Below are 57,856 nucleotides of genomic sequence, written 5' to 3'. Positions count from 1 at the left end.
GTTGCTATAGGTTTTAAAGGGTTAAAATGCATCAAAAAAAAGAGGACAAGTTAGTGTTAGAACATTAAGTGAGCATGCAGTATTGAACAGAACCAGTGTATGCACAAACGTTACTGATGCACACATTAAAACACTTTATATTAAATGTTGTGTTTCAGTTACCCCAGAAGTTGGAGCTGGGACGATGTTACGATAGAAATGTGGCTGTAGATGTCACACCCAAACGAATCGCATTCCAGTAGAACAAGCCAGAAAATCAGCAACGTGTTGGCATGTTGGCAGCCATACCGGTTCCAGCCAGGTAAACCGTTGCTGGTAATACCAGTTGATAAGAACATGTGAACAGATAGAAGTTGGACAGTGCTGTGTGTATGACTCTTTTAATGCAGCATAAATAAGACAGAAGTATTATTAACCAGTATATTACTACAGCTTTCATTTATGCAGATGCTTGGAGCAACCGTCTTGGATTTTGAGGTCGGGGTTGAGGATGTTCCTCCAGTTTCCAAGTCTGAAATCTGACTGCAGGCGACATTCCAGTTGAAAATTCAGACTGGGAACTCGGAAATACAGACTTCCTGGTACATATGGACCGCACTATAAGGTATGCATTCTTATTTTTACTTGTTCCATCCATCCACACATCTATCTGGGCACAAGTTTATGTATTCATACATCTGAAGCAAGATATTTCAATAGCTACTTCCCCCAAGGCTTTTTTTCCCAATGCTTTACGTCAAAGTTTCCCCCCAACCAACCATGACAGTGTATTGCAAAAACAGATTACTTTCATGAGAATTTATCACAGGCATTCATGGATTCATTTAAGATTATTTTTGGGTTTTTTTTGCCTTTATCACATAGGACAATTTAAGTGTGAAAGGGGGATAGAGAGGGGATGACATAGATGACATAGATAGAAAGGTACTATAATTACTGCACAAATCGAAATTTTGGCTTGATGATGGCACTGGATGTCAAGGGGTCACCAAGCGCAAAAAGGCTATTAATGCATAGCTTTCACCAAAAGCTGTTGAGGCATTCCACTATGGCAATAGAGGAAATATTAGCAGATCAATCGGGAGATTTCATCCTCTGGAGACCTTGAATTTCTGCAAAAAACTGAATGACAATCTATCCAGTTGTTGAGACATATCAGTTCGGACCAAAGTTTAAACTGACTGACATTGCCATCCCTGGAGCTTCTAGTGTAGGCAGTAAAAACTGCATGTTGTTTGTGTCATCCAACACTTGTATACGGAGGGTTGTTTAATGCAGCCCCAAGGGGTACTTGTGGGCTTCAGACCAGTCTGCCTGTTTTTGTTTAGGCATAAAAAGTCGGGCAGTACTGATCAAAGTTTCATGAAGGGGAATGATAATCTATCTTTTATATGTGCAATATTTTAAGGACCTGCCTTTCTGCTGAAGCTCTTTAGGTACATGATGATGTAATAATTTTTAAGCCAGCACAGTTTGAGCACAGTGATTGGCCATAAGAGCTCTCACTGAAAAGCTCAACCACGTTGCAATAGCTTTACAAGTAAGGAAAACTGGGTTGTACAGTGAGTATATGCCTCTGTTACAGGTTTACTAACATTTATCAACGGACCGTCATGGGGATCTGTGTCCAATAGAAAATGTGCCTTTTTGCTTATTCTAGCAATTTCTGCAATCATTGCAAATTGCAATTATTAATGAGGGCTCTGCCTTGACTAATGGTGACACTACAATGCCTGTTTACCTTTCTATTCATCATTTCCATACTCCTGAATGATACAGAGTTGATTTTCTCCGGAAGGGAATAAGAGCTAGCATTGGATCCTGCATTTTTATGATGTCATTGATCATGCTAAGGGGGTGACACTTGTATCTACCAATGAACCCAATGAAAACACACAAAAAAAAAAACCTGAGGAAGGTTTGACATATTTTCAATACATTTTTATTGGTTTGCTTATTGTAACATAATGTTTTATCAGAATCAGAAATACTTTATTGATCCCTGGTGGGAATGGGCATTTGTTACAGTCACTCTGATGTAAAACATAAAGAATTATGAGAAAGAAGATATAATAAGTGTGAAAATGTTGGTGTTTTTGCCTTTAATTGAAAGGACAGCACAAGTGTGACATGCAGCAAAGGGCCGAGGCCGTAATCGAACCAACGGATGCTTTGCCGAGGACATAGCGTCTATACATGGGGTGCCCGCTCTATCCACTGATCCACCAGGCACCCCATACTATAATATTTACCTAGTATGTAAAATATTGAGAATATAAAATATGTATAATAGTGAATCAAAAAAAATAGAAATATATAATATTTGCATATTTTGAAATTTATTTTAAGGTAGGGAAAAAATGTCTAAAAATGTATATATTTATTTTTCTATTATTTATTATGTCGTCTATATATATAATTATCATAATTGTATTTGTCACAGAATTGTTGCATACTATTTTTTAGCACATTTTTTCTGGCTAATTTCCCTTTCTTAACAGTTTTCTTTGGCTTATTCTCAGGTAATTTTTTGAACTTTCTACAAATCTCTTGACAATTTTTGGGTCATTTTTTTCTTCAGTTGCTCCTTGCCATCTCCCCTTGTTTTTGAAAGAAATCAAACCAATTGATCAAACCAAAATGAGTTGTAACAGATAATTTTGTAAACTATTTCTGTGATTGAATCTTTGTTTGCAAAAGAGCATAAAAAGACACGAAGCCCATGTAATTTATACCATGTCTTCTTTAAAAAAAAACTGAATATTTACCGTGGTATTCATTGATTAAAAGATATTTTTCTAACCTTCTTTCCCACCTTAATAGCCAATTAAATTAGTGTCATATTGAGGGGTTATCCGCTTTTCAGTATGATGTCAGTAATAAAAATCTTGCTTCCCGATTACATCAAATGATTCGGCAATCGTTTAAATATTTACAACCATAAATCACATTTTATAATCGACGTAATGCTCACGGCTTTAGTTGTAGGTGTATATGATAGGCTGCAATGCTGCCAGCTGAAGGGAAACCATTGCAAGCATTTTCAGTGCACGTCCTAAAGCTCTACAGCAGGGCGATTTTGCGCGTTCCCGTGACTCGCCATAGAAAACAAAGCTGAACGTCTTCCATAACAGCTAGGGGTGCAGACTTGAGGAATATCCGAATTTATTCTGGATACATCATGCTGAATATGGATTTACAGTGGGTGTAGCAACGTTGGAGACCGAGCCTTCTCGGCTGGGGTGACGGCAGGACATTAGCAAAGCCGACGAAAATAACATCAGTGTTTTTTTTCTCGGGGTGCTTTGTCTTGTCCACCTAACGTTAGCAAACCATCATTCCCATTTCAATCGCAAGATATTCAGCTAGTGACTACTAGCTGCCGCCGGGATGTATCATCATGTTGTCACCTAAAAGTAACTGCTAGGACGTTGGATTGTGAAGGATAAGCAGAAAACCTCTCCGAGGTCCCATCGGGTTGTCACCGGGACCTGAATCTGTCTTAGCCACAGTCGCGGAACCCACTGTTTTCGGCGATATGGCGGAGCAGGGCTACTCATCTTGGTGAGTGCGCACAGGCATCGCGCTACCGATTAGTAGTAGCTACCTAACGTTAGCCGCTGCTACTGCTAAGCCCGATTCATATAGGTCACTGTACCAATGAATTATATTTCTGACAATTCACAGAAACACTTGGCTCTTCACGCAGATTCCCTCACATATATTCATCACCGCCTATAAAGCAAAATGTCACTCATCCATTTTTCTTTACCCCTGCAGCTCTGATATTGCTAACAGTTAACTTGAACGGGCTGGTTAGCTAGTAGCGGCTAATCAGCTCCTCCAGCTGACGCTATGCTAACGCTATTCAACTCCAATGGTGCTATTGTGAGCGATTGCTAAAGAGCTAGCTGCCTTAGCTAACGGCTTGATAAGCTCGTTTGGTTAGCCAGTTGGTGAATGACTCGTTCGCTCACATGTCAGAAAATGTGTTATTTTGCACAACAACCAAAACGTTGCATGACAGTGTCAAGCAGATTATTGAGCGTTACCCGAGCCAACAAATTAGCTGATTAGATGGTTTCTAATCGTTCAGCATTCGTCGTCGACCTGCTGCACACAATAACAAAGCTTCTGCCGTACAGCTAAGCTAGCTCACTGGCTTCGCAGTCATGTCCCAAAATGCCAGTTTCAGGGTGAGCTTGGCATTGTGACACACGACAGGTTGCCACAAAACCACACTTGCAGAATTGTTAGGTAAATGTAAACTTGAAGCTATGACGGCCTTATAGTAGGATTTAAGTGCTTGGCGAAGACTAGATTAAACGAAGCCAGGCAGAGATGATGTGATCACTCAAATGCGTTGTCCCCATGAATGAAAATGACCTGACTTTGTTGAGGCCTAGCCTATTAATGTAAGCTAAATTGTATCTGTTTATCCCAGCAACATGTGTTGAATGTTTGTTATGATAATTTCCAAAGCAGAGTGTTCTTGTTTATAAATGGTACAAAACTAGTTATTTCATTAGCAGACTAGTTTCATTGAATCGTGGAGGTACACACACATTCTGCGTTTTGATCTTATCTATTTGTCTAACTCTTATTTAATGTAACCTTTTTTTTTTTTTTTTTTTTTTTTTAGATTTGTAAAAGCGAGTCATTATAGTCTTCTCACAGTTGCATGACTTTTATCAGTTCAGTTAATCAAAGCCTGTTTAGCTAGTTGGATAACTGTAAACACCATGGCTGTTAAACATTCATTTGACCACAAGCTTTGTATCATTGTAGTATTCATAAACATCCTGCCGTACAACTGTACAGTTAGAAAATTGCTTACGGGGAGAGAAGTGCAACCAGTACTGAATTTCCACTGTGTTGTATAATTTGGCCACATTGGCTCAGACTATTCACATTGTTTATTCTCCATCTCATTCATGTGGCATATTAATTCAGATGTTCAGATGATAGCTTACCTGCACCTTGTAAGGTTAGGGTAATAACATCAGTTTTTACAATCAATATTCAAACTGCATTTCCTCATAAAGTTATTACAAAGTGACAGCCATTTTTTGGGCTATCCCATCCCCCTTTTCTACTTTAACATTTTGTAAGCAATGTTTGAGTAAAGTGGATTTTTGAGTGGCTTGAAGTATTAGGAAATACTATAGGTGACTTCCTATCAGACACTGGAAAATGTTAACTAGTGATTTGGTTTATAACCAATGACAGTTGATCAAAGTCCTGTTTTACATGTTTTTGTTTGTTCAGGATTAAGTAAGAAATGAAAGGCTTTTTCCCAAAACAGGTTGACTGTTTTGATATTTTCAAATTTTCATTGCAAAAGTTTGCATCAAATACTTTTTAACAGTAATGGATTGTGAAAGACATTTTCTTATGTTTAGAGGACAAACACAATTTACACATGTGGTCTGTACTAGGATACATTATCTAAATGACAACACCCAAGCCACAGGTCTGCATTTACACTTCGTATTAATAAGTGTTGTCATTATCTTTATTCTGCCAGTATTGTCACTTGATCTCAGTATACAAATTAGTTTGGCAGGGTTGGAGGACTTGTCAACAAGCATGCCATACATGAAGCAAAGCTATTAACAGTTGTCATTCATTTTTAAATCATTTTTTTTGTGAGGGGAGACTTTCAAGACACTTCTAATACTTGTAGTCCCTGGCTTGCTTAAGATAGGAAGAGGCAGACTAGATGATCTTTAAACTTGCTCAGAGGATTTTTTTCCTTACGAATAGGATCATGCTGCGCAGATTGCATTCACACCTGGCTGAAATCTGATCACATGGCACCTGACCACCTCCAGATGTGTTCATATTATTGCATACTGCTCACATTGCTTTTAAAACGGGTGATGTTTTGTGTTTTTTCAAATAGTAGACTGAAATACAGATTACATGCAGGTTGAAATGGTGTCTAAAATGCAAATTGTTTTGACTTGTTAAGTTAAACCTAGCACAAGGGAAATAACTTTATCAATATGAAAAAAACTGAAATGCACCTTCCAGCAGCTTTAAAATAGTCTTTTATGCATGTTTTAGTAGCTCCCGGTCTTTGTGTTAAGCCAGGCCAAACATGTCTTGGACCATTCTATTTATTGAGCACATTGCAGTGGGCTACATGTTATACCAACAGCCATCTTTTCATCATTTTCTCAGTTTGTATGTTTCTTTAATTGTTGGTTTCTCTTTAAAATCACACAACCTTCACAACAAAAAGAAATCCTGTCAGAATAGGGCTTGAGCAAGCAGTTGCTTGTGTTAATGTGCAAGTTAAGCAGAAATACATTATTAAGGACAGTGACAAGCTATTGTGTGAGAAATGTCCTAAATGCCTGTCACTGAAGAACGTCAGAGAAGTAAATTTAAGCTTGTATATTCATGCTGGCAAAACTTTTGCTTTGCAACCAAAGTTGTAGGTTACCTTTGCTCATACCAGTGCGGTGTGCAAAGACTCAGGCAGCCATTCAGGGGGCAGGTTCATAAAAACTATTTAGATTCAGCTAAATCTGTGTGTAGATAACTATACATACTCCTTCTTCTAGTCGAGCATATGTGCACCTGATCGCGTTTTTTTAATCTCAGTCATAATGGAACCGGGCACACATGCACCAGCCTCATTTCCATCCCCACAGTCAGCCATTAATTGATACAGAAATGCCCTTAAACATGTTTGTTTATCGATACTTGTGCCTGCTTCACCGCTCATTAGACCGGTCAATGAGAAATACGGCAAAGAAAGTGCACTGACTATGTCGCATCGGTTAGGCTCTCCCAGTGGTGCCAGAACAGCTGTCAGTACGCACGGCTGTGGCTATTTGTAGCACCACTAATTCATCATATTTCAGTAAACCATCAGTGCGGTAAAATCTCAATCATCATTACTATTAAACGTCAGAAAGATGATCAGTGATTCATTCATAAAGCTCAACAGACTTAACCAGGTGCTTCACAATTCAGGATAAAATTAAACAATCACTAAAAGTGAGATGGTGGCTCAAATGTAAACAGAAAGAATAATGAAATTTATCACTCATAAATAATTTAAAATGAAGTTTATGAATGCACCTTTGACTGACATTTTACAGAACGCTGTGCAGCCTGCAAAAATAATAACACAATCAGAGAAATTGGCAAATAACCTAAAAACAAAGTTACCTGTCTCTCAACTCATAGTCAGTCTCTTTATCATTTCACCTGCAGCTCTCGCTCAGCAAAAACTGTGTGTATGCCTCGTCTAAAGTCTGGGTGAGGTGTGCACATTCTCAGCACACATTCTTCCTTTCTAAGTACAACTTTATGTGTAGGAAAAGACGTATGCATGTTTGTTTGTTTTTGGAAAACATGTACATCTGGCCCCTGGTAAAATAACTCCCCAGCCTTGTACGTTACTCGTCAACATACAGTCATTTGCAATTTAACAACAATGTCACATGACTGTTTGCCTTTTTACGTATATCCTGTAATTTGAACTTCTTTTAGGTCACATAAAGGTGTGACTGAGTATGTGTTTTCAACACTGTTGGAGCTGTAGAACGGAGCTGAAAATGTTCAAATTACATCATTATCTCCATCTGCATGCAGAAGTGTAAAATACTTGAAACATTTCAGCATTGGGTTATAAATGCTGCTGAGAAACATTAATTTTGTTGTTCCTCATTAATATGAGTGGCATTATCATCTACAGTGACTTTATGACTGATGTATTTTCATGTACATTACCTGGTCAATAGATATTTTTACTTCAGACTTTTGCAAGATAAAATAACTTAAAGTTACATAAGATCCTCTGCTTTATTTTTTTTGTATTGCAAATATAAAGATAGCAGTTCAATCAGGCGTATCCAGTATCAGAAACCAGGCAACCCTCAGCAAACATAAGTCATTTGGAAATGTTACTTATGCCAGTATTTTATTTTATTTAATTTTATTTTACTTTTTTTTACTCGGCCATTATCACATATTGAGTCATTAAACACAATGTCATGCTCCCATTACCTTCTGATCTGATATATTTTGAAGAAAATGCAAGGATAAAAAATATTATGGAAAAGTTTTGTCCATGAAAATGTGTGGGGACCCTGAACCTCTCACATAATAATCTCCGTTACAAGGAAAACTACTATGAATTTTGATACTGACACCATTGCAGTAAGCAACCACAGGCATACTGTGATTCACTGTATTAGTGGTATTTGACTAAGGCAGGTGTTAAAATACACAGACTTCTAATGGCATTGTGTTTACAGACATTTGGTTTGGATGCTGTGCTTGGCAGCATTTGCACATTCTGTTTGCACAATTAGTTTTATGACTACAAATAACTGCCTGGATAAATTGCTAATAAGTAAACCCCAGCACGTCCTGGTTTAGCCTTTTGGTGACCAACTGGCAAGTACAGTTTTGAAGGTGTGTTGTTTGAATGCTTGCAAGTCGTAGTTTGATGCCACTTTGAACAGTGTTCACAGCAGCAGGTAACCCAGTGCAGCTTGCTTGAGCTTTGACCGTCATTACATGGCTGTGTGTTGCCATCACACTGGTAGGCTACATCTATTTGTCAGTAGAGGAGTTTTCTCTTGGTTTCACTTCTCTCATTTTCAGTTTTGCAGCTTTTCAAACGCATGCTGTGTAAAGTCCAGTCTTTTCAACCGTAATGGTTTCGGTGAAATTTTGAAAGTGGTGCTTCCTGAGCTGCACACAGTGATATACAGTTAGACATATTAGGTAAGAGCAGACCTACGCAGGTCTCATATAGTATCTAATTTTACCTGTCTGTCAAGGAAAATGTCAAATGCTTTATGTCACTTCTCTCTGTATTTGTATCTGGACCACATAAATCAGTTGTTGCACTTGTTGATGCCATCATGTAAAAGCTTTTAATCTGCTAATCAGGAGTAAAACTAGAAATGTTATGTTTTGTTGCCATTTTCTATCACCATGAGACTCAGCATAGAGATTACAAAATATTCGCCTCCACTCTGTCATTTTCTTTAATAACTTAAGATGTTTTTGTTTTTTCCCAGTTGTTATGTGCCTTTTCTTTGGTTAAGCATCTCAGTTAAATGCTTTGGTGAACAGCCTAAGGGTCCAGTCTATGTTATTTTGTAAGGCTGGCTGGTAAGAGTGGGATTATATGGAAAAATGATATTGACTTATATCGATTGCAGATCAATGTAAGTGCCCACAACTAGGTTCCCTTTTTACTCAGACATGGCACTATAGGGCTGCTACGAAGCCTCTTCTCTACGCCACCTTTACATTTCTATACAGAAACAAACTGTAAACAAACAGCTCCAGTGAGTGATTTTAGATAGCATACCGGAGCAAAAAAAGGCATGACGTGCATGAGGTGTAACACAACAGCGTTTCCCTTTAGAGTGACATTCAACATACCCATCAGCAGCGCTTCTGAACAATAATAATGGCATAACATGGCAATAACAATCATTTACCATCTCTCTTACATGGCGGCTGATCTTGTCCTCTGCTTGGAGGGTAATGAGCTCATTGTTTTATGCGGACATTTCAGATTGCTGTTCTTCTTTACGGTAGCTGCTTACTGCTGCCAGCTGCTTAAAACACTTCCTGTAGTGGGTTGCACACATAACACAGTCAAAACGTCACAACCTGCCCACTGCCTACACTGCTGTGTGTAAATTCCAGATTGAACCCACCAGCAACCACATCTGTTGAACTGAAAGTCTGAAATTTTGCTTGCCAGCATGAGTGGTGTTTCCCACACATACTGAAAGTCATTCCTGTCGACAGTGATAAAGATTAATTGTGCAATATGTCAAAAATAATGATGAATACCCCAAAAAAAGCCAGCAATGTTATTTTTACATGACATGTGACTTACATGATTGTCTATTGTTTAATTGTTGTCTAATTGTTTATCTGGTAATTGATCAGTTGGTTGCTTTAGCACATATGTGTCACAGTTAATTCTTTAGATTGTGTGGAGGATTGATGTGTAGGTGGTGCTGTATGTGGACAAAGTTCATAGCTCATAGCAATCTCTAATAATGGTGCATGTTGCCATATTTGTACTACCTGCTAAAGTCATTGCTGCAGCTTGAAAAGTTTTAAATGATTGTAGAAGCTTATGGGTCTTACATTTGGTGCATAAGATATTGTGTTGTACATTATGTTTGAAATCGTGATCTTATGTACTGGTAAAATTAAGCAGAGGTTTTAGTGGACGTGCCAATATTTGCCTTCAGCAACAGCTGATTGTCTTTCTCTGGAGTCCCATAAGTCAGCACTATTGTAGACACTGGAAGGTTTAGAGAGATTTGTAGTTTTGACTTGATGGTTAGTTGTTCCTAGGTGCTCCCTGCCATTAGTCGTCACCCACTTTTACCTCAGACTGCATACTGATGACATGGTGTTGTCTCCATGATCTCTGTAGTTGCCTGCTGTTGTGCATAACTAGCAATTTATGAGATTAGTGTAGGATATTGCCCAGAAAGTATTATAACACTGAAAATATAAATGTTTTTCAAAAAAGTTATCCTAAACATTGCTTTTAAAATTTAAATGAGACAATGGCTGCAGCTCCTTAACGGCAACATCCACTTAGTAGTAGTCCAAAAGTATCTTTTTCTTTCTCTTTGGCCTTTTTATTAATGGATTAAAGAAAACTCATTTGAAAGGAAACATGGTTATTAAGATCTAATCCTGAAACCCTGTTATGAAGAATATCCACAGAACAATCTTGCTTGCTTGCCTTTTATAGACACTGTTCATTCAACTCATCATTCACACAACTCACAAAGCAGTGATGTTGAAAATGTTGACTTCTGCACATTTAAAATATGCCTTTTTACATACGTAGAAGTGATATCTAGTGTAAAGAAATGTCTGTAGTCTTTTGCAACAAGAATCTGTGGTACACCGTAGAGTGCAAGCGACAGCCCTGTCCCATACTCACCTTATATCATCTGTTAGGAAAGCTTTGAACTTTGTAGACACAAGTAATGCTGCTGTGTTCTTAACTCAGAGCACACTAAGAACAGTGTCCTTAAAACGTCGTACTGCAGGGCATCCTTGTGCTTCTGCGCTAAGGATGGACGATATAATCGTAACACCACAGATAAACTTAGCTTGGGACATCACATGCTCTCTACGTCAATCTTGTCTGCCAATTTCCACGTTGTAATGTTATCAGCACTCATTCAATCAAAGAAGAAATACCACAGAAGGGTGTAAACAGACCAGAGCAGCAATGCGGGAGAGGTGTACTTATTTTCATTGGGGCAAAAAAGGTCACTGTTAATCACAAATTACATTCTTGTTCCTGAAGGATGTAACCCATTACTGCTATAATTGGATGAGAAAGTGGAGGCAGATAAATGTTTTAGTCTCCCTCCACAAAATAATGTATTTCTTTTCTGTTTATGTCCCCTAAAATGTCTGACCTTGACCATACTGGGTAAAGTTTGTTGTGATTCAAAATTTGTGTTTCTATTGTACCCAGAGAAAGCTCTAATAGGTACTTCACTAAGTCAAAAGCCAATTAACAAATCGACAGGGGGCTGGACTTGGACATAAAACTGGCAAAGAAACTTGAAACCTCCAGCGCAGAGCAGACTTGTCAGTGCAGAGAGCAGTGTCGGCATTAGCATAGTGAACGTTATGACAGCAAACATGTCAGAGTGTAGTTCTTAGAAGTAAACCAGACCCTGCAGCTGCCTTCCACTATCTAGCAAAAACCCAATTCTAACAGATATTATTGTATGTTTCAGAAAAGGTAATGTTGTATCAGACACTACAAGTTAAAAGCTAGCAGGCTAACGAACAGCACAAACAAATAAAAGATGCTAACTACACTTATCATTCTGATACATCTGCAAGTCGCCAACTTTGGTGCACAACAGACTTTTGTACGACTGAATCTTTTCGATGTTTCCTCTAAGGGTCCGTGTAGCATTTTTCTGAGTGGTGGCTTCAGCCACTCTGAGCCGAGAGGTGCTGGTGTCTTCTCTGTCGGTTTTTTAGTTACTGTCTACTAGAACTGTAGGACATATCACTCAGTCACCGCAAAGACAGAAAAGCCCATTTGCGGGAGCAGATTGGCCGCCAACTGAATGTTGCCGGTGAGTGTTGTGCTGTTATCACCGTAAGCATTTTTGTAGTCAGCCCTCTGTTAATGTAGTGCTCTTAGTCACCTAGAGATCGTTTATGTTATTGTTGTCAAAGAAACAAAACCCACATGTAACAGGTCATTTTAAAAAGTGCTGGGAGTGTTTTTTTTATGATGTGCTGGGATGAAGCTTATCTTATTGCCAGTAGCACTTTTGAAAGCGGAAAGCAAAACCTACCGCAAGCAGCTTTGGTGTGTGGGGTGGAGGCCAGACCCAGGATTTCTAAATTAGGGAGAAAGAGTAGATATGCCTCTAGTACCCTTTTCAGTGTATTTTTAACTATTATATGGGACAACCATATTAAACAAATTATTACTGTAATGTACTTTTAACACGTCTGAAGGGGACTTTCATGCCCAATTAAAGGTCCAAAGACAACTTCACACACTGGCTAGTGTAAGCTGGATTGAATAACGGTGCAAGTAAAGTTAATATATATCCTATGGGGCTCAATTTTTTTTGTTTGTGTAATCTTTCTCCACACGTATAATCTGGAGAGACCTGAATGCGATATTATTTTAAATATCCATGCCTCACAGGGGCAGTATTTGTTAAAGTCTTCATTGTGGCCTTTTGACCTGGCCCTTAGTGGTCAAGTCATGCATGCAACTGGCTTGACGGAGGACGGTATTGGAATTGTGTTATTGAAAACCTAGTCTGTCAGTGAACAAGGACGTCTTATGGCACTTTGGGCTGCCATCCAGCCCTCAACAGTCCGGGATTGTATTTTGTTTTTAAATGTTCCATTCATCTATCTCACCCATGTTCTACAGGCTTCTGTGCGCAGAATTCAGACGAACCAGTTCGGTACTAGAATATGAATTAGGTCTGTGGTAGATTAAACTAGCTGTCTATCTGCTCACTGTGTTGACAGTGAGGCAGTGACATCATTAGTGTCTCTGTGTAGAAGAACAAGGTCAGTTTCTTAATCACTTTCTTAATGCTTGAGGCCAAACTGTTGGCAGGACATTTAACCTGTTTAGTCCAAAACGTACAAAAAAGAAGTAGTTTCCTGAATAGGGTGTCATATTTGGTCCGGCTTTATTGTTGGACGTTTATTATGATCAAAATCTTGGGTCAAGTATTCATCCCCTTTGTAATCTGACCAATCTGTAAAGATGACGCCTGCTGAGTGTGTTTTTCGGTCATTAAATAGAAGCCTGCTTTTGACAAACAAGACCGGGGCAAAGCTACATGATGCAGTATTGTCACGGTGTCCTGTTTCCACAGTGAACTACATGTTACCCCTCCCATCTAGACACCCTGTAGTCATTCCTGTACTACTGAATGAATGAAAGAGACAGGAGATTTTTTGCCTATTTTCCTCAGCATCACAATGAAACTGAGTGCACTGAGTGTTTCTATGCAAGGGCTGTCGTCTTAGTCAGTACTTGGAAGAAAATTAGTTATGCAGCACAGCGATACTCAGAACTGCAATAATATTCAACTGCATGCCAGCAGAATATTTCTACACAGAAATAGTGCTTTCTTTAGTACCTTGCATGTAGATGTTATCCAAATGAATAAACCTTTACGAGCCCCGTATTTACTATGATCATCTTTATCCTCCATGTTCATGCTCCATAGCCAGGGTTTTCTATGTGGTTATTATATCTGTCATTGTGTAAGTATTTTGTGGATATTTATTTTACCTGCAACAGTGACTACGGTTACATGCACACCAGCATTCCCCTATAATTCAGAGTAATACAGTACTCTGAATTTGATGTGGGTCATATAAACAGCATATTCTGTTTTAATATTCCCAATCAGGCCTTTTTCTGAATCCAGGATTTGCCAGTATTATTTGGGTTATAGGAGCAGTATTTGGGCATTTTTACAGCCAATTCAAAATATGGCCTCAACCGGGGGTTTTCACTGCAGTTCATGACACGTGGCTTCCTGTCTGTTTATGGGCAGTTTTCTACATTGTCATTAATTCGTTGTATGGAAAGCAACTTGCCAACAGTTTGAAAAGCTAGGGGGTAGAGATGCATGCAAGAGAAAACCCAAAATTTCTGGTCAGATTAAGAAACACACCTGCCTTTAAACTTTAGACTAAGACTTAGATATCAACAGTTATTTGATATGCGCAACTATCGCAGCACCAGCCTTTTCAAAAACCGCACATTAGGCACGTTAATCAGTGTATGGCTGCAAGTAAATGGAGGTGTTTGTAGAATTTTCATTTTTATTGGACATGTAAACAGGAATATTGTCTACAGCTTAGTAGGAATATTGTCTTTTTTGGAATAAAGGCAAAAACTGGACTATTTTGTGCATGTAAACGTAATCAATGATGTGGTAGACTTGTCTTATAAATGTCAATGTTTTATTTTGTTTGTTTGTTTCACCATATATGATTCCTTTGGGTTTTGCTGTCATTGCCCACACAAGCTGAAATGCAGCCTGCATGACACAGTATGTTGCAGAGGAAAATCATTTATATTCACTGTGTGCTGCTTCACTATATCCAAGTAAGGACTGAGTTTCTGGCTACAGTTGTAGTAGAGTGGGAGACGTTGTTGCCTTGAAAAGATGACCCAGAGCTCACTAAATCAAACTTTAATAAAAAAGAAATGCCAGAGTGCAGTGGAGGGAAAAATAGCAGAAACAGAGACTGTTACAGATGTTGATTCAATTCAACTCATTTTTTTTAACAATATCTTGTAGTGTAACAAATATCCTGCTAAGTGTCATTCGGTCAGTTGACGGGGGTCATCTGTCGTTCCTTCTTGCTAATGTGGTTTTCCTGTGTGAAGGATCTGTCATCATGACTTATAAGACTGCACCCTCTGTAGCTTTTTTTCTCCTTGTCTTTAGTATTCTCAATATAATGTATACTCAATAATATAAATAAAATTTACAAATGCAGCCCAACTAACACTGGATCTTTGAGGCCAATATGGATATGAGAGTAACATATCTGATACGGATCCCTTAAATTAGTGGGAGTTTGTGCAGCCGAAACATAAACTGCTGTATTAGGGCTGAGGACAGACTATGCAGGCTAATTATGACACTATTTAGTAACTACTGCCTCCCATAGACCAAATTTTGCATGCGAAGGTGGAGCTGTGGAGCTGACTCATTGATGCTTAAGATGCCCTGCATACAGCCTGTCACTCAAAGCAGCCTCGCTTTTAATTCTGTGTAACTTATGCTTTAATAAAATGTAAACAGGTGTTTTACATAGAATTCATCCCTATAAAGTTAACATGAAGGGTAAAATTGGCTATTGATATTAAAAAACATTTTTCATACCAAAACAAACATGTTTAATATTTCTATAAAGTGCAAACTGCAGTTTTTGGCACCTCCACATTGGTGTCATTTTCTAGACCTGGAGGTTGCCACTTGCTTCAAATATATTTTTGGCATAAGTATACTGTGATGTCTTGTTACTCATTGGCTGACATATCCACCTACATATCTGCAAGCTATTTTTGGCCGATAAAGTGGTCTAACCATGGATGTACAAAGAGAATTATATACAGCGTTGGAGGCAGGGCCCCGGTCATGCCTGTGAATGTTGCTGAGTGGCGCATGATGCCAAAAACTTAAAATTTCGGTGTGTAAAATGATCTGGCTTTTCTGCTCTGCTTTCACATCATTTAGTGTAAAGAGCAGGTGCAATAGAGACCTGTTCTGACAGACCAGCTAACTTCCAGTGTAGCCCTCTGCAATCTTTAATGGGGATAAAGAAATTCAATCTTTCTGCTTTTCTACACTTGTTCTTGGAATGAATGTATCAAATCCTGAAAGTGAAACGAGTCATTTGCAGGGGTCGTAGTGCTAAAAAAAATAAATCCACTGCTTCACGGACATCTTTCAGAATGTAAGTCCATGGGAAAAAGTTATTTTGGGTCCTTTTGTGATGAGGCCTAGAAGGTGTAAGTCCATGGTTTGGCCTCTCTGTCAAATTGGCTTGAAAGTGTGATGGTTTCTGGGGGCTTGGGTCTAACTCACTAGTGCAATTTTGTATCACTAAAATGTGACACATTGCAGTGTTGCATTTTTCTGGCACTATAATAAATCCAGACACTCACATAGAATCACATTAAGCAGCAAAATAGGGACAATTTCAGACACAACCCATGATGTGTTTATACCACTGAAAAACCATACCGGTGTCATTGTTTGGTTGAATTGAGCTGATAAACTGGAAAAATAGATCTGCTGATAACTAATAGTTTTGAGTGGTAGATGTATTGGTGCCTGATGAAATTTGGGGGAGCTAAAGATAATGATAACATTATTAGGGGCCACTTTTTTTATTTTTTTTTATTTTTATAAACTTTTTAAAATTTTATTTTAAACTCCAGCCTACATTCCTCACCCCCAGCCAGAGAGTTTGACAGCAGACAGATAGGTCAGGATTGGGGTCAAATCTGCACTTCTCGACTGAAGGCAGCCACTTCACAGTGCCTTCCTTGTTTTTGCCCCAGAAAAAGACCTGCATTATAAGGTTGCATGTCAAGTCTATGCTATGTCAAGGCCCCAGGTCATTGATATAGCAACAACTTGGTACTTAGACACAGCACAAGTCTGCAAACTAGAGGCCTGGTTCCACATTTGTCTGAAATAAAAAAACGGTGCTGAAATTCTTGGATCACTTAGATGTTAAATGGTTATTATCTTACGACCTCTGGTTTCTGAGAGCCCACAAAATCTGTCTAACTGATTAACAGACTTAAAAATGAGATGGATAAGTAAAAATTTTAAGCTATATTAATTTGCCATCAACAAAGTACACTTTCTCTCCTGGACCAGAACTATGATGCCACCATCTTCGATCTGAAGTATTCGGATACTCTACTGAACAGCAACCCTCAGCAGAGGATTTGCATTATGATGTCCCTCATCAGCTCCTTTTTGTTTTGTCTAGTCTGTCTCACAAAACACAATAACATGTACAGATTGCAAGGGGCGGATGTAGGTCAAGAAGTATTTAGATTCTTATTCGTAGGCCTTATATCAGTAAGGTCTACTGATTATTTGCAATGAGTGGTATGTTGTATTTTGTAATGCTGTCGTTTTTTGTTTTGCTATGCTGGGTAGTATAGAGAAGACAGATCTTGCAAGAGTGAGTGTGAGCTGAGACCCCTTTCCTTTGTAGAGTTTCCAGTGTGCCTAGAACCACACTGATCATATTTGCTGTATTGATTTTCATAATCAATCACTTGTTTTTCCCCGGTTCTTTTTTTAACAACAAAATTTGCAATTCTTATTTGAATATCAAATTGTTTGGGTGTCCTTTTTTCATTGCTTTCTTGTGTGTAATTATGAAGCCCACTGATCTCAGGGGAACAGAATGTGTTCGAATCGGTGCAACACAGCAGCCGTTTCTTGTTGTGGTGTATTATTGGGTGACTCAAAATGTTTTCACATTGTGTTCAATGTTCTTGTGGATGGTCATCAAAATGAATTTTAGATTCTTCAGAGCTCATAATGTTGACTACAGGGATAATAGTCACTTAAGTTGAACAGTGCCAATCCAGTTCCCCTCTATATACACAGAGCACGGGTCAGTTTGTTGTTGTATAAAATGGATACAGTGCTCAGTAAATAAACACTTACTGTCATACACAGGGTTCCCACAGTGATGGGAAACCTGGAAAAATAGATTTATAGTTTTGGAAAAGTCATGGCATTGTGTTGGGTGTCATGAAATTGTCATAGTAATCTTCCCTAGATAACCTTGCACCTTGTGTAACGTAACGAAAAACTTATTTTCTTTAGCTGTTGATGTAACATTGCTCTAATGTTTGTCGATATGTTTTGTTTTGTTTACCATCACGGACGTTTCTTCCTTTTCTCCCCACGCTCATATGCCAGCCAGCTGAAATTGTGTTTGAATGGTTAGAAAAATGCAGAATGAGTAGGGCAAGAAAAAAAATATAATATGTAAAAGTCATGGAAAGATTTCAAATTTTTGTCCATAAAAATGCTTGCGAATCCTTCTGTATATATATATACTTCCTTATATAACAGAGATTCAAAGTTGTTTTGATAAAAATGCTACCACCAATCCGCAATTTTCAAAGTTCAGCATTTCAATGATTGACTGAAATTATAGTTGGCCTACTTGTCTCCATTTTTCTTATTTCACACAGAATGCTGGTAAAAAAAAAAAAAATCGAAAACTGTGCAACCATCATTTCAAACAGACGGTTTATGTCTATAAAGTGGGAAAGCAAACCTTATACAAAGAGGAAGGGATATCTGCACAATTTAGCACAGTTACACAATTGAAGGGTAGAATTTTCTACAGAGCTTTTAAAGCTCAGATTTTTGAAGTTAAAGTGGATGAGGACAGAATCAGGTCTTTCTTGACTCACTGTCTTTTCTAAATGTAGCCCCAGTTAATAACTTGCGTTAGGCTTTTTTTTAGAACTTTTCGCTGGTGTTCCACATTTGATTTGATTTATATTGCCTACTTACTCACTAATTATTATAAATTATAATGAGTGTTAAAAAGCATAAAGCAGCATGTATGTGACATATTAAATGAAAAACTACTAAGATCCTGTCCTAGTGTCCTGTATCGGGTTTCATGGGTGGTATTTATTTTCAGGTTCAGTTCTGGCTGAGAAAAAAAATAACATGCAGGTCCGATTGCAGGTGTTGGATGATAAATATGTCAAAATAAAATGATAATAATATAGGCTTAACTTAATGTTTTAACATTTTTGTCCTCTATGTAAGGCAAGAATATGAGAGCCGCTTCAGGTGTGTTACCAACAGGCACACTAACTGTGGAGATGTGCTGCTCAATATTAGAGAGTTAGCAAAAAATATTCTTTTAAATTGTACTTCCTGAATTACCTTTGTTTTTAAGTACGTTATCTTAGTTTTACATGTGTGTAATGTAAATGATAATGGATTTTGTGGTTTCAGATCAGGCCGCTAATTGGGTCAGGTTGCAGAATTGATTGGTCATATGTGTGGTTGGCAAGGTTATTGCACGTCGCTGTTCTAGTTTGGGAGCAGGTCCTTAAAATCAAACCTGTACTGCCCTGGAACATCACACAGGCGGACACTGTTGCAAATAATGTGTAGTCAGGTAATCATACCACGTTATTCTGCAATATTAACTAAAATAGTATGTCCTTTGGCTAACACCTTCACTATAACACTTGGAAAAGCATGAGGCGAAGTAAAACAGCAGTAGGACAGATTTTTCCCTTTAAAAAGTGATCAGAGAGGCCTATCAAACATAACATTACATCCTGAAACAAATGTAATTGATCTAAAAGATAACAGGAGGTCTGGACACATCAGACAGGGATTGAACTCAAACAACAGATATGTTTTCACTTACCTCAGCTTGTATTGAATCAGCAGTATGTTGGTCAAAAAGAGAACAATTGCGTTTTGGTAGAAAAATGCCAAAACGCACATAATGATAACCATCAGTATGAAATTGCAGTCAGCTGACTGGCAACTTGTAATATGCAAAAGATTCCAGTTCGGAGCAACAAAAGGAGGAAGCAGCAGTTTAACTGGGCCTGAAGACTCGGAGTCTTTTCACAATACCCTCTCCATGTTTTAAGGTTGATTTGCTTTCCTGCTGCTCCTGTGATGTTAAAGGAAGTGACAACTAGAAAGTATACAATCCATGTTGTTACAGTTAATCAATGTAATGTCAGTATGGAGACAGTTGTTATGGAAACTGTGTTTTTTTTGTTTAGCAGCAAAAACACTCTGTACTTTTTGTCTTCAGTTTTTCACTAAAGGTGATGTGGAAACTTTATTTTTACTGGTTTCATTGCATAACATTTGTGCTCAGAGTCTCAAGCTTGCATCTCTCTCTCTCTCTCTCTCTCTCTCTCTCTCTCTCTCTTTAGGGCGTACTCCCTAGTTGACTCCAGCCAGGTGTCCACCTTCCTCATCTCCATCCTTCTCATCGTCTATGGCAGCTTCAGGTGAGTGTCACTAAATAAATAATCACTTTAGCTGTCAAGAGTGACTTACAAAGCATGTTTTGTTTAGCTTAAAGTGTAATTTCTTAACTGCCAGATATTTCTCCAGATTCAGTCACAGGCCTATCATTGTTATGCCCCCCAGAACAAAAGCCTACATATGTTTTTTAGAGGCTTTTGCCCTGCAGAGTAAAGTAAAATTTTCTCATTTTGGGTCCTTTCCTTTTAAAGACCCTTAAGAAAATATGTTAGGTTTGGTTTGTTATGGTTATAATGTGTTTTAAATGGTAGATGTGTTTATTTACCATGCAGTTGATTTATGGACCTGTTCCTCAGGGATCAGTCTAGTAGAAATTAGGTTTGCATTTTTACACAGAACCAAACAAGGGCAGCATCATTCCACTGCAGGTTGTGATTTTAGACAGCACGCCGGTATCACGAAAACCAAAGAGGCATGATGTTTAACATAAGACTGTCTGCCTCTAGTGTGACATATGACATATTTGTTGGTAGCTATTTATGACAATGGCGTGACACGACAATGATTATCATTTAGTGTTTTAGTTATATGACGGCTGATCTTGTTCTCTGCTCGGAAGGTAAGGCGCACACCCGTCGCACCCATAATACCATCCTGCCAGCTGTCCCTTTTACAGAAACCACAATGCAGCACTGTTAGTACCAACATTGCCAGCTTAAAAGAGCAACAACTCTGTCCCCCCATTCTACAATAATACTTTTTTTACAGAACGGTGAGGTGGCATAGTGCAGTATTCCTGACTTGAACAGGCAGTGGAAAGACACTTGTGTAGCGGACTGCATTACCTGCCCACCGCCCCGCCAACATTTTTCCTTTTTTATCAATACTAGTTGGACAATGGATGCTACAATTATAAACTGAGTGTCTGCCTTACACAGCAGCAGAGCAGCAGGAGTCAGATTTAACTGAGGAGAGGAGGAGAGAGTGAGAAGAGTTGACCGACAAGATGATTGTGGAGGATCTGGTTTCAACGCGTAAAGCATAAGTGCCCATTTGGCAATATTTCGCATTCAACCCCAATGACTTTAATGAAAGAAGATGAGATGGTTACTTTGTGAAGATGTTTATGGTGTCCACTTCTTCATCTAACATCTTCCTGTGGCTGCTCCTGACTGTTTATTGCTGCCTGCAGTATTTCAAATTGATCCGCTGACAACAAATACTTTAAATATTGGCGTGTTTTGCAGATGTATTTTTAATGAACAAGCGGTGGTGTTTATCACACTGACGAACATATTGCATTTCCTTTGACTACTCTATGATAAAATTCAATGTGTGTTTTTCCCGGTTAAAGACTTTTAATTTGAAGCTGCAGCTGTTGGAAGTGTTTGGTTTATATTAGCAGTAACTTAATACAGCAATTTTACTGTATTACTTTTACTTTACAGAAATTAAGCATCATCAATGAATATCTTTTCTTGTAAAATGTACACTGTAGTCAACATTTACATGGGTTTATGAACTAATGGGTCATTTTTTTCCACCTTCGCATTTCTAGTCTGTAATCCGATGCACATTTTCTGGGTGTTGCAAGTGAAAAATAAAGCGTTTGGCACTTTCACAGTCCAAATGTACGGGGTGAACCATAGGAGTAATGTGATTTTGGTGCATTTAGTGCATCAAAACAATCTACAGTCCTGCTGCATCTAATGGTGTTTTGATTGTTTTAGTGGCATTAGGATATTGACCATAACACATTTGTTTTAGAGGAGTCTTATGATCAAGTAAAAGCTTGATAGAGTTTGATTCTCAGGCTGAATTGAGAGGCAGAGGCATGTTTGCTTATCCATCTGTTATTTTAATGATTAAGATGCAGAATCAATCAGGTGTCAGCTCTTGGATAAACTGCAAAAATATGTGGGCTATTGATGCAAACTGTCTTATCTACCATCCAAATAGAAAGAAATAGAGAGGAGAGTCCGAGTATGATGCTCCATTCTCTCTCCATGTTACAGGCCGATTAGGATGCCAGCAGAAAAACACATAAATGCACAGAAAAACGGGGCACGTTATGGTCATATGGTGGATTGTTAATTTTTGGAAGTCAAGACTGATCAGATCAAACTGTAGTGAGCTTATAGTTTGTGGCTGTACTGTCGAGAGAGGAAATCATTTACAGCAGACATTTTGACTTGTCATAGCAGGAAAAGCACAGGTGTTACTAATAGCATTAATGCTCCGCTCTATTCAAGTGTCTGTCAGCTAATCACAGTGTGACAGTAAGACTGCACACACAGAACCAGGAGCCTGAAACTGAAGCAGCTAAATACAACACTTGATGTGTGCTTTTATACTGTATACTGTCTACATCAAGATATCATAAATTTGTTTTTGGTGGGATGAAATTGTAAGTAAAACCTCATGGTGGAAAGCTGAAATCAAATAAGATAATTTTGCAAAAGAAAGAAAAGACAAAAGAGAGATGAAAATATTTTGTGGGTTGATGTGAGCCACAGTCTAGTTGAAGTTCAGGGACCTCACACCCTCCACAAAGTTTAGCAGTCAATTCAATATTTCACCCAAACGTCCTTCCTTTTTCACAAACTGATTAAACAAAATTTTACTCTGAACATTAAAAAGAATTGTTGTTCCAAATATAGATATTTTATGCATTAGAGTTATTACTTTCCGTAGTCATAACTGATTATTTCACCACAGAATGAGTCTATTTAAGTGTCTTACACAGCCTTATATTAACAATTTACATGCTACGTTTACACTCTTCTGCTCTCTTGTTTCCCCTCCTGCAGGTCATTAAACATGGATTGTGAGAACCAGGAGAAGGATAAAGACGGCAACCCCACGACAACGGGGGCTTTCAATAACAGCAACACAAACAACAGTGCGTGTGCAGTACATGGCATGGCCAGATATAAGCAGACAAAATGTAATCACTCACCATTTTTTGTTTTTCAAATCCTCCTCACTTTGATGTTGGTATTGTTTTGCAGGTATTCAGACTATAGACTCCACACAGGCTCTGTTCCTGCCCATAGGAGCCTCTGTGTCTCTGCTAGTCATGTTCTTCTTCTTCGACTCGGTACAGGTGGTCTTCACTATCTGCACTGCAGGTGAGTGTCGCTCTTCAGCTTAACACAAAAACTCTACAGTGGTAGAATCAAACTGGCTGCAGACATAAAACCATGGACAGGCCCAGTATAAACATAATAGGTGGCGAGGGCACATGAGTGTATTAATCAGGCTGATAATACAGATATAAGCATGTCCTTCCTATCTAAACTTGGCATATGAGTGTCTTGTGAAGTCATTTCCTGGGCAGCTGTTCAGTTAGGCTGAATTCTCACTGATCTGGAAACAACATAGGTGAAGTTATAGACAGCTGATATATTTAGAAGGTCCGTGAAACACAGCTTTTTTCTGGGGTGCTGCCAAGATTGAAGAAGAAGATGAAGAGAAGATGATTTTGGAGCAGCAGATAATTATAAGTAAACATGACATAAACATTTGGGCTCAGCCCAGACCTTTGTAGAGTGAGGGAGGGCTGCACAATTAATTTAAATATTATTATTAAAAATGAGCACATTGATCACATTTTTTTAAATACAAATCATGCAGCCCTGGTCCAGAGGGATTTTTTTTTGTTAAAAAAAAAGGTCTGTTTTGGTGCTTTTTAATGCACTCTGGCCCTCTATTTACATGCTAAGTATATGCTTTAATCATTGAAAAGTGTACATGTGTATCTCAAAATGTTTACTTTGGAGATTAATTATGAACGGTGAATTCCAAAATAATTATACGTTCAGTCATTTTTATTTGCACCGTAATTGTGCTACTCAGAGCTGACCACCAAACACCCTCAACTTACAAAAAGTTAGAGATTTGCATTTATTTTTACAGGTTCTTGTGTTACTTTTTTTGTTGAGTTTCATGTTGGCTTTCATTTAAAATAATTTTTGGGACCACATTCATTATTCGAGGTTAAGCCCTGACAAAATGATCTGGGACACCAAAGCGTCTCACCATAGTGACTCACTCCTGAGTCCTGCCTGCACAGACGGCGAGAGCCTGGCTCAAACTGATATATCCTGTGCTGCCTGGTTCCACTCTGCGACTCTCCTCCAACAACACAGCTGCAGCTTTTTTCTAGGAAATTCCCAATATCCTTGAAACTTAGCCAGTGCGACTTAGTAGACTCATCCAGGGTGGGCACAAGTTACTCAGTGAGCGGGCCTGTACTCACAATGCCGGGTATTTCTGTATTAATGCGTTCATGATTCTGATTAGTAGTTTCACACTGGTGGAGACCTCTAATTCGTGTTAATTATTGAAACTATGAAAACCGCTAGCTACCAAGTTAAGCTCATAGAAAACAACTGAAACAAGCAATCTACTGTAGATACAGTACATTAGGCCTCTGATTTCACTACTGTTTTTTTTTCTCCTCAGTTCTTGCAACAATTGCATTTGCATTCCTCTTGTTGCCAATGTGCCAGTATCTGACCAGACCCTGCTCCCCACAGAACAAGTAAGGAAACCATGTGGTCTGTTTGTCTTTAAATCATGTCTGATGTCAGTTTTGTGTGTCTTTTAGACATATTTACAAAGCTCTGTCCTTTACACAGGCATTGTACAAGGTGCTTGCAGTGCTATAAGTACTTGAATTTGGCACAGAATAATTCATTATTTTATGAAACGTGTTAGAAAATGTTTTAAACTAGGAAGCCAAGAACAGTCATGCTTTCAATTGTTTTCTAATGCTGTCTGATTTGCCCCTGTCAGTACGAACCCTGTCAGTACGAACCACCATATTCATAAGTCAGATTATTTCAGATTTAATTCATACGGAAGCTGTGAGGCTTAATACCTCTGGGAGGAAGTGGTAAATTTGTTTTGTTTTTTTGGGGCGAACTCGCCCTTTAACATTTGTATTTTTTTTCCACTTACAGCATACAAATCATGTTTATTAGCCTCTGGGCTCAGATGTCTGGGTATCTAAAGTGCAAGGAATCACCAACAACACAGCCCACCTACTCAAGAACCAATATGAACGCCTCCTCTCTAGTTACAGATTCACAGCCTCCTATCTGCCTGTAATAACCTCCAACCCCAAAACCCTTTTCTGCTCAGTGTGTAGGTTTTAATATTTTGTGTATCTTAACATGCTCACAAAGAAAGCCTGTTCTGGCTGCTGTTCTGGCAGGACATTTATCATTTATTCAGCTCAGGCCCCTTGTCATTTCAGGTCTGTCTTAATAAGATAAAATCCAGATTAGATTAGACACTTTGATTTACACTAAGCTCTAACACTAAGCAAATCAGGCTCAGCAAACCACTCTAGTCTGGAAGGAGGTGGTAGTGTACCTGAAACTAACCAAACAAAAGCTCAAGAAGATGAATTGCACTTTAGTTGGTTGCAACACTAACAATTAAGCCAGCAGTAGCTAGCCGACAACTATCTATAAACTCCAGGATCAATCATTTTTCAATGAATTACGAGCCAAACCTTTATATGTCTTTACTGGCTCTCCACTCCCTCACTTAAACCGACCAATGCCCTGTTTTTTGCCCATCATAAAGTATGCAAATACTACTCTGTGGTAAAATATATCAGCCTGTTGATGTTTGCCTACATGTGTCACATTTTCTATGAAAATCCCACAGCTGTTGTGTCTCAGGAGCTCCTGTTAGGGCCAAGGACAGAGCTGCAATGATTACTTGTATATTATTAAATTAATAGCAAACTAATTTGATAATAGATGAATAGGTTTGAGTAATTTTGTGGAAATCAAATCCTATATTGTAAATTGTCTGATTCCAGCCTCTTAAATGGGAATGTTTTCTGGTTTCTTTACTCCTCTTTGACAGCAAATTGAATATTTTTGGATTGTAGGTCAAACAAGACATTTGAGGAAGTCATATTCAGCTTTGGAAAATAAAAATCAGTATTTTTCATTATTTTATGGCATTATATAGACCAAGCAACTAAAAATAAAATAAAAGTAATTGATAGTAAACAATAAAAATAATAGTTAGTTGCAGCACTAGCTAAGGATGGGCTGTGATGCTTCTCCTCACCTTTCTCATGTTCTCTCATCTTAGTTGTGTGTGATTTAACAGAGTTTCTCTTATTTGTCTTATTGCAGGATTTCCTTCGGCTGCTGTGGGCGTTTCACTCTGGCTGAGCTCCTGTCCTTCTCCCTCTCTGTTATGTTGGTGCTCATCTGGGTGCTGACCGGACACTGGCTTCTCATGGACGGTGCGTGTCTCTCCGTCATGACTCTTGTGTCCATGTTTCCATTCACCAGAACTCAGTAGACATCAGAGAGTGTTTATTTCAAGGTCCCCAGAAGATGGTTCTGCAGCAGGATCCAAGGATTAGTAACATTTCTCTGAACTGCTGGGGGATTTTTTGGCTCATGTGAAAAACATTGCCAAATATTAGACAATAAATTGAAGCTCGCAAGGAGAAGTTCTCTTAGCTTAACTTTGATGCTGCAGAGTAGTAGACATAAATTCAGCCATCTCAAGTCTTCAGTAAAGGCAAGAGTCTGGACAAAATTCAGGTTTCATCTGCTGGAGAAGAAGGAACTTGACATTATGACTCACACAATATGAAGTTTTTAGCAACACTATTTTCAGGCTCCTACTACAGAGTGATGCATGCTAATGCAGGAAGATACACTTATGTTAGCACGGCCTGAAATAAACTTTTTTTTTGTTTTTACTGTATGCCACTAGAGTAGACAATTTTTTGGTCTGCCACTCAGAAATTCTATCTGCCATTTTTGAAATCTTTGTCCCTGATAAAAGAATAATATTTAATAATAATATTTTTTTTATTAATGTTCGATATAGCCTAATTATCTGACATGGCATTACATACATGGTAGTTACAGCAGTGGAATACTGTATACTTCTACTATACTACATTCTGGAGGCAATTATAGTACTTTTTACTGCTATTTTAAAGTTTTGGCTATTGGTGATAATTCAGATAATTAATACAAATAAGAAATGAACTAATACATTATGATGTATTATTGTAGATTAAACTACGAAGTAGCATCTAAGGTAAATAAAATGACCTCCATCTTTACCAGCTGCAACATTAAAGTAATAAAACTATTAATGCATCAATAATATTACATTCATTATTCTGATATTTGGCCATTGTGTACAATGGGTAGTTTTATCTTTGATATTTTAATCCTGTGGGTGGGTACTGCAAGCATGCACGCATATACATTTAAGTCAAGTCAGTTTTATTTATAAAGCCCATTATCACAAATCACAATTTGCCTCAGAGGGCTTTATACATCCATCTACTTTGGGGAGCAAGACACAGGTACTTTACTTGGGTCAGAAGGAACTGCAGTGCTACATTATACATTTACTACCACTTGATAACTACAGATGTCTTCTTGGCTCCGATCACCAACAGCTTTATACCATTTGTATGTATGTGTGAGAGCGTCATTTTATTATTTATCTCTTTATTGAAGATTACTGGTTAGAATTCAGTGAACTTTGACTGTCAGTCAAAACAAATAAGGTCATGTAGTCAATACCATTGTTTTTATGTAGCAATTTAAAGAGACTTTCAAATTCATACCAATCAGACGCTAAATTAAATGCGTCTGTTTGTTGTGCAATTTCCCTATCTGCCAAATGTCAGGTGGCCTGACTATGAATGGGAATTGAGAACCAGTTCCAGTTAAGAACCCTTTCCATATTATCTGATCCATCGAAATCATATGGCTCCAGGTTTATCAATTCCTATTATAGATGCAGGCAGTGGAGACTTGTGCATTGCAAAACAAAGATGTCAAACTCTTGCATCGAACTTGCAGAGAGGAAGAAACGATCCAAAGTGCAGCTTCATTTCACAAAGAAAGATGACAAACATGCTGCCTGTGATGTCTTTAAAATGATCTTTTCAAGTAACGGGCTTAATTCCAGGAATGCTATATTATTGACACGCTACCCACGAGTGCCACTGAAAACCTGTGTAGGCCTACTTTTTCCACAGAGAAGACTGACCAGGAATTCATAAGTGAACTGCTAAAGAAGCAGACCGATAAGCTGAATTGTTAATGGTATTGGTATAAGCAAAATCCTATAAGTTTCCATTATTAGGCCCATTTTACATGCCCATGGCAACAATTTACCCGCATTTGGTGGGTGGCTGATGCTTATTTCAGACCCTGGATGTCACTCAGCTGCTAAATAAAGCCGCAGTGGCATTGAAGCTAACTGGTCTTGATCAGAACTGGAATGTTAGTGAAGCACTGACAAAGCAGAGAGAAATGTGTGGGTGTGTGCTCTTCTTTTATTTGACCCAGTTGACTTCAGTAATGTGAAACACATTACTGGCAGTCTTCTTAAGTAATGTGAACTTCGCAGCCCCTGACACAAATGGTAACACTTCATCATCAAAAGTAAGAACACTTGCATTGTAAAATGATCCCAAGAATCAAAATCTGATTATAAAATTAAAAACATTTGTACAAGATTTCAATTCAAGCTTGACATTCTGTGTGTCCCTGCATTAAAACCAGTCAAATAATACAGTGTCCCTCTGGGTTCCTCTTACCAATAAACCTGCTTAGAATCAGTGCCACAGCATACACACTACTTTTAACACGCAAAATGTAGCCATTGTAATGAACATACTCTTTCAGTGATGTAAATCTCCTATACATTAAACCCTGACAAGCTCCCACGTTTTTTTCTCAGCACCATCTTGCGTCTTATCAGGTCGAACCTCATGCACAAAAAAGTGAATTAGGACATGAATTTCATCAGATTAGCCTGACTAATTAATTAGGCTTGTGTGCTCAGTAATTAATGTGTCTTAAATAAATCTGCTAAAATCATATCCCATGTTGCTTTTTCAGCTTTTTTCCGCTGACGCATGGAACTGTGTTTTTAAATATCTTGTGTTTTTCTCCCCACAGCTTTAGCCATGGGCTTGTGTGTCGCCATGATAGCCTTTGTGCGGCTTCCCAGTCTGAAGGTGTCTTGCCTGCTGCTGTCAGGACTGCTCATTTATGATGTGTTCTGGGTAAGATATGTTGCGATTCAAAACTTCATCCATATCACAGCTGACATATAAGTCACTGATATGAGATACAGCAGACATGATTTAGCTTCTCTAAACATACACCAGCAAGTACCTCCTTGCCAGTAAGATTATTTTCTGCGCAGGAGGAACAGAGGTGATGCATGTTACATTTTCCAGCAGCAGCAAACTCTTAGTATTGATGCAGTAATCACCATGGTCAACACAAGAGCTACTTACAAAATTCAGCCCTCATAAACAGAAATGAACAAGATAAATTGAGAAAAAGAAGGGGAGCATGCTAGAGAGGACAGCGGGTGTCCACGATTAGGACAAGGATCAAGATATCTTCGATACCTTTGAGAAATTAAAAACCATTTCTGTTGAGCTGCCTTTGGCTGGCCCTGGTAGATTAAGGTGTGATTTATTAACCATATCTGGCATCATTCCTTACTGTGGCTCAGCGCCTGCATTCTGCACAAAAAACATAAGCAATGGCCACCTAACAGCTAAAATGTCACCAAAGTCAAGAGTAACAACTGTCACGAATGGTGATTTTAATCTGCGGATGTGCCTCAGTGTGTTAGTGTCCCTTTTAACAGAGATCGTGCTATAGGGCTGCTACAAAGTCCCTTTTTTACATAGCCTTTTCATTTTTACACTGAACCAAACAAGGGCAGCATTATGCTGTTACAGTGAGTGATTTTAGACAGCATGCCAAGATCACAGAATCAGAAGAGGCGTGACCTTTAACACAACAGCGTCAGCCTATAATGTGACATAAAATAAACACATGGGCAGTGCTTTCTAAATAATAACAATAACATCACATGGCAAAAACAATTTTGATTTATCATTTCTGTTATATGGCGGCTGATCTTGTCCTCTGCTCGGACGTTTTCCCAGTTTGCCGACAGTTACAGCCATTGTTCTTTTTCTTTGAGTTACCTGCCTACTGCTAATACCAGCTTTTTAAATCTCCCGTGATGGGTTGCACACATAACACACGGTCAAATTGTTGCAAACATTTACGATGCCATACAATACCATACGATATGATACGATATACTTTATTGTCCCTGTAGGGAAATTCGTTTTGGACTCATGCTGCACCCGTAAATGCCTTCACAGTCACAATAAAACAAACACATATGAACAAAAAGGCACAAGCTACAAAATCACACTGATAAATTGCACATAGAGGCATGCACACTCAAAGGCAAGACTACTTTGTCCCTCAATTCCACGATCATACTTTTAATACAGAGCAGTGAGGCAGCATAACAGCCCGATACCCCTGCCTTGAACAGGCAGTGTAAAATGGGCTAGTGAGTGACAGAGGTGTGAAGTGGTGGTTTCATTTGATGTTAAATGAGCTGCAGTGTTTATTTCCCATCATTCAAACCACTGAACAAATGAATCAGAGAAGATTTCTATCTGAGGATAGTAGCTCATGGGATCTGTGAGCACCTGGCTGCTTTAGATGTGTTATCATTCAGATAATATTGTTATTGTTTAAGAAGTTGCCGTTACTTCTTAGATAGGATTAAAGATGAGTAACATTGTCATAAAACATTTTTTAAAAAACGCACAGGAGAAATGTTTTTTTCTCAGGTTTTCCTTTCACAAAGAAATTTCACATTTGTAAACGGAGTAAACGCTGTGCTCTGCACACAAATCCAAACTGAATTCAGACAGAACTAATCATAACCGACAGTAAACAACAAACTGCTCTGCTGATGCTCTACCAGTGAGTACATTTGCTGCAGTTGTTCTCATCCTTACCATGTTTGGTGCCTAGCAACCTGCCAGCACACAACTGCCTTCGGAGTTGTTATTTCCCCACTGACCATTTATGTTCACAGTAATGTTATAAGAGACAAACATTTGATGAATTGGATAAATTAATTTGCCTGCTTTGAGAAGTTGTGTGAAGCAGTGATTGAGTTTACTTGGATATAAATCAGGTGTGCAGGCAATATAACAGCAGATTGCAGCAGGAGAACATTTTGAGAGTTTATCATTTAGAGTTTAAACTATCATTAGGAAATAAATTGTTTGTTTGTTGTTTTGCTTGTTTTCAGTAATTATAAATTAAGTACATTTGCATTTTATGACAGTTGGTCAGACAAATTAAGGAATAGTACAAATATTAATGATAATAATATTAATAATAATAGTAAAATATCACTTTTCTAAACCAAGTTTGCAAAGTGCTTCATAGATACAGAAACAGAAAATACACAGCGGAAATACAAATTTGAGTGAGTTAAGTTCAGCCAAAAAACAGAAACAAAGATTAACAACAATGAGTTAAAATGGGACGAATAAACAAATGAATGAATGCATAAAAACAAAAAGGAAAAAGTGTAATTAAAAGCCACTTTATAAAAAAATCATTTTAAAGAGGACACTGAGGTAGCTTGTCTGATCCCTAATGGAAGTTTATTCTATGATTTTGGAGCCCTTACAGTGAATGTGCCACTAACTTTTGTCTTCAGCCTGGGGACTGACAACAGCAGTGAGTCTGCAGATCTAAGAGTATGCTGCTAATAATTAGACATGATTGGGCTCTGGGAAAGTGAAATGAGAATTTGTCAACATGAGAAGCTAAATTCCTTCTTTTCCCTCCAGGTGTTCTTCTCAGCCTACATCTTCAATAGTAATGTGATGGTTAAAGTTGCGACCCAACCTGCTGAAAATCCCATAGACGTTCTGTCCAGGAAGCTCCACTTGGGGCCGGGAATGGGCCGCGACGTCCCCCGTCTCTCCTTACCGGGCAAACTGGTCTTTCCCAGGTAAGACTAATGGAACCACGGGGGGAGAAAATAATCCAGTGACTTAAATTTCTTCTGTGATGAGCATCACAGCCTCACAGGGCAGCTGGCATAGCTGTACACCTTTTGTTAAGATTGGATATGTGGTCAGAATCAGGCAAAATAGTAGTTGATACCCAATTCAAAAATACTATTTAAAATAAACAATAAATCCCAATCACTTCTTTATTCAAAACATTTAAATAAAATATTTTTATTTTTTATTATAAATCCCTGATGATCCACCATGAACACAAAGAGGTAGTACCACTGCTTCTCCCCCACTGATGTTGTTGTTGTTGTTCAGCACTTGTACACGTAAGATATGACAGTTGGTCTTTGCGGTGGGCTATTTGTCCCACCCTTTCTCCACTGTCACTAGATGGCTGGGTAAAAAGTGATAGTTGCAGCGTTTTACCCAAAGTTAAACATTTTTCAATTCGTCGACCAGAATAGACACTCAGTGACTCGTGACACTGTTTGTAGCACAATGTAAATGTAATGTAAATAAATATTGCACAGAATTAACTAAATAAGCTGGACTCAGTTTAAAAAAAAACGTTTTCTTTGTGACGGGTCGTTGCAGCTGCATTTGTTGTTGGTTTCCACGTGGTGTTTTTTTTCTTGCTGGTAGGTGTTCCTTTTCCTCCTTTGGCATTTAAAAGCAGACTTGAACACTTGTAGGCGTTTATACTGCCCTGTCAGGTCCAGAAGAATTGCATCCCCTGTACCTGTGCTACTGGAGAAAAACGAGTGCCGTCACATTTTCAGGATATTTGCATTGATTTGGTACCATAGTAGCAGCTCTCATGACATCCCAAGTCAAGACCTACATTTGCATACAGAAACAAGTGATGAAACAAATGTTACATATTTATTGCACACAGCTCTGTGGGGTTCTTGCCTGGATCACATTCCTAGTGCTTCCGTATTTTGCTACTTTAAACGTATTTCTGCCCCCTTTCCCATCCGTGCAGCTCCACAGGAAGTCACTTCTCGATGCTGGGAATAGGAGACATTGTGATGCCGGGGCTGCTGTTATGCTTTGTCCTGCGCTATGACAACTACAAGAAGCAAGCAAATGGGGAAGTCCCAGGACCTGGAAACATGTCCGGACGCATGCAGCGCGTCTCCTATTTCCACTGCACTCTCATCGGATACTTTGTGGGTAAGCAAGCAATCGATGGACGGATGTGAAAGGTCAAGGGTTTTATTGTGTCAGTGTTAGGTATGTTTGGAAGTGATGCTTTTAGTTGTGTGGGTGCCATTGGTGTTTAAATATGATGGATAACTCACAACGTTAACTTTGAATCTCAAGTTTTTTATCTTTTCTCTTTCAGGGTTTTTTGCGTAATTTAAAAATAAAAGATGTAGCCAATATGATCAATGATGATGTGACTCTGTGTTCAGGTCTGCTGACTGCCACCGTGGCCTCCAGGATCCATCGTGCTGCTCAGCCTGCTCTGCTCTACCTGGTGCCCTTCACCCTGCTGCCTCTGCTCACTATGGCCTACCTGAAGGTAAAGGACACCACAGCAACAGTCACCTCTTTACCAGAAATAAAAGTTCAGCTGTGGCACTTTTGCAGAAGTCAGCAGTTCGCTTGGATTCTATAATTGTGTGAAGAAAAATTGAACCCTTGTGAAAAGGAAATGCAGAGGACATCTTTACTGTTCTTTGCCAAAAAGGAGGGAGGGATAAATATTACAGCTGGACTCGCTCTTTCTTTACACATAGTTTCCAACATTCAGCCCATTTTATTTTTGACTGAAGTTATGTAATTCACACATGCAAACCATTAATTGCAACACGTCCTGTTGAAGTGCACAAGATTTGTCACTTAACCAGTGAAAATTGTTCATGTAGTAAAATGGTGATTATTATTTCTGATGTTCCAAACACAACAGATGAAATATCAGAAAGGTGAACAGGATGCCTCTGCCACAAATATTCTTCTAGCTGCATATATGTGTCATTACTTACTGATCTCACAGCTTTTCTTTCTTTATTTTTAGATCAGGCAGTTGAGTCATTAGACAGCCAGTTGTCAATGATCTATTGTTTGCTAAATGATTATTCAGAGAAATGTTAGAAAACTGGAAACAAAGTTTTTTGGTGGGAGGGGGCGGCAAGTAGAATGAAAGAATATGTCAAAAATAGCTTGTTTGCAGTCATGTGACTATTATGGTGCACAAAATTTAGATGGAGGGCAGGAAGTGATAAATCCATGTACTGCGTGAATTGAAAATAGAGGAACATGAAAACATAAAAGGGTTGGATGAACCTGAAGACAACAGGTTCCGTCAGAAAATTTTAAAAAAAAAACTTGTGTTCAATGTGATCTATACACAACAGTGAAACATGTTTTTTTCTCACAACTTGACTGATTTGCCGTGTGCACACAATTACACAAGACCTCATGTTACTAATGTCACACAGCAAGCTTAAGAAAGCTTACAAGAGTCTCGTGAACTCTAGCCACTTTGTATGCGGTCGGGTCCACAGCTGAAACATCTCCCATCTTGTTTCGGGCCGACAGAGTAGATGTGAGTGCAGTATTTTATTTGTAAATGCTGCTAACGGTACAAGCTAACTTTAGCTACTGTTTTGAACCTACCTCATCAACCAGAGGTCTGGTGAAATGCCATTAAAAATCTGAATCATGATTTAAAACACTTTGACGTTGTCACTGCACAGTGTAAATGACTGACATTAACATTTGAACGGATTTTGACTCTGCTCCTCCAGACTAAAGATTTTTAAGCCACATTTGCCATTGTTTTTCTTTCTCTTTCTAAATATTTTTTCTGCTTTTTCCCTTTTAATCCTTCTATTTCCAGGACTCATAAAAGCCCTTGTTTTTTTTCTCTGTTTGATTTATGGGTTCAGCCATAAACAGTGCAAATCATAGACATTTGAGCATGTTGGTAGTCTTTGCCTCCAGTTGCCTGCCCTGTATGATGTATGATGTCATACATAGGGCTGAACCAGTTAGTAGATCGAAATCAGGTTCTTCAACACAAATAATTATAAAAATGTGTTGTTGTTTTTTTGTTTTGCTTTTTTCATATTTTGGTTAAGCGAGATGTTCAGGGTGACGGCGGCATTCACATAATATAACAAATAAGCTAATAGCAGATTGGATAATGGCAAAAAAAAAAATTGCAGACACTAGATATCAACAGAAAGTCAGAGACTGTTGTATTAAGTTGCTGTGAGTTGCAGAATCATTTCTTCTAATCAGAAGAAAGAGGATTAAGTTATGTCAAGAGCCTTATGGTGCAAAGTCTCTCCTCCTCTCTGCCCCTGCATTGTGTCCACAGCAGCCTGTACCAAAGAGTATCCTCAAAGTCAAGAGCGCTCACTCTGCGGCAAAATCTGGAGCCTAAAATGTCCCCATAAGAACACTACACAGCACACTGACTAGCAAAAAAAGCAAGCAAACAAAACTTTATTTATATGGCACATTTCATTCCAGGTGGAAGCACAACGTGCTACACAAAGTGCAAGAGGTATGAGTTGCAGGCACACAACAAAGCTGTCAACTGACCATAAAAATAAATCAGATCAATTAAAATAAAAATAAAGACTACTAAAATAATAATCAAGATGAAGAATAAACTAATAAGAGATACAAAGGCATTTTAGTCAAAACTGATAAAAAAAAGTTAAAATTAAATAACAGAACAAAACAATAAAACCAATCAAAACTAAAAACACACCAAAGTTAAAACCAATAACATTAAATATAAAAATAGTTAAAAAAATGAACCGTACTACTGGTTTGCACAGCTAAAAAGGAACATCTTCAACTCAACTTTATCTCTGACTGATAGCTTTAACCCCCGACGTTCAAGGGGCAGCCCTATTCGTATGCAAAGAGACTTTTATGAAAATGTGTTATTTTAACTTCTGAGCCGGTTTTTGAAGCTTCATCAGGAAATATTTGATCCATGACTGACAAACTGCGTGTGCTCCACAGGGGGATTTGCGGCGCATGTGGTCCGAGCCCTTTCACACCAAGACCAGCAGCTCCCGCTTCCTGGAGGTATGATGCACCCTGGGATAAACGACCAGTGCGGGGAGGACTGCGGATCCTTTACCTTAATTAGAGGAAAGGAGAGAGGCGCGCACTCACAGTGAGGCCATGTTGTCATCACTTGTTCATGCTTTCCGCCAATCTTCTGTGAAAACCCTCAGAAGGACACCAGTGTGTGGATCACAACGCCCCAACACGACTCATGTTCGTCCCTACATCCTCCGCTTCATGTCTGCTTCCTCTTTTCTGTTTATTTCCTCTTCATCACAGTACATCCTGTCTATGCTGTTTTTGTTCTTTCCCCCCTCTTGCTCTTTTTTCCTTTTTCTCTCTTCTATAGTTAGTCTCGTTTGCCACTTCCCTTTCATGGCTCGTTCCATTCGTCAGGCCTCTTCTCACTGCGTTATCCTTCTTTTCTCTGCGTCATTAATTTTCTCTGCATCTCTGTTCTGTCACCGACTCAGATGAACTCGAGGGCCGGCCTCCCCCCTTTTTGTGGACTTAGGGTCGTGAGACATGGCTGGGGTTTATATATATTTTTTTAGCATTGTCGTGGTCATTATTATTATTAATATTATTATTATGGAATGATTTCAACAAATGGAGAAGAGGTGGAGTGTTGCAGTGGCACAAGACAGTTTCCTGGGAGCAGCGACATCAATAAAGGAGAAGAGTCTTCCCCCTCCATCCGTCTCCCCCCTCCCGCTTTCTTCATCTGTCCCATCATCCCACCACGATGGCTTTTTCCCAGCGCTCCCGCCCTCCTCTGACACTCCTCTCTGTTCATCTGCTGTCCCCGCCCTCACAGATAACTATGTATTTTATTTAGAAAAGTTTTATTCTTGGCATATACAGAAATGATGCATTATAAATTGTTAAGCCGCCCCCCAGCGTTTGAGGGGCCGCTTCTATTTGTATATATGTGTATTTGCGGTATCTTGAGTTTGTATTTGTGTTCGGGAGCATGTTGAATAGGGTGGGAAACTGACGCCAGCCAACGGCCGAATTTTTGGCAAATTTTGGCTTGTGTCGAGTCGACCGGCAAGCATCCATCACTTAGAGGTTGTTTTCTAAAGTTTGTTGGCGTGTGTGATAGAAACGTAGCTGATGGATATTTGGGAAGAAAGAAAAAAAGACATCTGCATCGGTGGCTGGTTGATGAAAAAGTTTCCTGCTCTAGTGTTAAAGTGTGCGTGCGTGCGTGCGCGTGTGTATGTATGTATGTGTGTGTGTGAGTGTGTTTTACTTGGTTTTAATTTGAAGACATGAACATGTTAAAAAAAACAATGACAATAGTCAGGTTTCCACTGAGCTGGGCGTGTTGGATCAAACACATGACGTCTAATGGAAACACTTTGTGTCTAACTTGTAAAAAAAAAAAAAAAAATACAAAAACTCAACAGGGGTCAATTTTCTTTTTATCAGTCTTTTCTGCGTGCGGACAGGTGAAATGTAAACAGTGTTGTTTTTTTTTTTTCAAATAAATGAATGTTGAATTAATTTTAAGGTATGTTACTTTTCATGAAGCCACATCATACATCATGCTGGGTTTCATACCGAATTTCTCTCATGCACATCCTAAATTTATTTATGGCTATCGAAACACTAAAAGCATCTTACTCCAGCTCTCACAAGTCTGTAAACGTCTGAGCATGATGATATATGATCAATTTTATACGTTTTGATAAAAGTGGAACAGCACATCTCATCTGAACTTCACCTCAGTCGATGAAGACCTGACTATTGTGAAAGTTCTGACTCAAAGCTCGGAGACGAGGGAAGACATACTGTGGTCAGATTCATGCTTAGTTACAGATGAAGGGTTCTTTGGGTGGATGGTTGTGTGTGTGTGTGTGTGTGCGTGTGTGTGATCACATCATAAAGTCTGTTTGGACCTAGGGGAGGGAAGAAAATCAGTCATGCCCTTCAGAAATCGAAAATAGAAATTAGAAATTAACCCATAGGATGTTTTTGCTGTCACCATTTGGTCCCTGACAGTCTTGCAGTCTTTTTTTTTAATGTCCTTCCACTTTTTTTGTGGTGCTTGTCAGTTAATATCTAATGTATACTGGAAAAAATGTGTGAGTGATCGCACGGCAGGAAGTCGGAGAGACATATGGAACGATGCAGTTTGCTGGCTATTTTGTTTTTTTTTTTACTTTTTTATGCTATCTGGCCGTGCATGTTAAGTGTACAGTGTATCATTTTCTCAGACTGCAATCGACAGGGCTACTGCAGTTTTTGAGTCTCTGCTGGCCGGCACTGAGGCACTGGACCTATGAGCTCGGCTACACAGAGCAGCGTCAGTGGGTGGGACAAAGGCTGCGGGTCAGAAAGACTGTGATTGGTCAGCTCTGACCTGACAAAGTCTGAATATTGTGTCAGGTCGGGACGTCCGACCTGCCGCTCAGTGCAGTCGTCTGAACTCGGACATCGTGGAACCACAAGCCCCCTTCACCTCCTCATGGACATGGCAAGAAAATATATAGATTTATATACATATATATACATATATATGTGTGTATATGTACATACATTAAATAACTGATGACGATCATGGTGATATTTTTTTTTTTATAGAAAATGGATTTCTTCTTACCCCCTTGTTTGTTTGTTTGTTTGTTTTTTTCTTTAGTGCTTTAGTTTTTTTTATTTTATTTCCACCTCTTCTCCCCTCCAGCAGAGGCCTTCAGCTCTGTTGGTGCATCAATATTACAACTGAATGGATTCTGTATAGAAAAACGGTGAATAAATAAATTAAGAACTGTGTAGTGAAACAAGAATCCTGAAGCGCTTGATCTAAAACACTTTGTCTCCTTTTAACCCCTCCCTTGCCCTCTGCCCCTCTTTCCCTCCTCGTTCAGGATTCTGCTGTAAATAAACATGACTCTAACTGTAACACCTGTGTGGCTTTTTCTTTGGTTTACTTGTTTATCACTACATTTACATAACAGCTATACATACAGCTACTTTTCAGATTAAACATAAAAATACATGAAAGGTTTATAAAATACAATTATTAATAATTATTAATAATTATTGTTGTTAAAAAAATAACCCTCTGAAATCTGAGAAAATTGACGTAATTTCTTTCCAAAACATGGGAGGAAGGATATGAGCCCAAAATTAGCAGCAAAAAAGTTAAAATTTCAAGAAAGTTACCTTAAAAATTGGTTTCAGGGCAGCGTTAGTATTTATACAACAAAAACATATTTTGTAAAATGTGTCCCACAACACTTCAGGAAGTGGTTTTAATGATCAGATCACAATGTGTTTTGGTGGATGTTTACACCTGTATTTAGCGCTATCCAGTTGTGATCACATCACCCGAGACACACTTTGATACCTGGACTTAGCAGGGTGACAGCAAGTGTGCAGGATACAAGGAGAATGAAATTTATGATTTTATTAATATTATTATTTAAATCTGAGTTGTTCCTACTTTCACAAGTAAAAATGCCCTTTGTGGAAAAAAAGGCTTGTTTGGCTTTTCTAATGAAATTGTGTGTATATATATATATATATATATATATATATATATATATATATATATATATATATATATATCTATATATATATATATATATATATAATATATATATATGTATGTATATATAATCTGACAAAGATATTAAGTTTTAAACCCTTTGACGTCCTGCTCATAGTTTGGTTGAGCACATTTTGAGTCACTTTATCTTAATGAAAAATGTGTTGAATTCAACTCAACCTGATAAAGTTATCTGTGCCATTGCGTTTAGGATTGTTATCCTAAAAAAAATCCACTAGATGTCCCTGTGTTTTAAACAGCCTGCCTTTTGAGGTCACCTCCTACAGGAAGTTAATAACAACAAAAAACACCAGGCATGAGGGCCCTGTTTGGTGGGATTTTCAAAGGTAGGTAGATTTGTTTGACGTTACAGTTTCAGAGATCCTTATGAAGAAATGAATGTAACTTTACACAAAGACTAAAAGTTTAACAAGGGTCAGATATATTTCATAGAAACATGCCCTACCAAACAGTCGATTTGGCCTTTTATGGGAAAGGTAGTGAAGCTAAGCTAATGAAATTAAAACTGACCATTTGCTATGATATAGGCCTAAATCAACTTCTGATCATTCATTGTTGTCAAATGACTTAATATTATCCGTTATATATACATTATATATAACATTTTCATAAGTGAGATTCTTAATCTATGTTTTACCAAACTATTGCATTGGCCTTTTATGCTAAAAGTAGTTATACTAAGACAATACATTTGCATTTTTTATGAAATAAAAAACGGATGAAATTTACTTTTGTTAATACCATATACTAAATGTAATTCCATTATATATTTGGTGAAAGAAATTATGTCAGTGCGAATTTCTTTCACCATTTGTGAGACGTTTTCAAAGAGTACTGTAATGTTTAATATGTGTGGTAATAATACTTATACTGGAAAATTATATATGCTGGTATACTAAAAAATATTACAAGCATTATTTACAGTGAATAATTTATAATTTTCATTTATTTATTTATACATTTTTTACCATGAACGGCCATCTAAACCTTTTGTTAGAGGTCTATATTTAACAAATTATGAGGTCTATTAAAAATAAGTTGTTCTTAAAGCCCCAAGGAGATAAAACATGCAAAGAAAAACTTCCATTGCTTTTATTTCTTGGTTAAGACTCTATTTTAAAAATGAAATTATGAGAATCATCGCATCTCTGTTATTCCAGCCAGGAGCAGACTGTGTGGCAGTTTGCAGAAATCTGTGCTAATTGAGTTTTGTCCAGCAGATGGCGACACAGTACAAACATCTGAACCACGGTCAGAGAAGTCAGAAACGTGAAAGGCCTGTTGAAGTTCCTGAAGTCAAACACAACATGCACAGTGTGTTTTTATGTGCAGAAGACTCAGCCAACATTATAAGCTTATTTTCAAGAGCAGCCATCTATTAGCAGCGGTGCAGTGTCTTAAAAAAAAAAAAAAAAAAAAGTACACTGACATGCAGACAAAAGTGTAAAGTTCATGTTTCCACGGTCAGCCTCAGAGGAGACATGAGCAGTTGCAGAGTCAGAACAATAAAAGAATAAAATCATTTCTAGATCAAGAACTTAACTGAATTAAAAGCCATGCTCTCATCTAAAAAGGTAATTGGTTCCTGCAGGGCACCGGGGAGAGATCTCATGAGCCTTCGTGGGAAAATGGCCGCCGCCTCAATGACAGACCAAAGACGCTGAGTCAAGAGTTTGCAGAAAGGCTGCTGCACAATGGAAACAACAATCAGGAAAAAGTGAGTTCTTCTCTCTGAGTTTGTATCTGTTTGAGTCACTTTCACTGGGACAGTAACAGGTCTGCAGACAATCACATGGCAAGTGTAGGATATAAATGCTTGACAAGAAAAGTCAAGAATGAAGAGCAGCATTGAGAACATATTTATTTATTTTTATAACTATTATTTAATCAGAAAAAAAACCCTCTTAAAACAGAAAAAAAAATCTCATTTTCTAGAGTGTCAGTCGGCATCAAAGTTAAAAACACACAACATAGAACCAAAATTACAAAGTATACAACTCCAAAACAAACGATGTTAAACACAAAAAGAACACAAAATAAGGTTACCACAAGGAAGGACTAAAAACTATGTTAATATACGCTATACGTTAACCATAAAAACAAGACATATTTAAACACCAGCTAAAATACACCCTGACATGGGCATGTAGAAGATGACATTCAAAAGTCCTGCAACAGTGCTCTGAAACGCCTCGAGGAAACAATGAGTGCAGCTTTAAGTCCCTCTGCAGACGATTCCACAGACATGGAGCTGCATGCACAAACGCTGTTTTGCCAAACTGCATACAAAGCCAAGGAATAGGCAATAAGAAATGCATTTAGCATCTCCTGAGCAGTTTATTGTGAAGAAATCATGAAGTACTGCTGTTATTTTAGATCTTTGTTTTGCCTTGTGAAGTTCACTGAGGTTCAGTCTGTGGTTTCACTCTAAAGGAGCTGAATTTCAATATTTCGTGCTCTTTGTTGCTTTAAAAGACGTTCAGACTCAGACAGACGGACAGCCTGACCTGCTGACTGGCTGCTTCCCTGGATGGATGGATAGATGGATGGATGGATGGATGGATGGATGGAGTGGACGGTGGGGGGATGAGGAGCAGGACGCTGGGTGGGTGGTTAGTGGGGGGGTTGGGGAATCGGTGAGGTCAAGGCAGGCAGGGTCCACCCCTCTTCACCTATTGGCCGACTCGGCCGACGAGTCCTGTGCAGCTTTGAAGCCCTGAAGTGGACAGAATTCCACCACGACCATGGGGATTGTAGCACGTCATTTGTAGGAAATTTTGGCGAGATGGTCCTAAAAACAGAGAGGTTGGCCCACGCTTGGCATGCAGGGTTTTTGTATTGGGAGGCGCGCGTATAGGGTCCTCTTCCATTGATCCTGAAATTACAGACGGGCAGGTGACAGGGCAACCTCAATTAACCAAGTGCTGCAAAAATTAGTGTTTTAAACAGAAAAGGAACTCCCTCTTCTTTTTCTTTTGATTTGTAAGGTGATGCTTTGTATTTAATGGGGGTCTAAGCCACATTTTCATATTTTTTTTCAGCCTGATCCTGCTTTTGTAATAATGCATATATAACCTCATGCACAACGATGTTATAAATATCCTCTTATCCTGATGTGCAGACAGACCCAGAAAGTTACTTTAAATTCTAGTGGGGAGCCAAAAGATGCTAAATGTGCCCAAATTGTTGGAAATATGGCAAAATAATCCACTAACGGAGAGGTTGGTTCACGCTTGGAATGCAGGGTTTTGTATTCGGAGGGTAGGGTCCTCTCCCATTGATCCTGAAATTACAGACAGGCAGGTGATAGGACAGGCTCAATTAGCCAAGTTCTGCATGAATAATTGTTTTAATTTGGAGGGACATGAACTCCCTCTGCCTTTTCTTTGCATTTGCAAATTGGCTTGAATTTAAAGAATATTTTTCTACTGTGAAATGTGGAATGAACAATAGGAGCATTAATCCTATGTGTGTTTTTCCTTTAACCCTTTAAACCTTTTGTGGGGTGATTGTTTCAAACTTGTACTGTGCTGCCAAACCAGGAAAGAAGAGAAAAATTCAAAATAAGATCTCTTCTTTGTCCAGCAGATTTTTCCTAGAAATAGCCGAGCTGTATTTAACATCAATATGAGATTTTGACCATTTTCTCATATTACTTAAATTGAGCTTCGCAGAAATAGCTTTCCTCTTGTCTCAGTCCAATCCTCACATGAGATCTTAAAATTCTCTTTTTTCTCTCACAACACTGATCTTTTTTCTCTCTGAAATAATCAGCCCTTGAGATAACAGTAAGATCCAGAAGAAAACTGGATTTGCTTAAAAAATGAACGTACACAGTGTCAGAATTTTGTCTTATCTGTTCTCAGACTTGTCTCAGTTTTGAGAAGCCTATGAGCACAGAAAAATTACTCCTGCTTATTTCTTCTTTTGCTCCTTCTGATCTTAATTGTTCAGAATTTAGTAATCTCCAAAAAGAATGTTGATTTATTTCTTATGAGACAAAGAAAAGATTTTTGTAAGAGGCAAATTTTACATCTGCGTAAACATTGTTCACACACACACACACACACACACACCCCCAAAAATAATTTCAAATTCCAGTGGAGAACCCATAGTTGTTTCTTAATAGTACTACTACTAATAATAATAATAATTATTATTATTATTATAACGATAATACATTTTATTTATATTTGCCTTTCAAAGAAATCAAGGATACCTTACAAGACACGGTTAAAACAAGCAACAATGCATCCATAGATTATAAAGTCTAACTATCTTTAACATACAGTAAAATAATCTTGGAGAACAATTGCTTGAAAAAGGAAAAAAATGCAACAAATAATCTTAATGTATATTTACTTTATCTTAAATTGTTGAGTTTACCTACAAATGAGCTTTATTTACTTAATTTTGTGAATTTGTTACAACTTAAAAATGACAAGTGAAATTCTCTTGTTCTTTCTAAGTGCTGGTAACTTCAGTAAACAAGTTAGTCTGACTTAAGTTAATCATGACAAAGAGGATTTTGTATTTGATGAAGAGAGGAGATCTTCTTAGTTTTGTTTAAGAAAATACAAATATGACTGACTAGTTTGCAACAACAAGAATAATAAATATAACAAAGTAAACTTGGTTTACTGAAGTTGCAAAAACAGAAAGATTGACTCAATTAAAGTCATCATTTCACAGTTGCAACAACTTCACAAAATGAAGTAAATAGAATTTAATTTTGAGTAAACTTAACAATTCGATATAAAGTAAACATAGATTAAGACTTATAGCTATATTTACTTACATTTCTCAAGGCAGTTGATTTACTGGATTTTTTAAAAGTTAAATCAACTTCTCAGATTTTACAGTGCGCGGTGATTATTAGCTCTTATCACAGCAGCAGATATGTTTTCCCAGTCTAAACTGGTGAATATATAACCGTGCAAAGCTCATAATAAATTTCAGAGTCAGTAGCACATGAAGTGAGCCAGCGCAGGTAATTTAAAAGTGCTGGTATTTATTGCCGGTGGCCCCTGCTCCGTTAATGGCAGAGAGGTTCCTTCCCCTTCTTCTTCTTCCCCTCTCTTCTCCTCCAACCAGGCATTCCAGGCTTGTTTAAATAAGGCCGGCCTGCCTGGGCGCGGGTGGATTCCCCTCTGGCCCTTTGCCCTTTGACCTAAAGTGCATTCCGTATGTAAAGTGAGGAATTCCTCTGAAGTTCAGTTAATGGGGTTGAGTTTTTCATCCTTTGGACTCTGCACATACACTCGATGGAAAAGGGGGAAAAACAAGCTCGATGTACACTCGCTGGGGCGGGCGGCTGTGAGTTATGGATGAGGCTTGTTGTTTATTGGCGGCGGTAAAGGATCGATGGCTCCCACCGGCAGATATGGAGCTTCAATAAACTTGTGTGATAATCCTCTGGGATCATGACTAATTGATTTAATGGAAGATGTTGTGGAGTGGAAGTGTGCAGAGGAAGTGGTGATTAGTTGGCTGTGGCCCCTGAAACTCTGCTGGTGGAGGAATATTATATTATTATATTATATGGCTGTGATATTAATAAAAGTATCACTGTTTCATCTTAAGTCAAAGGGTTTAGTGGGGAGTTTTTCCTTGTTTAAAGACAGAGGGAGTCATAAACTGTATACAGACTGTAGAGAAAACATTAGGGGATATATCATTAAAAATACACACGTGAACAAGTTTGAGATCGAAAGTTATTATGTTCATAAGTTTAACTGTTTTGCTGTTTAAAGTTTTTTTTAAACCACTGGATCTAAATTCCCTTACATTTTGCCTTTTTGCTTACTTGTGTAAAGCTCAACTTGAATCTATAGAAACACCAGGCAAAGTTAGTTTGTCATCCAGTTAAAGATAAATCAGTCCATATTTTTTTTATGTAATTAGTGAAGTATTCAAAACACATAATCATTTAAAAGCAGGAGACTTAAAATTCCCGAGGTTTTGCAAAACCAGGTTATGGAATAACTTTTAATCTTTATGTTTTGTTGAAATCTGCATAACTTCCTCTGTGTTTGGTGTCCCACACAGACCACATTGCTGTAGTATATATGTAATAATAATAATAATAATAACAACTGTAAATTCAACTTTTTTTTGGCTTAAAATATGTTTTCTTGTCTTCTGTCCTCATTAAAACTAAATATGTAGAAAAGTATTAAAGTGACCCTTAAATGCTGGTAATGAATTGCTAAACACCAAATAAAAAATTATTTCATGTTGCACAAGGTAATTAAGCTATGCATGAACACACAGGCATAGATTGCAGGGGGGACACAGAGGACATGTCCTCCTCAGTATTTAGAACATGTGCATTTCCCCCCTTAAAAAAATAAAAGAAGCAGAGGACTTTCAATTTGACCAAATTAAAGACTTAAACACCATAAAATGAAGCAGAAAATGCTCATAAAAAACATAACAAAATGCAGAAAATTAAGTGTTTGATGCTCAAAATGTTCTAGAGGAGGATCTCTGTTTCACATGTGCCCTCCCCAATACACTCTTGCATGAACAAATATCTTCTCCTTTTGTTTACCAAAAAGTCACTGACAGACAGAGAAACCAATATGTTCTCCTACATGATGTTAATTGTCAATTTTATTTATGAAGCCCATTATCACAAATCACAGTTTGCCTCAGAGGGCTTCACAGCATACGACCTCCCTCTGATCTTGGACCTTCACATCAGATAAGGAAAAACTCCCCCCCAAAAACCCCTTTAACAAAGAAAAAAATGGTAGAAACCTCAGGAAGAGCAACTGATGAGGGATCCCTCTTCCAGGACAGTAAGACGTGCAATAGATGCACAGCAACAATAACAATAACAACAACAAAAACATAACATAGCAATAGTAATAGAAATATTAATAAATATATATGATAGTATGTTACATGCATATATTATGGTATAAAACAGTGGCTTTCAACTGGTCCAGTCACAGGGTCCAGATTTCTCCTTATTCTTAACATATAATTTAATTAATCTGTCTTTTCTCCATTAACCAATTAATCATTTTCTTTCTAAAAATGTCTTAAAATTGTCAACAGTGAAAATCAAAATTTCCCAAATTGCTTGTTTTGTCTGACCAACATTACAAAAAGCAGTGCCGTACACAGACATTTTGGGGGGGCAGGTGCTCAAGCAGAGAGCACAAATAAAAGAAAACATGTTGTACAATAAAAACAGAAACGACACTTCAAAATAAAAGCTCTGCACTGAAAATTCACTGTACTTTAAAAAGTGTGTTTTTCACAAACTTGACACATTCACAAGTCTCTTGGGGTCCATTCAGAATAGACCTGTGGCCCACTTTTGTAGACCGACCCGCCATTTGGGAACCACTGCTATAAAAAAACAACTTATTTCTCACTAACTTTTATAAAAACCTCAACATCAGAAATCCAAATAGACTTATATCAGATTTTATGTCCTATTTAACATTTGGTGTCTCTAGAAACACTGGAGTAGACAGGTAACAACAGTCATATTCTAACATAATTTGGAAAATTCATTAAGCATCAAGCTGATAAAACAATCCAAATGTTGGAGTTATGGGGAGGGTTAACGGGCCACCTTTGGGGGAGATCATTTTGACCATAGGCGTGGAGTTTTAAGAGGACGAGTAGGTTTATGACGTAATCTGTTTGTTTTCAATGATATGGATTTTTTTATGTATTGTCTGCTGTTTCCAACGAGGACCTTTGTGTTTTTAGTAATGCTTTGGGGATTTTTTTTATGTCATGATAACTTGTGAGAGCTGTCATGCTGAAAATGTTCCCCAAAAAATCAAATCAAATTTGAGCTGTTAAAGGTGATCTCCAGGGTTAAAGGCAAAGAAGAAAATAAATGTGGGTGTTTTTTTTTTTTGTTTTTTTTTAGTAATTTGTTGTCCTGCTCTATGAAGTTTCTGGACCTTTAGATAACAAAATAAGATTCCTCATGATATATTCCCAGGTTAAACTTATAGGTTTAATGGAAAGATCACTGCGGAGCTCCTGGGTGGAGAATCAGAAGATGGATCATGGGGTGGAGGTTCTTGTGCTGTTGTGCTTTAGGAGCCCTGTGTACTGTTGGAGACGCAGTAAAAGGCTGTGCCACCCACACAGCTGGAATGTCATGCATGCAGTCCATAGAGTCTGTTTCAAGAGGGAGGCAGTGGGGGGAGGAGGAGAGGAGGGGAGCCCTCTTTGGAAGAGGCAGGGTGCACGGGGGCTCGGTGCTCGAGGTGGGGTCTTCTACTACTACTACTTCATGAAAAAGATGAAGCAGAAAACTCACTACCCACCCCACCGCAAAAAAAAAACAAAAAAACTTCTCCATTAACCTTTTTTCCTTCTCGTGGTGGGAAATTATCAATGACGATCCATCACGGTTGTTTGGTCTCTGGCCGATGAGTGGAAGGAGGGGAAATGTGGAGAGGGAGATGTGAGATGGAGGGATGGGGGGTTGGGAGAGGTTAAAGGGCAGAGGAAGAAAGGAGGTACATTTTCGGAGGATGGGAGGTTGGAAAAAAAACAGAGGGAACAATAACTCCCATGTTTAAAAGGCTTTTCTCAGCCCCCATGACACCTCACACAGGCAGCAGTTTAAAGTCAGGCCGTTCAGCAGGGAGTGGTGCTTTGTGGCTCTTTCCCCTCAGGCTCATTTTCACAAGAAACATTCTGAAAAACATGACATTTTTTGTCTCTTTGCTCTTTTTGTCTTCTCTGCTCTCAACAAGGTACATTTCAGAAATAATCTAGCTTTCCCCCCACACTTTGCATATTTTCCTGTAAAGCTGATTTCTGTGCTGCCGTCTTTGTTCTGTACATTTCTAAAAGCTTTATAAAAATGCAACCAAACAGGAAAGCTGGCACAAAAAAATCAAACATAATTGTTCTCTGCAAATGTTTCCTTCTAACGCGATTCTTTAAAATACATCAAATGAAAGGAGCCAATTTAGTGAGATAACATTAGTTCTTTCTATTACAAAATATATAATGTGCTAAAAAAGGCATTTATTTCCCCGTTCAGATTTTAGGCCTGTTTTCACTAGAAGTTGCATTTTCAACAACCGTAAAATACATTTACCTTATTTACTTTTGAAATAATGTTTTAGTTAATTGTTTAAATTATATGTGTAATACTTTTGAAATTTGGGAAACTTGCTGAAAGAAATATGCCAAATGTTGCCTTTAAATCACTTAACAAGTGTTTGAAATAATCATATGAAATTGTTTTAATGGATCTCTATGAGTACAGGTACATTTTACAATTATTAATTAATCATTTCAACTGTTTTGTTATCAATTAATTTCTTGAAATTGAGTGGTTGGTGATTTCCTTTATTTAAAGAATGAAAACACCTAAATTTGAATTAAACACAACTGAAGGTAGTATATTTTTAAATACTTAAAGGCTAAAACCTCTGGACAATAACCGAAATGAAAATGGATTTGAAGATATTTGTGAATCAAACAAAGAAAAAATCAGTAATAAGCTTTTTTCTCTTGAAATTGGATGATGTTTATTTAAAAGTGTGGATATACGATTGATTTGACATTTTAATCACACAAATCTGCAGTAAAATATTTCATTATCTCTCAGTAGCTTCATTTTACTTTAAAACAGGAGTTAAACTAACACGTGTGAGTGAAGTTTTTTTGGAGTTTGTTCTGTTTTAAAGCCACAAAATCATATTAACAACCCATCATTTCAACAAATTAATTGTTCAAATTAAACATTTGTTAAGTTGCTTGCGCTTCCTTTTCTACTGTGGAATGATTTTTAACAAACGAGTGTTGGTGAAGGAAAAATCAACTTAAGTTATTCAACATTTGTAATCCTTAAAAAAAAAAGCTTTTTAATCACTTTTTAAACATTTTGAAGCTTTGTGAGCAAATTGGGAAATATGTTCTAGTGGTTAATGAGTCATTTTTGAATCATTTTTATTCTTTATAAGAGCAGATTCTATGAGCCAAAACTAAATCATTTTGTTTATTTTGATACTTTTAGAAATTGATTTTATAAAGAAATTAATTTCATAAGATTTGCAGAACAGCCACAACTTTTTATATTTTTATTTAGCATTAGATTCACTCATTTCTACAGTGTGATCACCTCCTCCTGCTTTCTTCCTCTCTGTGGAGATAAATAATGACAATCAGTGTCTTTAAATGTTCTTGACATATATGTCAGAGTCATTATATAACCATATGATTCAGGCACTAAGGAGGGAATCTCCTTTCTGCCTGTTTTTATTAGTTTGTGGATTAGATTAGGAAATATGTATAAAAATACAGTTTCAGCAACAGTGATGAAAACAGAAGATATAATTAGCCAAAATCTAAAGTAAAATGCCACTTTCAGATCAAACACTTTGACAGGACAGTTTGGAGTCCAGTTTGAGGAGAGTCTCTAAAGAGGCAGAGGGGGCATCACTGCTCCAAACCTTCACCGGATCCATCATGCCCCGCCTTACATCAAACATTTTTTTTTTTTTTTTTTTTTTTTTTTGCCGACTGGCTGCACAATCAGATCCCTTCTGAGTGGGCTGGAGTCGGGTGGGTGTGAGGGGAGAGTAAAAAGTGGGCCCTCTCCCACTGGATAATGCCATTATTTCAGCTCCTCTGGCCAGGAATGCCAAATTTCACAGCCCGCTACTCCTCTCTGTGCGTCAATCAAAGCTTCGCAAGGGGCCGAGGGCGCCCACTGGGTCCGCCTCCAGCACCGTGTGATCTGATCCAACCATTGATCCCCCACAAACCAGATCACACATGCTCAAACTGGGATCTTTATGCGACCACAACAATTTCTAATTCATTTTAATTATTATTTTTAATAAGTTTGCGTAAAATGAGAAGTAATGGATCGGAAATAAGTGCCAAATCTATCCAATATTAAATTTTTTTGAATCGATCAATATTAAAGGCCTGATCCGTGCCGCCTGTGTGAGAAGATAAGCCGGGTTTAGTCCATATTTGAGCTAATGAGCAGCATTACTGTCCCTCCAGAGGCCAATTAGAGGCTAATTATAATCCCCTTTGTATCTGCACAAAAGGCTTTTTTGCGCCAAAAAGTAAATAAAATAATTAGTGATCAAGTATCCAGATACAGTGGAGGCAGAGATGATGAGAAATTTGTGAATGGGACACAGTTAATCAGGTATTCGTTGTACGGTGTGACGCTTCCTCGCGCGCAGCCAATCCCGTGCGCGCTGGGAATGTTGAACACGCCGAAACCAAACCAATGGCGCACCATACAGCAAAGACTAGCGCAAGAAGAGGCCAATCAGTGGGAGGCATGCAAACGAGGAATTTGCTCCGGCAGGCTCTGAATGTCAAGTAGTCAAAGATGGAGTCCGGATCTGCGAGGCCGTGTGCTTGTGCATGGAAGACTTGCGATTTTTTCTCACTCTCCAAGCTTGCGCACATTTCGAGCTCGAGTCGCTCGCAGGTTTTCAGGAACGACGGCGTGAATCCACAAAGCGTAGGACCGCGAGGAGTGGTTTGTGGAGAGGGTTGCTTTTCTTTGTTTTATGGACAACTTTTTTCCTCCCTTCTCTTTTTGCCTATAACGGATTGTCCCTCCCTTGGCTAGATACTATTCATGATTTTGGAGGAGGAGGTGGTTGTGCAGAGAGAGAGAGAGAGGAGAGGAGGAGGGGGGAGGGTGTCCGCTGTGAGTTGTAGGCGATATTTGCGTAAATTGTCAGGAGCTCAGTGCAAACTTGGAAGTTGCAAAGGTCGAGATGCGAAGATTGAGTGTTTATTTATGCGACTTAAGGGAGGGGAAACAGCGACAAGAGTTCAGAGTCAATCCCGCGCGCTGCGCATCTGGAAGCTCGCTCCAAAACTTGATCAGGACACGATTTAACGCCTTGTGGACAGATAAACGCGTCCTGCACCTTATTGGGCTGTTATCGTAGTGTAATGGGTCTCCGAGGGGGACATTTTCACGGTGCTGGCGTGTGTGTATGTGTGTGTGTGTGTGTGTGTGTGCAGCCTATAGGCTGTTGTGCAATCTAACAAGTCGTCAGTATTGTACTGTGGGCTTGTGAGCTGGCAGGAATGGCTCGCAGAGCAGATCCAACGTGAAGGAGGCGTATAGGCCGCTCACTGAGATGTATGGCGGAGAAAACGTAAAGCTTTCAAGAACAGGTAAAAATATAAAATAACAAGAACACCTTGATGTGTTTTGTAGGGATAAGGAGATGGAGCAGACAGGAGAAAGCTGCACGGTGTTCTAGAGATTTCCAGCGTCCTTTTTTCCTTCATGCTATAGATTCTGAATGTTGTGTAACAACGCGTTGATTGTGCAAACTTGCAGGAGCTACTCCTGCTTTTATTCTCGGCTTTGTTGCATTTAATTGTTAACTAATCTCACTATTGTATAGAAAGACAACTTTTTGTAAAGTTTTTTTTTCTCCTTTTTTTGTTAAAGAAATCAATTATTTTATTTCGCCAGAGCTAGTTTGTGTTAATTCTCAGCGATCATTCGGAGTTAATTATAGCACTGAAATGATAAAAATGTATTTAATAGTTTAGGTGTGGAAGGTGGCAGCGTGAAAGCTTTGGGAGTGTGTGTCCCCCCCCTTGTCTCCAACCTCCCATTTCTCCCCCAAAATTAGAATGCATGTCATTCACTGGAGAGAATAGTATGGGCCCACATGCTGGGAAATACCCATTCTCCCAGGGAGAGAGTAACCAATGCTGCTTAATTTAGGAAGTTTAACTCCACCTCTGAAAAGTTAGATTGTTAAACTGTGATATCCTCTCTGTCTCACGCAGACAGGCTGATTTTGTGCAGTAAAATGCAAGTTTGCAAAACTTAAAAATCCAGTTTGAGTATTTCTGATCTAACTAGTTTGTATTAGCTTTTTAAAAATAAAACTATGACTAGAGCTGTCAGTGTTCATTTATGTGGTTTTGTTTTAGGAGAAAAATAATTGAGTGTGCAGTGGAGTCTGATGGTGTCCATGTTGTTGTCCACTGCCCTTTTTCTGTTGCACTACTGGACATTGAGATGAGCAGTGCAATATTAAAAGGGCATTGGCCGATAAAACAGAGACACACACCTCCCTTTACTGCCTTAACTCTAAACCTACACATGGAGCTATCAGGGGCTCCTTAGATGTGATTATGAGTGTGTTTGTGAGCAACTACCATAAAAATCTCCTTTATGTGCTTTATTTTTTAGGAGATAAAAATAGAGAAATATCTGAAATTAATATTTCCTTTTTATTCAACACTTAACAGCCATTATCACTTCAACACCAAAAGCTAAATTTTTAAATTTGAGTGTTTCTACGTCCATCAGTCAATCCAGACAAACAGCATTGTTGCTTATTTAAATGTAATTGGAGTTTGGCAGTGAAGAATGGCTGTCCCCATGTCCACGTGCTGACACATGCTGAGGTCAGCTGCTTTGACAATGTTGCACTACTGTACCATCCATTCTAGCAGTGCAATAGTATTGTCATAGCATTTGGCCTCAGCTCACACTAAACTGGTGCTAAAGGGCTCGTTTCAAGCGAGTTTGTGTAGAAGTGGAGCTGATGACTGATAGCAGGTGGTAGCGCACAGAAAAAGCCTCCCTAAACTGTTTACCCAGTTCTGTATTTACAAAAGAGACTGCACACACATTTAGACTGACACAAGCCCTCATGACCTAAATGTAAAGTATACATTCTCTGTGATGCAAATTTAAGCATTTTGAAGGAAGACAACAAGTAATTTTTTTTTTTTTTAATGCCAGAACTTCAATTGATTTTCGTCCATCTTGTGTGATGGTGCCACTTTTTTACTTTACACCACAGCTAATGACAAATGTGGCTGATTATGTAAGGTGAATGGCCAAAGAGCAAACTAATAAATCAAGTCAAGAAATAAAACATAAAAAATATACTTCTGCTGCATTTTAATGCCTGAAACCTTTCCATTATCTGAACTGGATTTTCAAGTTTTCTAGACTTTGTGGTGAATGGATTCTCTCAAATCCACAATTTTTTCAATGGAGTTCATCCTATTTTCGTAACTTGTTTTGTCGTCACATCAAACACTGTGACAGTGTGTATCAGTGATGGTAAAATAAGCAGATGGAAAAAAAAGAGGAGGGGGGGGGTTGTTGTGTGTTTTGGGAGCATCCTCAGTGGTAGCAGGTCGATGGGGGGAGGGAGGTTTGGGAGGAATGTAGGGAGCAAGGCCCTCTCTTCCCCCTCGCGTTTTGCCTTCCCTTCTCTTTCTCTCTGGTTGAGATTAGGTGTCACTGCTCCTGTGTGTGTGTGTGTGTGTGTGTGTGTGTGTGCGCCTCATGTTTGAACCATAAAGCAGGAGAGTAAAGAGGCTTGTTTGTTTTGAAGACTGTCAGCAGACCTCTCCGGGTGGAAATGTTTAACCACAGTCCAGTTTGCTGTGACAGGCTGCAGCAAGTAATTATTAAAAGCCAGAAAACTTTTCTTCAGAACAGAGTTTCAGGTGAAAAAAATGATTGTGGTAAAGTCTTGTTGCTTTAAAAAAAAGCAGTTTTGAATTGTACAGGACACGTATGTAAAAAGTGCAAGGAAAGGCATAAAAGGAGACCTCAGTCACTTGACTGTGTGAAATTCTCCCTGAGTAAAGAACGTGACTTGTTTAGGCTTGCTTGCAATGCTTGCTGGGAAATCCTGGAATGTGTGGAATGGGGGACGGTGGTGCTTCTGCAGTTATCTGACTGCATAGAGCAGCAAGTATCCTGCATTGAAACCCAACATGTCAGCGGTGCTTTTTTTGTTGTTTTTTATGCAGCTTTTTCATGTGCAGATCAAACTACAGAGAACACAAGCTAATGAGATAATGACATCTGCATTTCATTAAATACATAAAACACAACAAAGTGCTGCGCCTGAATCAAATGTTTTTGCTTCTTTCCTTTTGTAATGTGTCTGTGGGCCTGCTTTTCATGAGTGGATGTGTTTTCATTAAACTGTGCTTAATGAGGCTTTTAAAAGAATTTATAAATGAAATCACTGTGAGAGAATTTGTTTGAAAGAAAAGCCTAACTTTTTCTAAACGTGAAAGAAAAAAGTTAAATGTGTATATGTTAAATTCTGTTTTCGCGGTTTATGAATCATGATATTTTTCTGACCCTCTCTAAATAAAGACTAAAAAATAAAGTTTTCATTTGCTATTTATTTTTTTCTTTGAAAAACAAAATTTAAAAAAAAGCAGAATTTAATATTTTAAAGTAATCAATTGACAATTGGATTAAAAAAATCTGATGCGGACTTTAAAATCTGACATCTTTACACATGACTGGCTTTTGTATTAAAGTTTTTGACAACAGTGAACGAAACATGAAAAAACAAACTTCATCAAAGTGTTAGTATTCACTACATCGAAACACTGAAATCTCGGCCTGCTCGCTTCAGAAACCGTAGTGGAAATAGATCATCGCAGTGTGAATGAGTTTTGTTAGAGTGCATCTTTACTCTTCTCAGTTTAGTTTGATTCAACAAACTGATCCCACTCAATAATAGCCTTTTTGTAACCTCCTAATCCATTTATTAATTCTTGTAAACTCCTAATTTGCAGCCAAGCTTTGTTCAAACTCACACAACTTTTCTTCCTATTGTAGAGGTATTTACAAATATGCAAAGTCCCCAAACACACTTAAGTTTTATTCTTAAATTTTGGGAAAATGTGGAAAAATGTTTTATATATCTAGAGTATGTCTGATGTGAAGGGACAGCTAAAAAAACTAAATGAATTTGACTGAAAGAGCAGATAGAAACACTGAAATAGTCTGAAAAAAAGTCATTTTTCTGAATTGAATGAATGTTATGAAGTGAAATTTGAGGTGAAAATCACAAGCTGAAAGAGTTAAAGTTTAATGTTTAGTGTTTTGTGAAGACACCAGATACTCACATTAAAGTTTGAAAAATTAAAAAGAAAAAAATCATATTGCATTTAAATTAATGGTACCGCTAAAAAACAAAACAAAACACGATGTCTAAAGTTTGATTATTCCACTTGTGTGGACAATTAAGTTAATGGGAAGTGCATATAAAGAAAATACACGTCACAAGTGTGAAAAAGGGTATTTTTTTCTGAATTTAAGGGAAGTCAAAGTGAAATTTAGGTTGAAAATCACAAATTGAAAGAGTTAACAAATTTTAACGTTTAGTGTTGTGTAAAAATCAATATGTACTAAATATTAATACTACTGTCACCAAAAACACAGATTTATCAACACATTTTGAATCAGAATATTTAACAGTTTCAGTTTCTGCAGCGCTGATACACAGGTAGCTGCTCTTTTTCTCTCTGTCTTATTGTCAGTGTTGACTCTGCTGTTCTCTGCAAGAAAAGAAAAGTTTTTGTTGTCATGTTAAAGCCTTGATAAATTTATCTTTTGATCAAAAATTTGATTTTTTTGCCCTCAATGTCAGTTCTAGTATCAAAAATGGCATCAAAGATCAATATTTTTCTAGGTGTTTTATAGAAGTTAGAAATTCCAATATTATGACAACACTGTTGAATAGCATTGTAAACAAAAACCTACAACATAAAATGCTAAAATAATTTTTATAACCCATTTTAATGAAGCATGAAGCTGGAGAGAAGCTGACTCCCACCCATAGCTTAACATTAACACTCAGGATCACAACAATGTCATTTGCCAAACTTTCTCATTTTTTTTATAATTAAATGAAATTAAAGTCATGTTAGTGACATCATCAAACAGCCTCCTCTTCCTCCTGCATGTTATTGTCATTATCATAGGTGTGACTGTATTGTTTTAAAGATATTTCTGCAGAGTGACATGTGGGTGAAACTCTAAACAGCACAGTGAAACTGGTACTTTTCACACCTCTGCAGCACAGGTAGCTCTGTATGTGAAGAGACAGCTCCTATATCACAGTGTGGTATATTGACTCAGAGAGACGAATGGAGGGGTCATAGAGTAAGAGAAGGCATGTATGTATAAGTGTGTTTGTCAGGAGATGTTTTACGACTTCAAACCAGAAGGCAAGACTTGTTTGCAGACTAAATATTACCAATAGAGCTGTGTTATGTATTTCATGTTATTCCCTACAGTTTTCCACAACAATTTAGTTTCTTAAGAGATTAAATTCAGACACAAAACCTCAGTTCAAATGTTGTGACTGTCTCCACACACATGGGTAGCGGTTAGTCTGGTGTCAGGCTGCTCATTCAGATTTTTTAAAAAAATTCAACTGCAATAACAGGTTAATGCTATCCAAAAGACGAGATGTAGCCCAAGATCTGGCTATGAAAGTTTCAATGAATAACGCTGCATCAGATGAAGAATGCAGACGGTCTTTTGTCAAACATCAGATCTGAGAGAATTCTAGGGTTATTTTATACGCAAATTGTGTCAAAATATGTTGGACAAGCAATTAAAAAAACAACAGATGAAATAGCAGTTAGGTGGGATGAAAGCTGAGGAAAATAAGGTGAGAAAATAAAACATGACAAAATATATAAAAAGGAAAAAGAAAGAAAGAAAGAAACAATAACAATAAATCCAGGTGACAAGCAGACAATGCAGAGGGAAATGCAAATAAACTGAAATAGCCCTGATACAGGAAATGAAATCATCAAGGAAACGTGTGTGTTTGTGTGTGTGCGTGCACACACGTCTGCAAGGGGGAGGTGCTAATAAATGCAGTGGGTGGCTCCTAATTTTGGCCTGTAATGTTTAATTCAAAGGAATAGTAGACTATGAATAGATTCTCACACAGTCATATGAATTGTGTCAAGATGCTCTGACAGTTCACACTTAAAAGTCAATTATTTTTTTCTTAATTTTGCTCATTTTCATAAACACAGTGAGTTAAAATCAGCACTGGATCCCGGTGATAACATTGTGCTTTGTTTCTCTTTTCCCACCCAGTGGTGTAAGACAATGTCAGCTGTTTTCAGTTGGTGCTGGTGGAGGCTTCATCATGATGTCTGCTGTGCCGTAATCAAAATTAAATATGAGACTGATGTATCCGTATCAGTTTTTCTCTTGAGAGAAATGTAGACAGATCTCATTCCCTACAGGAAAACAGCAGGAAAACTGTGATATTCTGCACACTTTAACCCTGCAAGAATACAGAATATTTTCCTCTTATACATGATCACATGTGAGCACTGATATCATAAGGAGAGTGAAAGAGTGTGTGAGTGTGTGCAAGAGAGACAGACAACAAATTCCTCTCAGCTCTCTTGATAAAGGCTCCCCTCTCGTGGGAGCAAGACTGTCAGAGCCAAAGAGAGGACAAGAGACAT

At 38.1% G+C, this 57,856-nt stretch overlaps 1 protein-coding gene across 2 annotated transcripts; it reads left to right on the top strand.

Moving 5' to 3' along the window:
* Positions 1–356: 356 nt before the first annotated feature.
* On the top strand, positions 357–36,097 carry sppl3 (signal peptide peptidase 3). 2 transcript variants are annotated; one of them, XM_042509753.1, is made up of 11 exons: positions 357–604; positions 20,024–20,101; positions 22,889–22,980; positions 23,090–23,209; positions 24,546–24,624; positions 26,243–26,355; positions 29,057–29,163; positions 31,795–31,958; positions 32,954–33,144; positions 33,387–33,496; positions 35,959–36,097. In XM_042509753.1, the coding sequence occupies exons 1-11, from the start codon at positions 588–590 to the stop codon at positions 36,028–36,030; spliced, it is 1,143 nt and encodes a 380-aa protein (XP_042365687.1). In that variant the 5' UTR covers positions 357–587; the 3' UTR covers positions 36,031–36,097. The 2 variants fall into 2 exon arrangements, with proteins under 2 accessions (XP_042365687.1, XP_042365685.1); XM_042509751.1 differs by lacking the exon at positions 357–604 and adding an exon at positions 3,086–3,564.
* Positions 36,098–57,856: the final 21,759 nt, after the last annotated feature.

This window comes from Plectropomus leopardus, chromosome 20 (assembly GCF_008729295.1).
Source record: "Plectropomus leopardus isolate mb chromosome 20, YSFRI_Pleo_2.0, whole genome shotgun sequence".
NCBI lineage: Eukaryota > Metazoa > Chordata > Actinopteri > Perciformes > Serranidae > Plectropomus > Plectropomus leopardus.
This window is presented reverse-complemented; position numbering and strand designations above follow the sequence as displayed.

What these genes read in the sequence shown, in the direction of transcription:
- sppl3 (XM_042509751.1), top strand. Translation starts at nt 3,539, where the DNA reads ATGGCGGAGCAGGGCTACTCATCTTG. An exon ending in ATCGTCTATGGCAGCTTCAG is followed by an intron (nt 20,102 to 22,888) that starts GTGAGTGTCACT and finishes CCCCTCCTGCAG; the next exon opens with GTCATTAAACATGGATTGTG. An exon ending in TCATTTATGATGTGTTCTGG is followed by an intron (nt 29,164 to 31,794) that starts GTAAGATATGTT and finishes TTTTCCCTCCAG; the next exon opens with GTGTTCTTCTCAGCCTACAT.